The sequence below is a fragment of the Aethalodelphis obliquidens genome, unplaced genomic scaffold, assembly GCF_003676395.1.
Source record: "Aethalodelphis obliquidens isolate GAN/ISIS:26980383/991018 unplaced genomic scaffold, ASM367639v1 scaffold11, whole genome shotgun sequence".
NCBI classification, from domain to species: domain Eukaryota; kingdom Metazoa; phylum Chordata; class Mammalia; order Artiodactyla; family Delphinidae; genus Aethalodelphis; species Aethalodelphis obliquidens.
Window position 1 is genome coordinate 13,512,284 of NW_020837955.1, and position 52,616 is coordinate 13,564,899.

A 52,616-nucleotide genomic window follows, 5' to 3' on the forward strand; every position below is an offset into this window, starting at 1 on the left:
CCTGAACCTTACGTCTTTTCTACTGGCCACTCCGGTAGGCTTATCACTGCATTAAGTTCTCCCTTATCCTGAAATAACTTTTCAACAAGAACGCTACCATAATCTTATTTCTCTCTCCTATCCCAGCCACAAAAAGAGCCCTCTTCTGGGTCATTTCGGGGAATTTTCACTCAAAATGTGAACTGCAGATGGTGGCAAAGTTTAGCAACATTAGTCTCTGACATCTTCACCTGGATACTCAGTACATCTTTCTACCTAAAGGATCATCCATTGGCAGGATTTAATCACTTTAGCCAGTGTGTGAAGGTACCTTGCAAACAAGAGCGCTACTGAGGTCTGCATAGTGCGGCACCATCATCAATTAGGTGAGGAAACCGGGCCCTCCACGGTAGGCAGACTCGCCTAGTATCACACAGCTCGTTTAAGGCTGACTTCTGCAGCAGAACCCAGCTTCCCCAAACCCGAGGTCCTCGGAAAAGCTCACAGTCTCCCAAGAGAGTTCTGACGAAAACCAAACTTCGCCAAGTCTCGCGCCACCGGGACTCGGGGGCGGGGTGGAGAGGACGAAGTATCGCGAGATGACGGCGTTTTCCCGCGAAGGAGAAGCGCGCGTTTTTCTCTGGCTGGACACCTGGCCGGGAGACTGGGACCGGCAAGCGGCTGGGAGGTTTTAGCGCGCGGCGTTGCAGGCGCTGTGAGGAGGGCACCCGGTTCCGGAGTGTGTGTCCAGCCATGCCGGCGCAGCGCCCCGCTAGCAGCGGCGGTGAGTGAGGAGAACCTGCCTCCCGGAGCGGGCGGCGGCGTCCGGGGCGGGGGTGCGGGAGCAGCATGGAGAGACTGCCGCCGAGCTTTTGAGGGGAGAGGCGACCCCGGGCAGAGACTGAGGAGGAAAGGAGGGTTACCTTTTCTGTGGGGAGTGAGTGGGGGACACCCGGAACTGCGCATATTTGCATGGTATAGGAAATTTGACACAGGGGAGCTGCGTTTTCCCAAACATCTCCATTTGTAAACTGGGGTCCAGGCAACTTGTTGACATAGTGAAGGCTTAGGATGTCTTCTGAGAGGTGATACTGGCGTCCCCCTGGGTCTTCATGGTTTGCCGCAAATGCACCTGGGAAAGGGAGGAAGGTTGTTTACTCGGAAGTTGAGTAACTGGTCATTTTTTAAAGCTGCAATTTAAAAGCCTTGTCCCCTCCTAGGGTCCGTAGCTCCAGATATGGTTGAACAGCCGGAGACTGCCGTGATTACTCCAGCCATGGTAGAGGAGGAAGAACAGCTTGAAGCTGCTGGGCTAGAGAGAGAGAGGAAGATGCTAGAAAAGGTAAAATAGGCATCAAGTTCATCGTCGGGGGTGTGGTTTGTGTGCTTAAGTTTACTAGTCTGGTTTTTCATCAGCTTTAAAACGGGCTTCCTTATTTATCTCTGTTTACCGATGCTATTTTTGAGAAACCTTTGCATGAGCTTTGAATGAGGCTTCTATCAGATATAGTCTTGGTCTATAAAGTGGCCTCATTTCTCTTAGGTGAGCATTTCAAATTGATTGTTTAGCTATTATAATTCTTCCAAAGTCGGTAGTGAATTATTTTTAGTGAATTCTTTCAGTGCTGTTTTCCACCTAAGTGATCAACTTGTTTTTTGCTTTCTTTTACATTTCTTGGACTATTGCCGAGTAAGATCCTTTAGGTTAAAATGTGATGTACTTTTTCAACGAATAGTTAATTATCCTTGTGGTTTTCTGGTACAGAGTATTTTGTAGGTTACTAAAAGCAGTTTTTAACCTCTTGAAAAACTTCAGTTTTTAAGTACATTTTATTCCAGCACTGTCCCACCCTGTTGCTTCATTATTGCATATGCAAGAAGACTGACACCTACTACATCTTATGTGCTGCCTACTAAGTGATTTTCTTGTAATAATTTATTTAACCCTCCCAGTATTATGGTTATTTAGGTACTTTTGATATCTCCACTTACATATGATGAAACTGAGGTAATTGGGGGTCAGGTCACACACTAGTGAACTCAAGTTTGGCTGTCTCCAGAGTTCTTGTCCTTAACACTAAACCTCTCTGAGGACATTAATATTGAATTAACTCCATGTAATTACAGAACTACTCAAATTGGGGAATAATGCACTCCAAAGGCAAGTAATGAATTAGTTAGTCCCTGCTATTTTATATCAACAATAATGATAATTTTGTTAGCATTTTTGACACCTCATGATCATTTATGGTGAGTCAGTCACTGTTCTGAATGCTGTACATGTATTTTACTCATTGAATCCTCAATAGTATCAAGTAGATATCATTATTAAACTCATTATGATTACTATTATTAAACTTACTAGTTTAATTACTAGTATAAACTATTACTTTTATTAAAATAGTCTATAAACTAGGTTCTATTTTCATTCCACTTTACAGATGAGGAAACTGAGGCACCTAGAGGTTGCCTGGGGTCCCTCAGCTAGAGTTGGTAATGTAGGCCATGTGGTTCCAGAATTCACACTTTTTAACCACCTTGCTATACTTTCACTCCAGTATATAATAGTTCCATTATTACTGATCATCTGTAGTTGACCATAATCCGGTAAGGTAGTATATTAACAAATTTTAATAGAATTGGGAGGTCAACCTTGAACCACCTTTACTCATTCTATGCATTCCTACAGTACTTTGTTAGACAGTATTATCCTTACTTACTTGATTCTTTCTCACTTTGTTTCTTGAGGGCACATCACATTGTTTTGTTTTTGTAGGCTGTGCACCTGGCAAATAGTAGGCTATAGTAAATGTCTATTGAATTTCTAACTAAGGTAAAAGAGTATTTTATAATATATTACCTAACATATATGATTATATAATAAAATAAATATACTTACTAGCCATTGTAACAAGGTGAATTGTAAAGGATGAATCCTGGGGCATGGTCCAGAGTAGAATCAACTCCAGAGATTGTAAGCGATAAACCCTTAATTTTGAGTAGTGTAGTTCACTTTTATAACCCATGAAGATTGTTGGTTAAGGAAATGCTATTTGAAGAAAGATATGAGGTGTAATAAGAATACATTTCAAGAATGCGTGAGTTCAAGTGAAGAAAGATTATTTTCACATTTAAAAAAGGTCTATCAGGGAATTCCCTGGTGGTCCAGTGGTTAGGACTCGAGGCTTTCACTGCTGTGGGCCCAGGTTCTTTCCCTGGTCGGGGAACTAAGATCCCACAAGCGGTGCGGTGCGGTGTGGCCAAAAAAAATTTTTTAAATAAATAAATTTAAAGGTCCGTCAAAATTTATAGTACCATAAGTATTTGCTGATTAAACTAGGGATCAAAATAACTTCTACTTTCAGTGAAATTTTTAAGCTCTTGAACATTTTGCAATCCTAAAGTTTTTTGGAATTGTTACTCTTGAGGGATAGGTATGGTACAACTAGCTTTTCTTTAGCAGTTATGCACCATAGAACTTAAAATAGCAATTTTTAATCCATTTTTCAGTACTTCCATGAATAAAGCTCTTTTCAATCCTATTAGTGCAGGGTGTAATTTGCTAAAAACCTAGTAGGATTGTGGTTCATTGTTATTATGTATCTTTTTATGTACAGGTATTGAAAGAATTTGATTACTTTTTGTCCTTGACACTTACAAATTATTCCCTCAGTGACTGTAGAGAAAATTCTAAGAATAAGTCTCTCTCTTACATGTCTTTGGAGCCAAAAAATTCAGTACACAAAAGTAATGATTCCTTTTCTTTTGGGAGAATTCAGTATTTATGGGCATATATTTAGAAGTACTTAAGAGAGGAAGAGCTAGCTTAAGTTCTTAATGAGAAGCATTTACTTTGCTTTAGGAGATTTGAAGGTTTGTGAAGATCCTGGAGAATGATTTTGACATTCATTTGCTACAGTTATTTTCTTTGACTTTTCACCTCCATTTCCTTTTGAAAGAAGTCATTGTTAGTCTAGAATACTTGAGAGTAGCTTTAACTTCTGTGTACGTGGGGGAAGGGGAATGGTAAGAGTTGTGAGGGTTCTTGGAAAGGTAAAAAAGGAAAACAGTTCATATTGTGTAACCTGAAATAGAACTCCCTCCGCAAAATAAAGAAATAAATAAAACTGGGGTTTGGGAGAGGTAGTGGGGTAGACAGTGGAGAATTTATGCTCTTGGTGGCCACTGGCATACTCTCTCACTCTCTCATCAAGAGATGCTTCCCACCAGGCACTCAGTATTGAATACTTTCCACAGATGAAGCTACAATTTACTTTAATATTAACAAATAACAAAATTAAGTCAAGAGAGAGTAATGATAGATGAGAAGATTTACTACAGAATTATTTTGAAATACAGAAGACTGGGTTTAAAGGTTAACCATTGGCATATTTTAATTATATTATAAATTATTGTTCCATGATGGCGCCTTTAAGCTTTAATTACTTCAGAGATGTATGCTGATTTATTCTGAACAGGACTTAAGGCAGCAGATAAATTAAGCACAAAGTATTTTAACTAAAATAAAGTTAAGTTTAAGAATTCATTTTTATAAAGTTTTAAGTAATTTCATCTCATTTATAATATCCATTTCATTCAGTGACTGACTATTGTAATCATAGTAGTACGTTGGTAATAGTAAAAGAAAGGCTGTCCTAAAAGAACTGAAAATAGAGTTTTATGAGACGTCAACAGATTATCTGCACGGGTAAGACTATGGATGATTTTTTAAAGATTTTTTATTTTCTTGTAATGCGCATGTATTTCATTAAATTTATTCTTAGGTATCTTATTGTCACTGCTTTTGTAATAGAAAATAAATTTATTTTGAAAGAAAAATTAGATGACATAACATCTGGGAAATATAAGTTAGTATATACTGGTGTCTGATTTATAAGGTCAAGCCTTAACACTAAATTAAATTTACCTCACACACACACACACACACACACACACTCAGGAGTGGAATTGCTGGTTAGTAAGATTTGCATATATTCAACTCTCACTTGACTTCAGCCCACTTAATGCTTTTCTTTTGAGTTCAGATTACAGTATTTAGTTGGCAAATTATGAACTGGATTTGGCCTTATGTCTGTTTTAGTGGAACACAACTTTTGTTTACGTGTTGTCTATAACTGCTCGAAGGCAGATTTGAGTATTTGCAATACAAACCATATCATGCTGAAATATTTAAATATTTGCCCTTTACCTTTCTACAGAAAATGTTTGTGGACCGTTGAACTATACTATTTATTTGTTGCTTTTGTTTTCTCTCTTGTGCCCTCTGTTATTGTTCTGTTAAAATGTTTAACTTTTATTGTGAATTGAGAGGGTTCCTCCTCAGCCACTAGACTGTTGTATACTCTTACAAATCAATAAATAAATGGTGTGTAAAAGTAATATGGAAAGCAGAGGTTTGTAAATGGAAGGCGTACAGAGGTGAAAGATAAAGGTAAGAGTATGAGAGTAGAAAGCTAAAAGGTAAGGGCAAAGCTTGGGCAACACAATACTGAGGAGGAAAGAGGCTTGTAAGAAATAAACAGTAGATTTAGCACGTTTAAATATTTTGACAACATAGTTTTTAAGTTCTAAAACTAGATGTTCTGATTCCTAGCCAATGAGCTATCTTTTAATTCCATTGCTCCTTCAAATTAAACTGGTGTATAAAATTTTTCTTTTCTGAAATGATTTGATTTTGTAAAAACTTAAATACAACTTGAATTAAATATTTGCTTTCTCACTTTAATTTCAGATATTTTGAAAATGGACCTTCAATTCTGTAGATGCCAATAACCATATATTCAGTGTCTGAAATTTCAGTATTTTGGTAGCCAAGCTATACTTTGCCAGATTGCCTGTTGAACCCCAGAATCATTTTTTTTTTTAGCTATTCTAGGTTTTTGTTTGGAAGATAACCATTTTTAGTAAGTGAATTTAATAAAAATATTTTTCATGAATTACAGGAAATATATTAAACCTAAAGAGCAGTTGTTTAGTCATCTTTGTTACACCTTATGCAAAAAAAATCAGTGTATGTCAGGAAACCGTTAATAATTATGGAAACTTTCTCTTTGGATAGGCTCGCATGTCTTGGGATAGAGAGTCCATGGACATTCGATATCGTAGACTTCAGCATTTGCTTGAAAAAAGCAATATTTACTCCAAATTTTTATTGACTAAAATGGAACAGCAGCAGTTAGAGGTATGTATATGTGATTGATTATAGCTAATAGCTTAAATTTTTAAAATAAGCTTTATTGAGATATAAATTACATACAATAAATTGCACACATTTTAAGAGTTAGATGAGTTTTGACCTGTGTAACCACCAGCACAGTCAAGATAAAGAACATTTCCATTATCCCAAGAAGTTTTCTTCTCTCAGTGGTCTCTGCTTCTGGCCCCGGACAACCACTGGTTTCTGTTTTCTGCCACTATAAATTAGTATTGTTTTTTCTAGAATATTATATAAATGGAATCATATGATAAGCACTCTTGGTGTCTCACTTCTTTAGCTCAGCATATTTTTAAGATTCACTTACATGTATTAATTTAGTAGATCATTTTTATTCCTAAGAAGCATTCCATTGTATGAATATACCAACATTTTTTTAAAATTATGAATACTGTATTAATTAAATGAACAAGGATTAAGAACTAGGACATTCTAAATATTTTTGCACCTACATTTCTGCTTCTCTTTCCCATCTCCTTGCCTCGTTTACCATCCTAACCCAGAGGTAATTACCATCATGAATTTTGTATTTATCATTTTTCTGCTTAAAAAAATAGTTTAACGTATATCACATATGTATATATCCATAAACAGTGTATATTTTTGGTCTTGCTTATTTTGAGCCTTATAAGAATGGTATCATACTATATGTAGTTCTTCTGTAGTTTGCTTTTGTCATTCAAGATGTGTTTCATTCAAGAGTAACTGCTTCTAAGCAGACTTTAGAACAAAACTCCTGTTTTTAGTTCCAACTTCATCCTCACTGTGCTGCCTGCCAATCCCTGAGCTGTTGAGTTTCCTCAATATAAATTGCTTTACTCCAACATTTATTTTTTTAGTCAACTGTTAACTGATTTTTATCCTGTCTAGTGATATTTTTTGGATGCCAGAAATTGTGAATTTTATGTTGCTCAGTCTCCTTTTCTACAAATTGCTTTATTGAAATATAACTGATTTACACAAAACTGTACATTTAAAAAATGTATACCCATGAAGCCACCACAACCAAGGTAATGAACATAACCATTAATTCCAAAAAATTCTTCCTGTCCCCCCATTTTTAATGAGATACAGTTGACATGTAACATTATATTAGTTTCAGGTGTACAGTGTAATGATTCAATATTTGTATATATTGCAAAATGATCACAGTAAGTCTAGTTAACATTGTCACTGTACACAGTTAAAAAAAAATTTTTCCCTTGTGATGGGAACTTTTAAGATTTATTCTCTTAACAACTTTCAAATATGCAATAAGTATTATTAATTATGGTCACCATGCTGTATAGTACATCCCCATCCATGACTTGTTTATTTTATAACAGGAAATTTATACCTTTTGACCTCCCCCCTCACCCCCCCACCCCCCAACCACCGGTCTGTTCTCTGAATCTGTGAGCCTTTTTTTTTTTTTAAGATTCCACATGTAAGTGAAATCATATAGTATTTGTTTTTCTCTCTTACTTCACTTAGTATAATGCCCTCAAGGTCCATCCATATTGTCGCAAATAGCAAGATCACATTCTTTTTTTTATGGTTGAATTCTGCCCCTTTTATTTAATTTTCTCCCATCCCTCACTTCCTGTCTTCATCACCAGATAGCCACTGATCTGCTTTCTGTTATTATAGATTTGTTTGCATTTTCTGTTGGTGTTAGGTTCTTTTAGTTTTTATCTCTGAAAAAGTCTTCATCTACCTTTATTTTTGAAAGATTTTCTACTGGGTGAAGAATTTATTTTTCTTTAGTGCTTCCCCCCACCCACTTGCAGTATTTTAATGATGTTTCACTGCTTTCTAGCTTACATTGTTTCTAACAAAGCCAAAGTCCTTAGGATGGCCTACAAGACTATAAGCAGTCTGGTTGCCTCCCTCAACCCCCATACCTTTCAGACCTTGTTCTAGGTGTGTTTCCGGCCTTTAGGCCTTTGCACTGGCTGTTTTCTACTTGGAACCCTCTTCTCAATAGATATCTGCCTGGCTTACTTCATCATCATCTTCAAGCTTTGGCTTACATGTTTTCTCAATGAGACCTGCCCTGACAACCTTAAATAAAGTTACCTGGCACCTCCATCCTCACACTCCTGATCCCCTTTACCTTGTTCTTTTCTTCGCATTGCATTTATCATCTAAGACACTGTATAATTTATTTATAGTCCACTAGAAGTATGAAGATTTAAAAACTTGGGCAAGTGTCAGTACTACAATAAATCCTTTTGTCCCCATCATTCACATTTAACAGTTATCAATCAAGATTTTGCTACATTTGCTAAATTCTCTTTTTCCTTTGTTGAAGCCCTTTTTAACCCTTCGTTTGGTAAAATGAAACAGAAAAACAAATACCAAGCTTAATGACTCACTGTAAGGTAAATACTCTTTTAAACACCTCTTGGAAATGGTTTGAATCGTTTTCTGTCCTGCTTTTAAAGCTTTGTTAGGGGGCTTATGGAACAGCTTTTTAGTCCAAGAATAACTTGGTCCCTCTTCTGAATGTTCTTGAAGCCCCATACATTAAGAGGCCCTTCAGCTTTGGCTGACGGGAATGTGAACTGTTCCTGAGCCCTTGTGAGCACAGGGATTGTTCTACCTGCTTTCTAGTTGCTCTTTTCCTGGCCTTCATTTTCTTACACTCACACACTGATCAGTACTCAGCCTGAGGATGCCACTACAGATCTTCAGAGCCTCTTTTGTATGAAACTGTCCCCTCTCTGATACTTGACCTTGGTTTGCTAGCTCCTCTGAGTTTTGCACTCTGTCTTTTCAACTCAGGAAGACTGTTGAGCTCTATTTGGGTTCTCCCTCCATTATTTGCACTTGGAAGTTGCCTCCAGGCAGTAAGCTGGGCAGTCAGAAGATTCGCGTGGTTCATGACAGTGTTCACTGTTCTTTGCTGCGTGTTGCTGAAAACCAGATTTATTTTATCTAGATTTTAGTTGCTTGAGGCAGGAGAGTAAATCTGTTCACAGGACAGTGCTCACTGTCCTTTGCTGCGTGTTGCTGAAAACCACTGATATATTTAGATTTTAGTTGCTTAAGGCAGGAGGGTAAATCTGTTCTCTGTTACTCCATAAAGGCTTGAAGCGCAAGTTCTTGTTTTTTAATTTTTATATACAGTTTCTTCATTGCGAACTTAAGTTATTTGAGATGTGTGTTTCATACTTTGCATTTTCCACTTTTGACACTAAGAAAAAATTATGTTACAGGAACAGAAGAAGAAAGAGAAATTGGAGAGAAAAAAGGAATCTTTAAAAGTTACTAAGGTAATAGTAAGCTAGAATATTTTGTATATGTTACCTTAGATATCGAAGACATTCTCTTATATTCTTTTGACTACTGATCATCTATTTAATTTTAATCTTTATCTGCTAACCTATCTTTGTTGGTTGCATAGAAATATGTAAAATCTGTTTCTCAGTATTTTATTTATTTATTTAGGGGTTTTTTTGTCTCAGTATTTTAGATATATGGGAGGAGAGCTAAACTATGACCTTTTTAGTTTCTTATTCTGTGGACTATATTTCATAATAGCAAAATTTCACTTTCTTATCTGGGGAGAAATCTGCAAATATTTTATACCTCAAGGCATTTTATAAGTCGCCAGCTCTTTTGGAGCATGTAATGCTTACTCTTCTTCATGCTTCTAACCTCGTCATGTCAACTTTGAGCCATAAAAATAATCTAAATTTGTATCTTGTACATAGCTGTAGCAGTGGAACCAAAATTGGAACATATGACATACATGGTAATAGCATTTCAGATAGAGCATTCATTTAGGGATAGCCTGAATTTTAGATGTGATCTTTTTGGGGACTATATTTTAACATGAGGCTGTTTAATGCCATATTGATAGGGATTATACAAACAACACTTGTGTTAGTGAAAAGAGAAATAATAAAGGTAACATTTATTGAGTACTTACTGTGTGCCGGGCGTTGTTCTAAGCTTTACATGTTTTTACTTAACTCTCAAAGCAGCTCTGTTAGGTAGAGATACTGTTATTATCTACATTTTATGTATAAAGAAGCTGATGCAAGGAGATAAAGCACAGTTCATCCTCATTATTTATAGATCCCATACTTGCCACTTAGCCTATTTGCTAAAATCTGTCACCTGTGTTTTTGTGGTCATTCAGACATGTGTATATGCAGAATGGCAAAAAATTAAGAGTCCCAACATGCACATTCCCAGCTGAGGTCAAACAAAGCTATCTGCCTTATTTAAGTTGTCACAGTGTAAACAAGTGTCCTCTTTGTGGTCTATTTAATGCCATGATTTTTGCATTTTTGTGGTTTTGGTGGTTTTGCTGTTTAAAAGACTGTCAGCCACATTGTGCTGAAGTGCTGTCTAGTGTTTCTATTGCAAGAAGGCTGTGATGTTCCTTATGGAGAAAATAGGTGTGTTAGATAAGCTTCCTTCAGATGTGAGTTACAATGCTGTTGGCTTTGAGTTCAGTGTTAATCAGCATATGTTTTAAATGAGCTGTGTTTAAACAGCAACATACATAAAATAGGGTTATGCGTTGATCAGTTGATGAAGATGTGACCAGAGGCTTGTAGGAACCTAAACTTGTATTTCTTCTAGATGCACTGATTCAGTGTTCACTAGTTCAGTATTCACAGCGACTTTATAGAACACAACTATTGTGAATGAGAATTGACTAACTTTGAAGGTCACATATCTAATAAATAGTAATGCCAGGATTTGAACCTAGGATTAATTTCGGATTCCACACTTAATTTCTATACCAAACTGCCTTTGTTAGAAAATATCAAAATGCCAATAGGAAAAATAGGTAGGGTATCTTTAAGTCCAGTTACTTGATTCTTAGTGTGGTTATTGGTGATGTTAAAGTACATAGCAGATAACTCTGCAACAAAAGCAATTGTGGAAAACTGATGTTCGACTCAGTTGCGAATTCCAGGAGCTTATTTTGGGGTTTTGAAGAATGTACTTATAATTTTACTGGCTTAATCATTTACTCGGTACTCTTCAAACTGCCGATTTCAATCAGCCTTCACTTTCACCAAGCTAACTTTTTATACCAGGTTTTGGGTTTTTTTCCCTTTATTCTAAAGGTGTCAACCATTAAATTCTGCCTATTCCATTTCACTAGTCTCTTTTGGTATTTTCTTTTTTAATCCTTTAAATTTTTAACTTCATTTTTATATTTACCTTATTTCTTTGTCATTTTTATTTTTCATACATGTTGTCTACCTATTCTTTGCCAGCTCTCATTCTGAAACTTTGTTTTTGAACACTTCTTCCTTTCCCTTATCTCCTTTCACTAGTAATTTTTCAGTTGGTTTTCTCTTTTATTTCTACTGTCAGTTGTATTTAACTTATAAATTATACTGAAAATGAGTACTCCTTCCATACCATACCCAATGAGTATCTTCAGCATAAATATACAGTTAGAGAAGATGTACATGGTAATTTCAAAATAAAAATGCCTTCTTTGTTTAGTTTTGAAATGTCTCTTACATGGAAGAAAACTGAGGAAAGTAGAGTCTTTGGGAAAAAGTAGAGGGATATGGTTACGAACAAGTTATAGTAGGGAAATACAGAAAAAGATTACCTTTTGGTAAGCATAATAGTGAAGAGTTGTGGATGTGGTTCAACTGCAAGGAAAGCTAACCTAATCAGTGCCTTTTAACATGTAATACCGTAGAAGTCTTTAGGAAAATAATACTCTAAATCCTTGTTTTGTAGGGTAAAAATTCCATTGATGCAAGTGAGGAGAATGCAGGTAAATTTCCTTGTTCCAGTTTTAAAGACTATGTGTTTATATTTTTGTTTTAATAACTATAAAAAATAAATTTTTTTTTATAGTTATGAGAAAGAAAAGAGGAAGAGAAGATGAATCATACAGTATTTCAGAGGTCATGTCAAAAGAGGTAAAAATAAAGGGGGAGGGATACATAAGATTCGATGTTGAGTAAAACCTATTGTGGGTTTTGAACCACCTTAAAGCTGTATTGATTACTGTTATTTACCTGGGTTTTCAGCCAGTTAAGTGTTTTAAGGAGGAAGATGGTACCATCTTCCTGTTTGTTAAAGGAGCATGAGTTTGGCCTAATCAGAAATTATTATAACTTCTTAGAACCTCAAAACTGTATCTTAAGAACTCTGTTCTTTGTTTGAAAACCATTAAGGAACTAAAATCATAAACTCATTTCTAAAGCCATTTCTTTTTTCACCTTCTCACGTATTACCTCATTAAATAGAAACTAATTAGAGTGTCCTCAGTTATGACAAACCCTAAATATTCCTTAAGCATAATTGAATGTATCACATTCTTAATATTAAAAAAATTCTAACCTTAATTACCTACTCCATTTTTCTTTTACCTGAGATTCTAACTCTTTACATCTTCATAAGGTATAAAGTTTCACATAATACTTGTCTTTAGTCTAGGGATGTACTCTGATATTTTCCCTTTTTTCCCATTTAAAAATAATAGTTGAGACCCACTCAATTTATTATGGAACACACTCAGCCTGCGGTTTGAAAACACTATTAATGAGATTTATTGAAGTTTAGCTAATCACACGGCTGTTATTTTAATTCATCAAATGTTGGTGGCATATCTGCTATGGACAAACTTTGTTCTAAGTGGATAAGATCAATTAGTAAAGAAAGGTAATTGTAATAGGAAAGAACCTTTTGTATTATAAGTTAGTCACTAAAGGGATGTTGCCTATAAGCTTAAATTATACATAATGGCCCATCTCTGGGAACCCTGCTTCCCAGGAATGAGCATTAAGCTAAAATACCTTTGTTTAGCTCACAGGAAACATCCTGACCAGGCCCACCTGTGAATGACTACAGGGAGGAAGAAATTAACACATCCCCTCCAGAGGCTGATGGGAACCAGGAAATGTTTGACTTTACTCCACCACCACCATCCCCTTTTAGTATAAAAGGAGCCTGAATTCTAACTCAGGCAAGATGGTTCTTTGGGGCATGAGCCCACCATCTTCTCGGTTTGCTGGCTTTCCGAATAAAATTGTTATTCCTTGCCCCAGCAACTCGTGTCTTTTGATTATTGGCCTGTCAAGCAGTGAGCAGTACGAGCTTAGACTCGGTAACATAATCACTGTCTTTGCCTTAGCCTATATCCAGTGAGAAAAATTTAGAAGGAAGTAGTCAAATATAATTGGATAATTGGAAAATGCTATTGAGCATATAAAGGGGCTCTTAACTCAAGCAGGAAGTCCATAAAGGTTTCATCTAGGAAGTTCAGACTTGGATAAAAGTTAAATCATTTAGAGGTGGGGGTAGGTTAATAGGGAAATAGTAAGATATAGGGAGGTTACTGGGGATGTGTTGTAGGAAGACAAAATAACCTTTGACCAATGTCCAGAGGCAGGAAGTTCCTGGAAAGTTAAAAAAACTTAAAAGGAAATTATATTTGGCTCCAGTTTGTAAATAAACAAGTGGTGAAGGATGAAGCTATAGAGGTAAGCAGTGTCAGGAGTTAAGGAGGTTTAATTTCTAAAAAGAATACTTAGTAATTGGTATCATTTTGAGTCATTAACAAATTGTTCTCCAAAAAGGTTCAGTTTATCTATCCATTTTAAAAGACAGCTCTTCTATCCGTTCTCTATATAAAATCTCTTCGGCCTTAGAATATGAATATCATCTATACTTACATAATACTTTACATATACACATGTATGTATGTGGTGTCATTCACTTACATGTCCTGTCATTTTCCTGTGTATCTCAAATTTGAGATATGCTTAAAATTTCTTGAATGTATCATACTATTTTATTCCCTTGGTCCTCTGCACATGCTATTCTTTCTGCTTGAAATACAGCCTAATTCTGTCTTTAATGATTATCCCTTGATGACAACTTTTTCAGATAATTTGATATAATACTCTCCTAAGTCACCAGGGACATTGTCTCCTTACCCTTAGCATCTAGTAGGTAATTCAAAATCAGAAGACTTTTATTCTGTATTTTTAATGTATTTGTCTTTGCCTCTTGCTCAGGATTGCAAACTCAGTCCTCTAATCCAGAGAGAGGCCTAAAGTGGGCTGGAGTTGGGACTGTAGTACATTTGGGAGTGAATACTTGAATAATGGTAGTAACCTAGAGCAGGGTTTGGAGAACTTTTTTTGTAAAGGGCCAGATGGTAAACATTTTTGGCTTTCAGTAGTTTTGTGGGTAACTAATCAACCCTGAACTTTGCCATTGTATCCAGAAAGCAGTCATAGACAGATTGTAAACCAGTGAGCCTGATTTTGTTCTAATTAAACTTTATTTAGACATTTATAAAAACAGGTTGCCGGCTGGAGTTGGTCCACGGTCTGTAGTTTGCCAGCCTCTGTACTAGAGGACTTCGTGAATTTGGACTTAGTCTATTCAGATAAGCTTTAACTAAAAAAAAAAAGCTGGAAGATTTAGGAGTAAATATCCCAATTTTTAAGCGCTGCTAACGAATTCAGAATTTTATAAGATGCTATCGGCTTCATTCCCTATGAATTCATGGCATGATGGTGTAAAGAAAATAAAAGACCTGAACTGTTAAAAAAAAAAAAAAAAAGATTCTATGGGCTTAATTTTGTCTGAGGTCCACCTGTATTCTAATTACCTTCAAGGCTTATCCCCATTTCCTGGCATAAAATCAGAACAAGAATAAATGTTAAATAAATGAATGAACCACATTCGTTGTTATTTTGTTTTTGTTTTCTCAATGTTTTAGGAAATTTTGTCTGTGGCTAAGAAAAGTAAAAAGGAGAATGAGGTAAGAGATTTATAATAGATATTAAATTTAGGAGTCATATTTGCTTCCCTGATATCTTAATCACCAGTGTACATTTTTTCTCACTAGTTATCCTATTTCTTAGCTTTTTTTAAAAAAAATAACCATTTGGCTTTTTTTATCCTAACATGCTTCTTATATATCAAGTTTAGGTGGTCTATTGCATGTTCCTTAGTGTGTAAATATTAATTTATGGGTCTTTGGGAGTCTAGCAATGATGCAAGTAACTGTAACCATATGGATATATACATTCCGCATGTATATATTCCATAGCTTGTGGAAGCCCTGAGGGATACTTTAATCTTATTTCTGGCCTTCAAGATTTTCTTTGGTTCTGTTTGGGAAGGCTTGATTTTACTCCCACCCCAACCCCTCATTTTATGTAGAGAGGTTCCTTGTTACCTGAGTATTTACTATCCAAACCCCTATAATTACAGGATTTAGTCTTTGTTCAGTATAAGGATTTGTTTATGATGCAGTTATAACCCCACTATGTTTAATGTAAATAAGATTAAGTAAGCATATTTTTAATAAATATTTAGTTGCGTTTTTAAAGATAAAGCCCAATCTAATCTTCTACCACAATTTACTATGGAATTGACATTTTATAATATACAATAAATAAACGTAGATCTTGTGTTCATTTGGAAGAATTCTGACAAATGTATACATCTGTGTAACTATTATCCAAATCAAGATTTAGAACCTTATTATGGTAGAAGGATCCCTTGTATCCCTTTCCAGTCATTTCCCCACCCCAAACCTAAAGGCAACTGCCTCTTGACTTCTATTATAGTAGTTTTGCCCAATTTTTTAAAAAACTTCTATCACAATCTAGTTTTCATACAAATGAAATATAAATAGTATTCTTTTATTTCCTGCTACTTTTCATTCAGCGTGGATAATAATCATTGATGTTGTTGAGTTTGTTGCTAGTCGGTTTCTTTTTATTGCTGAGTAGTATTCCATTGAATATTATAATGTCTTAATCCATTTTCTTCATGAGCATTTGGATTGTTTCCACTTTGTGACTATTCTGAATGAGGCTGCTATGATAATTTGTGTAAAGATATTTGTGTGGACATGTTTTGATATTTTTTCTGTATATACCTAGGAATGGAATTGCTGGGTCATATGGTAAATGTAATTCAACTTTATAAGAAAGTACAGATCTTTTTCCAAAGTGAACACACCATTTTACTCTATTGCCAGCATTTCATGTTGTTAATCTTTTTGATTTTAACCGTTCTACTGAATGTGAAATGAATCTCATGTAGTTTTATTTTGCATTTTCTTAATTACTAATGTAGAGTTTATTTTCATGTTTGTAATGGCTGTTTATATGTTTTCTTTTGTAAAGTTTCTGTTCATATCTTTTGCCCAGTTACTGGGTTATTTGTCGTTTTGTTGATATACGAGTTCTATAATCTCATTGTTGTCACATATATAGACTGTATTTTCTTTAAGTTCGTGGCTTGCCTACTCATTTTCTTAATGATATCTTTTAATAAGCAGAAAATTTTAAATTTTGTAATAGCCCAAATCATTACCTTTTTTCTTTTGGTGGTTAGTGCTTTTTTGTCTTGTATAAGAACTGTTTGTCTATCACAGAATTAATCAAGTTATTCTGTTTTCTTATAAAAGTTTTATGGTTCTGGGTTTGATGTTTAGGTATATCATTTCATCACAGATTTTATGTAGGGAGTGGTGAAACTCAAGTTTCCTATTTTTCCAGTTGAATATCCAGTTGTGGCATCATTTATAAGACTTACCATTTGTAAGACTTCCCTTTGAATTGACTTAATCCTTGTTTTCATTTTCTTAGAATAGAGTTGTGGACATAGCTAACCAATAAAAATCTACCATTGGTCATAAGTTGGTGCTGTGTCACAAACAGATAAATTGACATTCTTAAGTTTGATATAGTGAGTTTTTAAACTGTATTTACTTTGCCCCTTTGCCTGTAGTGAAAGTAATTACTTAGATGAAAGTAAATATTTTTATGTTCCTTGAAAATAATTTTTTTAACAGACATTATCTGTTATCCTGCCTATGGATGAAGGAAATTATTAAGAAAATAGTTTAATAAATTCTTGGGTAGCATATTTTAGAGGTTTGGAAGGGATGTTTAATTGTAAAGGTCATTTCAGAAGTATATGCCTGTTATATGTAAGGGTTATTTTCAGAAGTGTTTTTTTTTTTTTTCCAGTGGCTTTGAATTTGTGGGGGAATGGAATTAACTGTCTAGAGGGTTTTATTAAACATGTAGCCTTATTTTTTCATACCCAATGATTATACGACTGGGCAAATTTTGATTAGCAGTTACATTTTCTGATTAATGGAGGGTAGCAGCATTATTATGTATTAAACGTCTAATTAAACTTTTTTCTTTACAGGATGAAAGCTCCTCTTCTAATCTCTGTGTAGAAGATCTTCAGAAAAATAAAGATTCAAATAGTAAAATTAAAGATAGATTATCTCAAACGGTTAGGCAAAATACTAAATTCTTTTTTGACCCAGTTCGGAAATGTAATGGACAGCCAGTACCCTTTCAGCAACCAAAACACTTCACAGGAGGAGTGATGCGATGGTACCAAGTGGAAGGCATGGAATGGCTTAGGGTAATGAATCCTCAATTTTAATACAAGATATTGGTTCATTTCTATATGATAACCTATTAATATGATGTAACACAACTTGAGTTATTCCTTCTGTGTTTCACTATTATATATAAAACAAACACTTCTGTGTAAATACTTATTTTCTAACTTATTTACCCAGAGTAAATTTTTGAAAGTGAAAAATTATCTTATTCAAGGCTACCAACATTTTTATGGCTTTGATAACTGAGTTCCCACAAGTGTTGTTATAACTTATGGTGTACATATGTCAGTCTCATCATAATTATCATCTTTGGGTTAAAAGAAGAAATAAACTTACTGCTGATTCAATAGGTGTTTATGTCAGCATTTAAATACAGTGTATATTATTTTTGTCCAGATGCTTTGGGAAAATGGAATTAATGGCATTTTAGCAGATGAAATGGGATTGGGAAAGACAGTTCAATGCATTGCTACAATTGCATTGATGATTCAGAGAGGAGTACCTGGACCTTTTCTCGTCTGTGGCCCTTTGTCTACACTTCCTAACTGGATGGCTGAATTCCAAAGATTTACACCAGAAGTAAGACATGTTTCCTTTTGTTAAATATATTATCATTACAAATGTTTTATTGTTTTGTTGCCTGAATTAAGCTATAGATCTCTTACTAAAATTATGTTGATTTCTGTGTAGCACTATATCTTATTTGACTTATCTTTCAGTCTCAGCAGTACCTTCTCTAAGTTTATATAGAATAAACTAAGTTTCCATAGTAATCTCAGACATCTTGCCTAAAACATCCCTGGATGGTTTTTAGTGCCTTGAATAATTTGACTCACCTGAGATAGACCTGGGTAGAATTTATTTTTAATTCTGTTCATTCTTATTATGGTGTTTTCCTTCCATACCTATGCATTTTAGCCACATCATTGCCTTATGAGAGTATATATTCCAAAAATAACTTCGCCATCTCTCTCACCTTACACTCAATTTGGTTTTATGGCTTTTTTATCCTCCCATAGTAGCCCAATAATTTATTAGAATTGATTGACTCATTTTGTTATAGAAGTATAGAAGTAAAGTTAAATTATATTTTTTCTTTCAGAAATGATTAACTTTATATTTTACAAATTGTTGTTATTTACATTTTGTTCTAAAGTTGGTTATAAATCAATATAAAATCTTTTAGATTCCTACTATGTTATATCATGGTACCCAGCAAGAACGTCGAAAATTGGTAAAGCATATTCACAAACGGAAAGGGACATTGCAGATTCATCCTGTGGTGATCACTTCATTTGAGATAGCCATGAGAGACCGAAATGCATTACAGGTATGAATGGTCTTATAGGATTCTTTGTAATCCATAAATCACATTTTTCTTAACTTACAACACTTTGTCACCATCCAGTAGCATTTGTTTGTTTATTTTTTCTGATGGAAGTAATAGATTGCATTGTGCATATTCCTTTAGAACCTGGAGGTTTATATTAACAGAAAGATTGATGGGCTTCCTTGGTGGTGCAGTGGTTAAGAAATCTGCCTGTCAGTGCAGGGGACACGGGTTCGAGCTCTGGTCCGGGAAGATCCCACATGACGTGGAGCAACTAAGCCCGTGTGCCACAACTACTGAGCCTGCACTTTAGGGCCCATGAGCGACAACTACTGAACCTGTACACCACTTTAGGGCCCGCGAGCCACAACTACTGAACCTGTACGCCACTGAAGCCCGCGTGCCTAAAGCCGGGCTCTGCAACAAGAGAAGCCACCACAGTGAGAAGCACATACACCGCAACGAAGAGGAGCCCCCGCTTGCCACAGCTAGAGAAAGCCCACGCTCAGCAATGAAGACTCAATGCAGCCAAAATAAATAAATTTAAAAAAAAAAAGAACGATTGACATGAAGGTTGTAGTCTCTAACAAGAAAATTAAAGCCTTTGGTACTTTAATCTATAGCCACGACACCATTTTATTTATTCATTTATTTTTTAATTTTAAAATTAAAATTTTTTTCCTTGTTTTCTTTTTTTAATTTAATTTAATTTAATTTAATTTTTTTGGCTGCACCGCACAGCATGCAGGATCTTGGTTTCCCGGCCAGGGAGCGAACCCGTGCCCCCTGCAGTGGAAGCACAGAGTCCTAACCACTGTGCCACCAGGGAATTCCCTCCACAACACCATTTTAAATCAACCAGACATAGACCTAATCTGTGAATGTATTACAGATGTCTCTGACAAGTGCTTTAAGTATATAGAACTTATCCATTTAATTTTAATTAAATAGTGGAATATATGAAGACAAGTTATTTTTTATTATCTTATGGACCTACTATGGCATAACATTCCCATATCTGTTTTTCTTTGTGTTGTAGCTACTTATTTATTAGTGCCCAAGTTATTGTAATGCAATTGGAAAATGGACTTCTCATTGCCTCTCTCAGTTCAGTTTTTGGTGTTTTTTTTTTTTTCTTCGGTAACATGGGCCTCTCACTGTTGTGGCCTCTCCCGTTGTGGAGCACAGGCTCTGGACGCGCAGGCTCAGCGGCCATGGCTCACAGGCCCAGCCGCTCCGCGGCCTGTGGCCCGGACCAGGGCACGAACCCGTGTCCCCTGCATCGGCAGGCAGACTCTCAACCACTGCGCCACCAGGGAAGCCCCATTTTTTGGTGTTTTGAACTTCTTCCTCACTGCTCCATGTATTTCACATACAGTTCTTTACTGCTTTGTTTTACTCTGACCAGTACAGTTGACCCTTGAACAACATGGGGGTTAGGGGCGCCAACCCTATGTGCAGTAGAGAGTTTGCATATATTTTATAGTGGGCCCTCCATATCTGCAGTTCCAGATATGGATTCAACCACTCATGAATCCTGTAGTACTATACGTGGTATTTATTATTGAAAAAAATCTGCATATGAGTGGACCCGTGCATTTCAAATTTGTGTTGCTCAAGATTCAGCTGTATGTAAGATTTTACTTGTGTGCTGGTAGAACTTTGGAATGTGGTTTGCAGTTATGTCTTCACAGTAAAAGTAATACATATTGCATGTAGGAAAAAGTAGTGTACAGAAAGACCTGAAAGCACTTGTAATTCTACCTGAGAATTACTACTGCTGTGTTATATAACTATTGTTAGCATATAGGTATAATTTATAAATATGGTAATACTTTATGTTGCTTATTGAAACACCTGTTTTCTACTAAATAATATAACATGAAGATCTTCTAATTATTTTGATTACCATAGCCAGACCATATTGAAACAATAAGCTTCCTTGTCAATTCCATTTGCCAGTGGCTAGAATTTTTGTAATTTTCCCTTTCACTGAGTTTTTATTATTATATCAAGGATCCTAGCTTTAGGGGTTGATGGCATTGGGGGTACAGAACTCCTATTCCTGAGTGGCAGTAGAAGTAAATGAGTCCATTTACTAATTCATTTATCAGATTCCTCATCATTTCTGTTGCATTGGGTTTTCTTTTTTGTTTATTCATTTATGAAGGATGTTGTATATTTTGTTTCATTTTTTTAAGGTAGATATAGTGAGAGATTATTCAGGCTATCTGATTTGTTTGCCTTATCAGAAAAAAAGTTCCAAGTTTTTTATTAAAGAAGTCATAATATTATTTTAAGCTATGAATGTATAAAGTAAAATGGAAAAGATGTCCCATTTCATACTCTTCCCCCAATTTGCTAATCCCATTATCCAAGGATACCTACAGTTGCCAGTTTGGTACTTATACTTCCCAGAAATATTGCATATTTCTGTATTTTTACACAGTAAAACAGAGGAACTTTAGGTTTGCTTAATCAAGATAAAAGAGCACAGATATTAAAGATGAGAAATTAAAACAATTTTCATGACAACTTAATGAAAGTAAATGGTTAGCTTTCTGTGAAGATATACATTACCAAAATTAGCTCCAGAAGAAAGGAAAAACCTAAACAAACCAATAACTATGTAAGAAGTTGAGAATACCATCAGATAATAAAAAGTGTCAATCTCAGATGTGGGCTTCAAGAATGAAAATTCTAACGATATTTAATGTTTCAGAGCATATAGAACTAATAAAGTCCTTCAGTTCTTTTTTTAGGACTGCAAGATAACACTAATTAAAACTCAACAAAGCATTAGAAAGGAAAAGTACAGACTGCTTTGACTAAAGAATGTGAATGGAGAAATCTTAAATATATAACAGCAGGTGGACTTTATTAGTTCAGGACCAAGTGAGGTCTGTTACAGCAACACAAGTATATATCAGTTTTAGGAAATTAATTCATTCTCTTAGTAGATCAAAGGAAAACATGATCATCTCAATAGGTATAGAAATACCGTTTGATAAAATCGAACATTCATTCCTAATAAAGAAGTTTTATCTTTAAAATTGCTTTTAGGAAAAATTGTGAGATCATCATATAAAAAGTTTCCCCTGAATTCCTTTTCTAGAATTGCTACTGGAAATACTTAATAGTAGATGAAGGACACAGGATTAAGAACATGAAGTGCCGCCTAATCAGGGAGTTAAAACGATTCAATGCGGATAACAAGCTTCTTTTGACTGGTACTCCTTTGCAAAACAACTTATCAGAGCTTTGGTCATTGCTGAACTTTTTGTTGCCAGATGTATTTGATGACTTGAAAAGGTAGGTAAGCGGTTATTTAATTATTTCCTATGTTTTTCTGTCTCAAAATCTGTGCTCATAGTTTAAATTAATTTCTATCTTCTAGGTAGCTGGATTAAAGTGATAGCTTTTGGCCAGTTCTTTGTGGTATATATGTTCTGCTCTTTTTATTTTATTTTTTCCAGTTTTATTGAGAAATAATTGACATATCACTATATAAGTTTAAGATGTACAGTATGACGGTTTGATTTATATGTATTGTGAAGTGATTACCACAATAGGTTTAGTTAACATCCATCATCTCAAATAAATAAAATGAAAAGAAAAAGTTTTTCTCCTTGTGATGAGAACTCTTAGGATCTACTCTTAACAACTTTCCTATATATCATAGAGCTGTGTTAAGTGTAGTCACCATATTATACATTACATACCTAGTGTTTATTTACTTTATAACCGTTAGTTTGTACATTTTAACCACCTTCCTCCAATTCCCCTTTCCCCAAAAGTATGTTCTACTTTTGACACAAACTATGAGAGGAGATAAATAAAAGATTATTTTAAAGCTTTTATTGCATTGATTAGTAGAGACAAGCAGTTTTATGCTGCCTTAAAAAAATTTTTTTTTTTTTTTTTTTTTTTTTTTGGCCACACTGCGCGGCTTGCGGGATCTTAACTCCCCAACCAGGGATCGAACCTGGGCCCACGGCAGTGAAAGCCCCAAATGTCTTAACCGCTGGTCTGCCAGGGAGTTCCCTGCCTTAACATATTTTTATAAAGCTCCTTATTGTCTTGACTTTGTGAAACACTTTCAGGTGGATTTTTCTCATTATTTTCTCACAAACAAGAGATAGGTTGAAGGGATAGGGGTTGATACATCCCCTGTCTCACACATAAGAAAACCCAAGTGTCAAGTTATTAAAAATATAACTAGTTAATGCCAGAGTCAAAAATATAACCAGAGTCTCCCAGTTTCACCCTCATGCTTTTTACTCTAGAACTGTTTGAATCTTAGCTTATATCATAAAAAGCAAAAATAAACAGTTTTCAGAAAATCATTAGTATACTCAGAATGGAAGAGTAAATAATCTTACCAGACATTAAAAATAATTAACATAGAAGTTTCAAAATCAGGAGGGTAAAATAATTGATTTACACTTACTTTGGCATCAGTGAAGGAAGAAAGTTAATTTTATATGGGAGAATAACTTTTAATGTTTTATTTTGAGAATGTATTCCACTTCTGGTGACCAGATATTAGCCCAAGGCCAGGCTGTCTTAGGGAACATTTATTAAAAGGCAAGATTTCCAGGTCCTATGCATTTCCACTGAGTTAGAACACTGAGGGAGGAGCTGGGAATCTGAATTTATAAAATGTGCCTGAGGTGACGAAATTTTGGAAATATCTGATGTAACTACTGCATTAATGTTGTTGGCATTTTTCCCAATTGTATTTACTGACAATATAGCGTTACTTAGTGTAGACATGCTTATATTTAATAGCTCATGTTAATAGGGTTGTTTTTTTTTTAACATTGTGAAGAACTAAGGATATTAATAGATATCATTATCAGGGTACATATATGTTGAATTTTAAAAACACTGTAGTGGGTCACATTTTTACCTAAAGAGAGAGATCATGTGGTCTTGATATTCAGAGATAGTTTTCATTTCTTTAACTTTATTAAAATGTTCCATAAAATGTGTACCTTAGGATGTGGGGGCAGTCTGGCTGTGACATCTGTCACCCCACTGATTGCTAGGGTTGATCTGGCTGACCTGACTGGCTAGGCCAGTGTCCCCTTCCTCCCATGGGACATGTGCATTCCTCCCGAAGCTACGTGCTTTGTCGTAGAGGATAACATTCCCCAATAGAGGAGGACCCATCTCAAGGTCCATTTGTAGGAGAACATGGGATAGTCACGCTTCCAAGACTCCAGACATATCCTAATGAAGTCTGCCTTTAAAAAGAGGAAAAAGGGGGGCTTCCCTGGTGGCGCAGTGGTTGAGAGTCCACCTGCCGATGCAGGGGACACGGGTTCGTGCCCCGGTCCGGGAAGATCCCACATGCCGCGGAGCGGCTGGGCCCGTGAGCCATGGCCACTGAGCCTGCGCGTCCGGAGCCTGTGCTCCGCAACGGGAGAGCCCCGCGTACCGCAAAAAAAAAAGGGGGGGTACTTTAATGTTTATTTGATGTTTATACTCTTGTTAAGATAATATATTTATTGGAATCTAAAAAAAAAAAAATGGTTCTGAAGAACCTAGGGGCAGGACAGGAATAAAGAAGCAGGTGTAGAGAATGGACTTGAGGGCATGGGGAGGGGGAAGGGTAAGCTGGGACGAAGTGAGAGAGTGGCATGGACATATATACACTACCAAATGTAGTGGGAAGCAGCTGCATAGCACAGGGAGATCAGCTTGGTGCTTTGTGACCACCTAAAGGGGTGGGATAGGGAGGGTGGGAGGGAGACGCAAGATGGGAGGGGATATGGGGATATATGTATATGTATAGCTGATTCACTTTGTTATAAAGCAGAAGCTAACACACCATTGTAAAGCAATTATACTCTGATAAAGATGTAAAAAAAAAAGATAATTATAAATCAGAAAAAAATGTTCCCTTTAAGAAAATATCTGCTTCATAATACACAGATTAATACAAAGTTGAAAATGCAAAACATATGTCATGTTAATATAACTGATTTATGTGTTAGGTTAACTTGTAATAATTTTTTTATTTTACAGCTTTGAATCTTGGTTTGATATCACTAGTCTTTCTGAAACTGCTGAAGATATTATTGCTAAAGAAAGAGAACAGAATGTATTGCATATGCTGCACCAGGTTTTGACTTTTCTTATTCTGCTTACTAGACTCATAGAATGAAAAAGGAACCCTAGAAATTACCTGTTCAACCCATTGTGGTAGAATTTGAAAAGTGAGCCCCCCCACCCCCAAATTTAACTTACTCTCCTGCCCTTTTCCTTCCCCTAGAGGTCTCATGCTGTTAAAGCAAAAGTAAAGTGCTTTTTAAAATTTTGTCCTTTTCACGTATACTCATTTTACCCCTAATGGTTACTGACATGTTTGTCAGCCAAAAATGAAAATTTTTATGCAATGTTTGCCAATAATAGTTGCATAATTTACTTACTTGTATGATCCATTCTACTGTTTTGTACAAACTCCATCTATCCTTTTTTTTTTTTTTTTTTGCGTACGCGGGCCTCTCACTGCTGTGGCCTCTCCCGTTGCGGAGCACAGGCCCAGCCGCTCTGCGGCATGTGGGATCCTCCCAGACCGGGGCACGAACCCGTGTCCCCTGCATCGGCAGGCAGACTCTCAACCACTGCACCACCAGGGAAGCCCTATCCTATCTATTTTTAAACAAACATAATCTTTCAAAGGTCTCCTAGTTTTCATATGTGGGCCTGAAAAGCTTCTCAATTGTGCTTTGACAATTTTATTCAAAATCTTTTTGAAAAAGTTTTTTTGACTTTGAAGTGAGATAGTACGTAAATCAAAGTAAAAATAATACTCCAAATCTTACTTCCCCATATCATTTGCATGTTTTTTCTGATACTTGCCTGTAGGTATATTTGTGTCTGGGCCGCTGTCTACAGATACTTTTTTCTTAAACTACTGGTAATGTTCTCTCTTTCTCTGGAAAATTAAAGTCTCTCTGTGCTTGGCTCTATACCTTTCAGGTATTTAAGTACAGAGCCCTAATCTATATGTAAATTAATTACTAATTTAAAGGGAAGGCTATAAAGGATATAAAATGATTTTTTTAAGTTGACTTTCTTTTAAAAACCTAAGTAGTTTAATAATGGTATAGTTATCTATTGCTTCTCTGTTGTTTTATAAATGTGGAAATCTCTTGTCATCACAGCTGATGAAGGAGAGTAGTTTTAAGTCTGAAGTTTTAGAACTTATAGAAGGAAACTTTTCATGCCTACTTTTCTGGATCAGTTGATTTTTTGGTTTTCTACTAATTCGAAACCTCACTTTTAAAAACTGTGGGCTATAACTTTATCCCTAAGAAGTACAGATATCACCTTCTTATTTCAGCTTTTTAAAATATTCAAGTTATACTAGAATTTTTGAAAAATTAAGTTGTGAAATGTTACAGATAAACGCTATGAGTTTGTCCTGTGGTGGTTTTTGGTCTGGAAAATTTCAAGGAAATATTTTATATCACCTTTTGAGATGTGATAGTTTTATATAGGAAGAAAAGAGGAAGAAGGGGTAAAAGGGTATTTGGGGAGAGTATTCCTTGAAAATACAAAAATGTTTAATATTTATATATGTTTATTCATGTTTAAATTTTAGATTTTAACACCTTTCTTATTGAGAAGACTAAAATCTGATGTTGCCCTTGAAGTTCCTCCTAAACGAGAAGTAGTTGTTTATGCACCACTTTCAAAGAAACAAGAGATCTTTTACACAGCCATTGTGAACCGTACAATTGCAAACATGTTTGGATCCAGCGAGGTAGAGTGTGGATTTGAAATAACCTACCTGTAAATGACAGTTGGCATAGAAAATTTCATGGTTGATTTCAGTCTTATATGAGGCTCATCACCTGTTTTCATGACTTGTTGAGGGTGAATTTCTAACTGGAGTATAAGGCATAAGGCCAATAGCAAAAATTGTCTCCTAGTAATTCTGTGGTCCTACTAAAATTCAAGTGATGGTTCCTGCATTGATTGCTTTATAGTCATCTGAAATACTGTCTGGGGACGGATTTGGAAATACATTTGAACAAGCACACAATATACTAAGGGTTTGCCAACTAGACCAGTCACCCCAAATATACAATCCCTTTACAGCAGGTTGTTGGTAGCCAAAAAATTTAATAAAATCCTCTATTTGAAAGAAATATCTTTTTTAGTTACCCACCATATTACAAGAAATTGAATTGGAATGTGATTATCTTATAACTGAAGATTAGAAGACCCTTAAATTTTGTTCAGATGTCCAGATTTTTGACTGTTTGCCATGGACCTGTGTATTTCTTTTCAAAGTATTTATGATTACGCATTTCTGTTTTTGTACAACCATTAGACTGTTATCCCATTTTCTTTTTTGTTGTTGTTTTGCGGTACGCGGTCCTCTACTGTTGTGGCCTCTCCCGTTGCGGAGCACAAGCTCTGGACACGCAGGCTCAGCGGCCATGGCTTAAGGGCCCAGCCGCTCTGCGGCATGTGGGATCTTTCCCCAACCGGGGCACGAACCCGTGTCCCCTGCATCGGCAGGCCGACTCTCAACCACTGCACCACCAGGGAAGCCCTCATTTTCATTTTAATTAAAGGGAATCTCTGGCTTTTTAACTGTTAGAAAATTAAAGTAGTTGCCTATTGGAAGGAATTTCATTGCAGTATTATACCAATCCAAAAAAATAACCTCTGTAGTGCAGATATGTGGAGCTTCATTTCAGCCCAAAGCTATTAAATTCCTTTATATAAGTTCAGAAGTTTTATCCATCCTTATTTTTTTCCACTGATATGAATGCATTAACTCTGATTCCAGATATTGTCATCAGTGTTAAAACAATTAAATTTCCCAGGATAAAATTTACATTTGGCTATAGTTTATGGATCCTTGATTTTGTGCCTTTGGAAATTAATAAACTTGATGATGACAGACAAAATTATTTTTTTCTTTATATGTTAAAACATTTTGTACATAAAAATATTATATACCCTACTTTGTGTGTGTGTGTGTGTATAGAATTTAAGAGTATAGCTTTTTTTTTAACATTCTTTTTAACATCTTTATTGGAGTATAATTGCTTTACAATGGTGTGTTAGTTTCTGCTGTATAACAAAGTGAATCAGCTATATGTATACATCTATCCCCATATCCCCTCCCTCTTGCGTCTCCCTCCCACCCTCCCTATCCCACCCCTTTAGGTGGTCACAAAGCACCAAGCTGATCTCCCTGTGCTATGCAGCTGCTTCCCACTACATTTGGTAGTGTATATATGTCAATGCTACTCTCTCACTTCGTCCCAGCTTACCCTTCCCCCTCCCCATGTCCTCAAGTCCATTCTCTACATGTGCGTCTTTATTCCTGTCCTGCCCCTAGGTTCATCAGAACCTTTTTTTTTTTTTTAAGATTCCATATATATTTGTGTTAGCATATGGTATTTGTTTTTCTCTTTCCGACTTACCTTACTCTGTGTGACAGACTCTAGTTCCGTCCACTTCACTACAAATAACTAAGAGTATATATATAGCTTTTTAAAAAGATATTTCTTTAATTTATTGTTTTAGAAAGAAACAGTTGAGCTGAGTCCCACTGGACGACCAAAACGGCGAACTAGAAAGTCAATAGATTACAGCAAAATAGATGATTTCCCTAATGAATTGGAAAAACTGATCAGCCAAATACAGCCAGAGGTAGACCGAGAAAGGTGTGAGTTTAAAAATAAATTTAAGTATTCTTTAAACTGTGATTTTTTTTTTTTTAATGTCTCATTCATGGATTCTATATTTTGTGCAGAGCTGTTGTGGAAACAAACATCCCTATAGAATCTGAAGTTAATCTGAAGCTGCAGAATATAATGATGCTACTTCGCAAGTGCTGTAATCATCCATATCTGATTGAGTACCCTATAGACCCGGTCACACAAGAGTTTAAGGTGAATACTATTTAATAATACACTGTTTTGATGTCTGTAACTTTTTATGTTGGGTGAAAGTGTCATTTTTTTTATTATTACTTACAGTAAATACTGTTATATGAAGATTGTCTTCTCCCCCCAAATTCAGAGAACTTTATGAATGTTAGAAAAAAGGTGGTTTTCTATATGTAAGCTAACTAATATTTTTATTTATATATTTCATGTAAACAGCTAGGAATCCTCCTAAATTTAGAGTGATATTGGAAATATAAGTTTTTAAGTAACACAGTTGATTTCCACTCTGTGTTTTAGTTGCTGTCTATTTTGGAGATTGTTGTCACCTTTTCAGTATTCCTTTTAATTAGTATTCAGCTTGTCAAAATCAGTCGGGCTGCTCATTGTTTAAATCTCAACAGATAGCCACAGAAGAGAGCAAAAAGTTATGCTGATTTGTGGGCTTTCAGATTAAATGAATGAAATTGCTTTCTTTGGCAGTTGATGGAAAAACAACCTAGTAGTAAAGGAAATCAGTTCTCAGTAACCCTCAATAACCCTGTTTTGTACTAGTTTACAGCAGGGTTCCTTACCCTTGTCAATATTGACATTTTGGGCCAGATAATTCTTTGTTAAGGAAGTGCTGTCTTGTGGACTATAGGCCATTTGTCCAGCATCTCTAGCCTGTAGCCACTAGATGCCAAATTATTTCCCTCCCCCAGTTGTGTCAACGTGTAAAGTATCTTCCAGACACTGCCAAATATAAGCTGGGGGTGGAAGGCAAAACTGCCCCTATTTGAGAACCAGTGTTTTAAAGCTTTTCATTGAGTAAGGAAGAAGATAATCTCTGAAGGTAATTAATATTCACCAGAAGGTTAAAAATTTCATTTTGGATACTTAGGTTGCTTATAAGCTCTTATACTTTCTTTAATTTCTACTGAGAGCTTTAGCAGTAATTTTCATACGCATTTGGTTGAAAGTGTACTCAGTTATAAAGAATAAACCTCAACATTAAGTAAGTTTGAACTTAATGTTCTGTTATACAAAGTTTTGGGGAGAGGTGTGGGGAGGATAGATTATACACTTAAACTGAATTTTGTTTTTTGTGAAATCATTGGTTTTAAATTGTAGAGTTTGTCTTTCCTTGAGTATGTCTTTCCTTTTCCTTTTTTATCTTCTTATAAAAAAGATCAAATAACAAGGTCAATTTAAAAAGTTTTATAGGGACTTAATTTGTCATTGAAAATTAAACTGTTAACATGGTTTTTATTTTAACAAAAACAGATTATTAGTAGTTGTTGTGACAATTTCTTTTTTCCTTTCTTTCCCCACTTTTAAGATTGATGAAGAGTTGGTAACAAATTCTGGGAAATTCTTAATTTTGGATCGAATGCTGCCAGAACTAAAAACCAGAGGTCATAAGGTATGGTACTTTTGATTGGATTTTTGGTTGTTTAATTATTCTTCATTAATCAGTATAGATACTAAGATATATTTAAATTTCAGGTGCTGCTTTTTTCACAAATGACAAGAATGTTGGACATTTTGATAGATTACTGTCACTTTAGAAATTTCAACTTCAGCAGGCTTGATGGATCCATGTCTTATTCAGAGAGAGAAAAAAATGTAAGACTGCTTATGTCATACATACTTAATTCTTTTTTGTAACTCCTGTCTTGATTTCTGAAGTAATGTTCAAAATTGACCTAGGGACTTCCCTGGCAGTCCAGTTGTTAAGACTCTGCACTTCCACTGCAGGGGGCACAGGTTCAATTGGGGAACTAAGATCCCACATCGCGCATGGCACGGCCCAAAAAAAAAAAAGGGACCTACATCCTAGGGCCTCTGGTTTATTGCCACAACTTAGGCAATAGGCATGATCATGATTTTTTCGTTTTATGGGAGTTGAGTCTGATAATTTTATCTCTTTCCACCAAATTGGTCATTTTCAACTTTATGGCTGCTGTGGCTTTCAGTATTTATTTATCCCACATCAAAAGTCCTGTGGATGGGGGCTTCCCTGGTGGCGCAGTGGTTGAGAGTCCGCCTGCTGATGCAGGGGACACGGGTTCGTGCCCCAGTCCGGGAAGATCCCGCATGCCGCGGAGCGGCTGGGCCCGTGAGCCATGGCTGCTGAGCCTGCGCGTGCGGAGCCTGTGCTCTGCAACGGGAGAGGCCACAACAGTGAGAGGCCCGCGTACCGCAAAAAAAAAAAAAAAAAAGTCTTGTGGATGCTTAAGAGCTCACACCCAGCTTGAAGAATGCTGGCTTATTATATCCCTTGGGACACCACTGCCCTCCCCTTTCCTTTGCTGGTAAACAAACGGTTATAAGGTAGCTGCTTAATATGCAGCTCTATATCCACATTCCAGGCAGGAACAGTTTCTTTCTTTCTTAATTCCTTATGTTTACATCCCTTTTGCTTTTAGATGCACAGCTTCAACACAGATCCAGATGTGTTTATCTTTTTAGTGAGTACACGAGCTGGTGGTCTGGGCATTAATTTGACTGCAGCAGATACTGTTATCATTTATGATAGTGATTGGGTAAGTTGGAAGTGTAGCAATATACTGATTATATTTCCATTCTGAACTTTTAATCTTTCATTGTACACTTTGTAATTTCATTTTTCTGTTTTGAAAAGGTATCCACTTTAAGATGAAAATCATTTCTTTGTCAAGTGTCCAGTGTGTAAAGACTTGAACCTACTTTATCATTGAAGTCACTCTAGCAGTCTAAATTGAGTTAAGGCACTTAAACAGTACCTTAACTCAATTTTAATCAGAATCTTTTTAAACAAAGATTCTGATTGGATCATGCTTATTGACTTTACCCACATAATATGAGTTTAAATAATTTTAACCTTAAGCTGTTAAATGTTATTTTTCTTTTTAACTTTAAGAACCCCCAGTCTGATCTTCAGGCCCAGGATAGATGTCATAGAATTGGTCAGACAAAGCCAGTTGTTGTATATCGTCTTGTTACAGCAAATACTATTGATCAGAAAATTGTGGAAAGAGCAGCTGCTAAAAGAAAACTGGAAAAGTTGATCATCCATAAAAGTAAATAACATTTTGTAGTACTTTCTCGCTTAAGTTGTCTGTTGTCTGTTGTGAATTTTTGTTATTGTTGTTACTTTCTTTATAAAAGAAATAGGGGCTTCCCTGGTGGCGCAGTGGTTGAGAGTCTGCCTGCCGATGCAGGGGACATGGGTTCGTGCCCCAGTCTGGGAAGATCCTGCATGCCGCGGAGCAGCTGGGCCAGTGAGCCATGGCCGCTGAGCCTGCGCGTCCAGAGCCTGTGCTCCACAACGGGAGAGGCCACAACAGTGAGAGGCCCGCGTACTGCAAAAAAAAAAAAAAGAAAAGAAATCAGTGCAGGATTTAGATAGGCAGTGGGGAATTTGGAGCTGTGAAGACCTAAGCTGGGTTGGTGTGACCATAGACATAATGAAAAATACTAGTGTCTAAAATGAGGAGCAATGGGGCAGTGAAGAGTATCAAGTATACTTTTAAAGTGCCATATCTTAAACTGTCATGGAGATTGACCTGATGTTACTGATTATTCTTTTTTTCATTAAAGAAAAAGAAACTTTTTATTGAAGTATAGTTGATTTCTAATATTATATTAGTTTCAGGTGTACAACATAGTGATTCACAATTTTTATAGCTTATACTCCATTTAAAGTTATTAAAAAATAATGATTGTATTTTTATAAAGTCATTATCTGTGCTGTACAATATCTCCTTATTGCTTATTTATTTTATACATAGCAGTTTATATCTCTTAATCCTCTGCCCCTACCTTGCCCCCACTTCTCCCCACTAACCACTAATTTTTTTCCTATATCTCTGAGTCTGTTTTGTTATTCATCTGTTTTATTTTTTAGATTCCACATGTAATTGATAACATACAGTATTTGTCTTTCTCTGTCTTACTTCACTAAGCATAATCTCTAGGTTCATGCACGTTTCAAATGGCAGAATTTCATTCTTATTTATGACAAATAATATTCCATTTTGTATTTTTCTTTAACCATTCATCTTTACCCATTCATCTGTTGATGGACACTTAGGTTGTTTCCATATCTTGGCTATTGTAAATAATGCTGCTGTGAACATTGGGATGCAAGTATCTTTTCAAATTATTATTTTTGTTTTCTTTGGATATATACCCAGGAGTGGAATTGCTGGTTCATATGGTAGTTCTATTTTTAGTTTTTTTGAGGAACCTTCGTACTGTTTTCCCACCATTCCTACCAACAGCATACTAGGGTTCCCTTTTCTCCACATCGTTGCCAACGTTTGTTATTTGTAGACTTTTTGATGATAGCCATTCTGACAGGTGTGAAGTGATATCTCATTGTGGTTTTGATTTGTATTTCTCTGATGGATGGCGATATTGAGCATCTTTTCATGTGCCTGTTGGCCGTGTTTAGATGTTCTTTGGAAAAATGTCTATTCAGGTCTGCCAGTTTTTTAATCAGTTGTTTAGGGTTTTTGATATTGAGTTGTATGAGCTGTTTATAATATTTTGGATATTAAGCCCTTATCAGACATAGAGTTTGCAAATATTTTCTCCCATTCAGTACGTTGCCTTCTCATTTTATTGATGGTTTCCTTACTGTTCAAAACATTTATGTCTGACTAGGTTACATTTGTTTATTTTTTTTGCTTTTGTTTCCCTTGCCTGAGGAGACAGATCTAAAAAATACTGCTAGGATCAATGTCAAAGAATATATTGCCTGTAGTTTCTTGTAGGAGTTTTATGGTTTCAGGTCTTAGTTTAGGTCTTTAATTCATTTTGAGTTTATTTTTGTTTATGGTGTGAGAAAATGTGCTAGTTTCATTCTTTTATATGTAGCTATCCAGTTTTTTGAAGAGACTGTCTTGTTTTCATTGTATGTTTTGCCTACTTTTCATAGATTATTTGAACATAAGTGCTGTGGGTTTATTTCTGTGCTCTCTATTCTGTTCCATTGATCTATGTGTGTGTGTTTATGCAAGTACCATGCTGTTTTGATTACTGTAGCTTTGTAGCATAGTCTGAAGTCAGGGAGCGTGATTCCTCCAGCTTTGGTCTTTTTTCTCAAGATTGCTTTTGTTTTGGAGAGGTCTTTTGTGGTTCCATACAAATGTTGGGATTACTTTTCCAGTTTTGTGAAAAATGCCATGGGTATTTTGGTAGAGATTGCATGAAATCTGTAGATTGCTTTGGGTAGTATGGACATTTTAACAATATTAATTCTTCCAATGCTTCTTTCACCTCCTTAGTTAAGTTTACTCTTAGATATTTCATTCTTGATGGGATTGTTTTTTTACTTCTGCTTTCTGATAGTTAATTATTAGTGTATAGAAATGCAACAGATTTCTGTATATTAATCTTGTATCCTGCAACTTTGCTGAATTCATTTATTAGCTCTAACAGTTTTTTGTGGAGACTTTAGTTTTTTTCTTGATATAGTATTTTGTCATATGCAAATAGTGATAGTTGTACTTCTTCACTTCCAATTTGGATGCCTTTTATTTCTTTTTCTTGTCTGATTGCTGAGGCTGGAACTTCGATACTGTGTCAATAGAAGTGACGAGAGTAGCCATCCTTGTCTTGCTCCTGATTTTCTAGGAAAAGCTTTCAGCTTTTCACTGTTGAGTATGATGTTATTGTTAATGTCTATCCTTTTTTTAAAATAAATTTATTTATTTTATTTATTTATTTTTGGCTGCGTTGGGTCTTAGTTGCTGCGTGTGGGCTTTCTCTAGTTGCGGCAAGCAAGGGCTACTCTTTGTTGAGGTGCACAGGCTTCTCAATGCGGTGGCTTCTCTTGTTGCGGAGCACAGGCTCTAGGCGCGGGCTTCAGTAGTTGTGGCTCGCGGGCTCTAGAGCACAGGCTCAGTAGTTGTGGTGTATGGGCTTAGTTGCTCCGCGGCATGTGGGATCTTCCCAGACCAGGGCTCAAATCAGTGTCCCTTGCATTGGCAGGTGGATTCTTAGCCACTGCGCCATCAGGGAAGCCACTACTATTTATTCTTTTTTTTTGTTTTTTTTTTTTGTGGTATGCGGGCCTCTCACTGCTGTGGCCTCTGCCGTTGCGGAGCACAGGCTCCGGATGCACAGGCTCAGTGGCCACGGCTCACGAGCCCAGCCGCTCCACAGCATCTTCCCCGACCAGGGCACAAACCCGTGTCCCCTGCATCGGCAGGCGGACTCTCAACCACTGCGCCACCAGGGAAGCCCTACTGTTTATTCTTGATAAGAGATTTGTGTGCCAAAATGCTTTAAGAAAACTTCCAAGCCTCTTCTTGCAAGTAAAATATATTAAATATTAGAATATTAAAGGTATATTGAAGTAGTGCTACAATAAAATCTGTTTACTTTGTTGAACCTACTATTTCAAAAATATTTGACTCCAGTATGCCCTTTTCATAGTTTCAATAATAGAATATTAAAAACACAGTATTTTTTTTTTTAATCTAGAAAAGATTTTGAGGATAGAGAAAGTGAAGTGGGTGAGGCATTGGCATTTTATGTTCTGTTCCCTGGTATTCCTTGGAGTTCTGCTTTTATTTATTCAATATAAAATTCTGTTTGGATAAATGGCTTGATGGCTGCCTTAAGAAAAGCTGAAAATCATCTTATATTAAGTTTTGAAGCCTAGAAAAATCATAATGTTGAAAATTGCTATCAATTTATTTTATGCTACTTTTCTACTTGCAAATACCTTCTCCAGTGTATCTGATTTTGAGGGAAATTGTGGATTAGGCTTTAGACCTCTTTGATTTGATGGAGCATTCAGATTGCAGTTAGAATTTCCATTGGAGGAAAAAGGAACTTGGTCCTAATAAGATGTTGTGCAAATTAAAATTTTTTCACCTGTGCTGCTTTTAGCGATTTGAATTATGAAATAAATTCTGTTTTGTTTTGAATTTAGTTTAAATTAGGTACAGTTTATAGTTTTACTTCCCCAAGTTTTACTTTTACTAATTTTAGAGATTAATCTCAGAGAACAATTTGAAAGGAATTTTTAAAATGCTGACAGTGTTTTATTGAGGTGTTATATACATACAGTAAAATTCCCAGCTAAGTGTACAGCTTGATGCCTATAACAAGTGTATATACTCGATTAATTATTATCCAGATCGAGGTAGTGAACATTTCCAACATCCGAGAAAGTTTCCCTTTCTAGTCATTTCTGAGGCTCCCTTGCTCCTCACTAGAAGGCAACCACTATTCCAATTTTTGTCATATAGGTTAGTTTTTCCTTTAACTTCATACCTGGATTCATTTGTATGTATTCTTTTTTTGCCTAGCTACTTAATATTCGACATAATATTTTGAGATTCATATATGTTGTGTGTGTTAGAAGTTTGCGATTTAAACAAAAAAATTGCTGAGTAATTCATCCATTCTTTTGTTGATGTTTGAATTGTTTACAGATTTTGGTTCTTATGCATAAGCTCCTCTTATACAAATATTTATGGTCATATGTATGTATTTGTTCTTGGTCTTAGAGTGTGTGTATGTTTAGCTACAGAAAACTACCAAACTTTTCCCCAACCATTTTACACTCCCACCAACAAAGTATGATTAATTGCAGTCGCTTTTCTTTTTTTACCAACACTTGGTTTGTCTGTCCTTTTTAATGTAAGGCATTCTGATTGGTTTGTAATGTATTGTATTTTGGCTTTAAAGGCAATTTTGAGTGTTTTGAATTTCTTGAAAATTTTTTCTAGATCATTTCAAAGGTGGTCAATCTGGATTAAATCAATCTAAGAACTTTTTAGACCCTAAGGAATTAATGGAATTATTAAAATCTAGAGATTATGAAAGGTAAGATTATTTTAATTTTAGAAAAATATAATGCATAGTTTTGATTTATCATATAGATGTGAATATCTTGTTTCCTTACAGGGAAGTAAAAGGATCAAGAGAGAAGGTCATTAGTGATAAAGATCTGGAGTTGTTGTTAGATCGAAGTGATCTCCTTGGTAAGTATCTCTCATGGTTTTACTTATTATTTTTACAGAAACTTTGAAACATATACATAGGTAGAGAGAATAGTATAATATACCTCTGTGGATAATTCATTCTGCCATTAATAGTTTACAACATTTAGCCAATTTTATTTCATTGCCATTTTCTTTAGTCAGAGTGTTAAACTCATGACATTTTACCCATAGCCACTTTCTTAGGCATCTTTTACTGAGAAGAACATGTTTTTAAACATAGTGACTATGTCATTATTACATTTAAGAGAGTTGGTCCTGAAACCTTAGTATCAGCTAATACCCAGTTCATATCCAGATTTCTCCAGTTGTCTCAAATCTTTTTACGGTTTGAATCAGGATCCAAATTTCATTGTTTGCTATATCTCTTTTCTTCTATATCACCCTCCTCACTTTTGTTTTTCCATGCCATCGATTTGTTGGAAAAACTGGGTTATTTGTCCAGTAAAATGACCTGCATTCCGGAATTTGCCGACTCCTCCCCCCCTTACCCATTGTTCTTTTTTTTTTTTAGTAAATTTTTAAATTTTTATTTATTTTTGGCTGCATTGGGTCTTTGTTGCTGTGCACGGGCTTTCTCTAGTTGCAGCGAGCGAGTGCTACTCTTTGTTGCGGAGCACAGGCTCTAGGCGCTCGGGCTTAGTAGTTGTGGCTCGTGGGTTCTAGAGTGCAGGCTCAGTAGTTGTGGTGCACAGGCTTACTTGCTCTGCGGCATGTGGGATCTTCCCAGGCCAGGGCTTGAACCCGCGTCCCCTGTGTTGGCAGGCGGATTCTTAACCACTGCGCCACCAACGAAGTCCAGGAAAAGGATTCTTTTTTTTTTTTTTTTTGCGGTACACGGGCCTCTCACTGTTGTGGCCTCTCCCGTTGCGGACCACAGGCTCCGGACGCACAGGCTCAGCAGACATGGCTCACAGGCCCAGCCGCTCCGCAGCATGAGGGATCCTCCCGGACCGGGGCACGAACCTGCGTCCCCTGTATCGGCAGCATCGGCAGGCGGACTCTCAACCACTGCGCCACCAGGGAAGCCCCAGGAAAGGATTCTTAAACAGGATACAAAACTCTCAAACTAAATGAAGAGATGAATAGATTTTATTAATTTAAAGACTTCTGTAAAAACAAACAATACCGTAAACAGATAAGAGATAAACTACAAATATTTGCAGCACACAGCGGCACACAGGAAATGTTTATCGTATATAAATAAGTAAATATCAACAAGAAAACTGGACAGCTTAAGAGCAGACGATTACCAGGAGAGAAAGAAACAGCCAGCGAACATAAAAAGATGCTTCAATCTCCCTAGGAATCAGAGAATGCAAATTAAAACCAGTAGTGCTTTCATTCCAATAGCTATCATATTGACAAAAATGCAAAAGATAGATTTCATATTAGCTATGGGAGTGTATAAAGATATATTTTCATGATGTTTTGCTTTCCTGCTTTTAAACTAACCATAATTGGGCTTTTTAAAAAATATCTCTGAGAACATAATTCAGATTGGTGTTGTTTATTGCTATGTATCAGTATATCTTAAATACAGCAGAAGTGATTTTGATTAGCAAACTGCTGTTTCAGTTTGTTTGTTCCCTGGAGGCCAGTTCTAGTTTTTAATAAGAGGAGTGTACTTTCTTTCTAAAGTGGCCCACATTTCTGTGGATTTTAAAATTTTGGACAAATGACTCACTTCTCATAAAAACATAGTGGACCTCTCTTTTAAGATTTCTTTTTAAGTTCTTATACTTAAAAAAAAAACAAACTTGTTTATATATTTTTCTCTTAGATCAAATGAATGCCTCAGGACCAATTAAAGAGAAGATGGGGATTTTCAGGATACTAGAAAATTCTGAAGATTCCAGTCCCGAATGTTTGTTTTAAACTGGAGCTAAAAGAATGTCTTTAAAAAGTTCTTGTTTACATCTGGTGATCTGTATTGGTGTTAAAATCCAGATTTTTCACTCTACTTCTTTGATTATATCAGTTTACGTAATATAACTTGTACCATTGCATACGTTTCTGAGCCTTATTAAGAGCAAAGACATATTCATAGTAAGTTTCAGTTAATTTTTCGGACTCGATAGTACTCCTGGGTATAGGCTGTTGTGTCCTTAACCACTGCCAGATTTATACAGTCTTCCTGTGGAAGTTTAATGTCTTTCCCCCACCCTCCTTTTTAGCAATACAGTTCATGAGTTTTTGGTACTTCAGTTATGGAGTAGGCTTTGGATGGGGGAAAGATTGGGATTATACTGTCTATTGTTGAAATAAGAAATGGTTTGATTTTTTAGGGTCTCTTTCTATAAAATAGTTTGCCAAATAAATGTTTGTTATAAGATGATCTCATCAGATTATTTTTTCAGATAAATAATGGCTCAGGTGAAATACTAGCAAACGTCTTGACTGGCATTGTGATTCAACATTATGGTAACTCTTGTTTCATTCATTAGTACTATACACATATGTCATATAAAGATTTCAACTGGACCTTGGATCAATGCAGAGAAGGCTCTGGAAGAAATTATAGGTTCTTGACAAAAGACCAGAAATTGGAAGTGGCAGTGTACCATGCAAAACAAGAACAGAACAAGAGAAAAGGGACCCTGAAAATTTATAGCAGGGAGGGGTTAAAATAAGACTTAGGAATATAAGTAACACAAGATCCATAACAGAGGAGCAAAATGGGAACCATTTAGGCCCTGTATGTATATGAAAACTGAATGCTCCCTGAACCATACATTTTTGTGGAGGTTGTTATTCTTGCTGCCATGTATATTCAAATGTAGATGAGATTCTCTCTGCCTTAGGGTAATGGAACCTAGGACTCAGAAGAAAAACTATTTTAAGAGAATATTCAGCCAAAGGAAAGAATAGACTACAGAGTGGATTTTTTCAAAGTGGAAATGTTTACCAGTCGCTGACAAATCATCATCGTAACCTTAGTTGGTTGCTTAGTAGTCATACTAAGTTTTTCTAATCCATTCTCTTACATTGAGCTCAAATGATTATTTCATGGGTTTATTTCTGTCCTTAACATTTCTAATGCCTCCTCCCTCTGGGCTTGCTCCCTGTCCACACAGAGAAAATAAAAATGATCAGAAAAGAACTTGCCACCACTGCATCTGTAAACCTACCAGCATCTGTGCCCATGTATCGTTTACTTTTATGGATATAGTCTGTCCTAGCTAGAGCCAACAGAAAGGCCCCATTTCTTGTTTTACAGCAAACTCCTTGAAACAAGTCTATATTCACTGACTTGTTTCGCTTCCATTTTTTTCCTAAACCCATTCCAGTCAGATTTTTAAAGTCTCCAGTGACCTCTACGACCTCATTTACTTGATCTTTCAGCAGCATTTCACATAGTTGTTTCATTTCCACTAAACCATTTCTTCAGTTTGCTAGGTTTTCAGCAAACACATTTGCCTGGTTCTTCCTACTTCTGGTTCTTTCTCAATCTCCTTTGCTGTTTCTTTCTTACGTCTTTGACTCCTTAACATTAGAATCTCCCAAGTGGGCTCCCTTGATGGTCTTGTTGCTTTAAATGCCAACTATGTATTAAATTAAATGCCAACTATGTGGTATGACTCAGGTTTATATCTCCAGCAAGAATCTTTCTCCTGAACTCACTTCCAACTGCCTACTTGATATTTTTACTTGGTTGCCTGATAAACGATCCCAAATCTGAACTGTATGAACTTGTTCTCCAGCCTCTTAAGACTGTTACCAACCATGCGGTTATTTTTCAACTTCTGAAATCTTGTGTTGTCATCTCCTGTGTTTTCTGGGAGTTTAATGACTCTTTCATCCTTTGTTACTTTAGTTTCCAGATTTTAGTTTAAGGGGCAAGAGGAACACATGTATTCACTCCATGATATTGAAACAAATACTCCCTGCTTCATCTGTGTAAAAAGGTATTCTCAGACCAGGATTTGTCTTCCCTCACTTTGTCAAATTGCCAAGAAAAATACTTCATTAGCTTTACTATTCGGTGAGTCATTCTTCTGTATTACAAGGCAGTTCCTGAATGTACTGAGAGGTATAGTGAAAGTGGTACTTGAACATTTCCAGGCAAATATGTTTGATGGAGTCTTTCACTGATGTCTTAGCAATTGTATTTGATTTTTTAGTCTTAGAACTTTGAAGTAATACTTTATGAAAAGCCTGAAATGCACTAACATTTATATTCAAAACATTAAGTAAGTGTTTCTGGTTTTAAATTCTATACTCTTACTTCCTAAGATTATTTTGGTTTTGAGTTTTTTAAGTTAATGCTACTTAAGTTTTTATGATTCTATTTGCTGTATTCAGTACATCTTCACAAATAACATACTATGTATTAATACTTTATCATTGATTATGGTTATAAAAATCAAGCCCAAGGAATCATATTTATGAGTAAAATTAAAGATATCTTTTGGTCTTTATTTCTTTGGAATCACTTATTGTTATCACTTGGTTTACAACCATTGCTACATTCAGAGAAGAGGTAACTTGTCGAAATCTAGTGAAGCTTGTCTTTCCATTATATACATTTTACGTCTCTAACTTAGGTAATGATTTTAACTCTAAACAGGTTTGATTAAAAGTTGAAATGACTTTTGTGTGTGTGTGTGTGTGTGTGTGTGTGTGTGTGTGTGTGTGTGTGCGCGCGCGGGGTACGCGGGCCTCTCACTGTTGTGGCCTCTCCCGTTGCGGAGCACAGGCTCCGGACGCATAGGCTCAGCGGCCATGGCTCACGGGCCCAGCCGCTCCGCGGCATGTGGGATCTTCCCGGACCAGGGCACGAACCCGTGTCCCCTGCATGGGCAGGCTGACTCTCAACCACTGCGCCACCAGGGAAGCCCTGAAATGACTTTTAAAGTGAATTATAAAAACAAATTTTTACATTTTTATTTCTGGCTTAGAGGTGGCAAACTAAGCTTAAAATACAACATGTTGTAATGTAGTCTATGGTGCATATCTAGGACATGAGTTTGACAACAGCACCAAGCAGATGGCAGCCAGATGCAACAAAAATACTGTCTCTCTTAGGTGTTACTTGGTACCAATATAATTGGAAAGTATGAGCACTCACAGGTAGCTGTACTTGATTGTATAGTAGTTGGTCATTCATGTGATCTATAGTGTACTTGTTATACATTTTGTTTAGATCTGATTGAAATGAATACACATTTTTAAAACTCAAATTCCTGAGCTATGTCCACAGGTTCCAATGGAGAAGCGCAGCCCTAAAGGATAAATTAATTTGTCCATAATTTTTCCTGATCTCCCTTTCACAAATCTGTCTCCTCCAGTCAGATCAATCTACAGATCAGCCCCCAAGTCACATCTCTGGGTCTTTTTTTATTTCTTCCTGAGTCTTAACTACTTTTTAGATTCCTCTATATTATTAACTGTTTGCTTAAATGTCACCATCTGAAGAGGTCTTTGATAGTAGGGGGATTGTGTGAGCCGTTCCTCTTCTCTAAAGTATTTCAGGATGTTTATAAAATAATGTGTGCCTGCTTTTTCATTTTCAGTACTCGCCACCACCCCCCGCACCTATACAATTAAGGTGCTCAGATGAACATTTCATTTCTTCTTAGCTTTAAAAAGTTATTTAAAGAAATATAAAAATAGCACAGTTATTATAGAAACATAGCAAGTTTCATTTTCACTTTTTATTGAGATATAACATCTCAGTAAAGAAATCTTATACTCAGTTTGGTGTATCCACTGTGTAACTTACCATCCAGATTAAATGGGGTGTTTCTTTAAAGAAGGCTTTCTGCCTTCCTAGTTAATAACCCTACCCCAAGGTAACCAGTCTTCTAATTTTCGTCACCACAGACTAATTCTACATAGCGAAATCTATGATGGGTATGCAAATTAGTGAGGTTTGGGAACCGTTAACCAAAAAACATTTCTCAGTACGGATGAAAACCTCTGGTGAGAACAGATCAATTATATAGTTATCTTACCCCTCTTTTCTCTTGCTCTCTGTACAATTTATTACTGGATTTTTGAATAAGGATTTTAGCTGCTGCCACCACCACCAATACTAAGCGTATTTCTTGAAAGATATGAAGTGAATCTCATCTTATCGTTTCATCAAAATGAGATCTCTGACCTGACTACCTTGTGCTGGGGAACCAGGCATGGACTCATTTGGGAGCATGGGGTGCAGGAGGCTTTCCTTTACCCTATTTATCTCACCACCAAGGTTATACCTGCTGTGTTCCTACCTTTTTCTCCACCTTCCAATGAATTCTCTTTATACCAGTACTAGGGTGTATGACAAGTGATAATAGAATATTATACTACTTGGTACAAGACAGGTTTAATCTTTTCATGGGAAAGAATGGAAGCTTAAGTTCTGCATGGACCTGAAGATAGGTACCAGTGATGCCAGAGGTAATCCTAAAAATTAATAATTGATCAACTCATTACTTACTGTTTGGACTTGTTCCGTCACATTCCTCACTCAGACGTGTGAGTGGTTGGCTCCTTGGCATTCAGGTGTCAGCTTGCATTTCACTTCAGAATGAATGTCCCTGATCCTCCCCCCAAAGGACCACACTTGCCAATCTGTCAGCCTCTCATCATCTCCACAAGGTTGGGTACTTTATCTGTTTTGTTGACTACATAAGAGAGCATGTTGGAAACATGAAGTAGGAATAAAGTTAGAATCATCCAGTGAACACACTGGATAAAGAAATACTGTTCCCTAGAATTAAAGCAAGATGAAAGACCTCAGATTAGATTATCAAGCACTAAACAGAAAAGATAAGGAAAACTATACTCCCGGATTCATTATAGATAAAATAACATCAAATGCAAAGAGAGTCTTCTAAAACCAGATCACTCACAAAGGAACAAAGATCAGGTGGACAGCAGATGTGTTATTTTAACAGTAAAAATAAGACTTAAAAATTTCAATGTGTTGAAAAAAAATCCCAACCTAGAATCACATCTGTTTAAATGTGAGGGAACAGTGAAGATATTTCAAGGCATACAAGTTTTGCCATGCAAAAAAGTAAAGTGAAACCAGCCTAACATAGAATCCACATTTCTGACATGGCTCGTTAGTACCTCACTGAGGATCACCCTAATTCAGTAAGTACTTCAAAATGTAGCCCATTAAAAAGATTTTTTTTATTGAAGTATAGTTGATTTATCAAAAAAAAAACACAATCAAAAAGTGGGCAGAAGATCTAAATAGACATTTCTCCAAAGAAGACAGATGGCCAACAGGCACATGAAAAAGTGCTCAACATCGCTAATTAGAGAAATGCAAATCAAAACTACAATGTATCACCTCCAGTCAGAATCATCAAAAAGTCTACAAATAATAAATGCTGGAGACGGTGTAGAGAAAAGGGAACCCTCCTACATTGTTGATGGGAATGTAAATTGGTACAACCACTATGGAGAACAGTATGGAGTTTCCTTAAAAAACTAAATGAACTACCATATGATCCTGCAATCCCACTCCTGGACATATATCCAGTGAAAGCTATAACTTGAAAAGATAAATGCACCCCTATGTTCATAGCAGTACTATTTATAATAGCCAATACCTAAATGTCCATGGACAGATGAATGGATAAAGAAGATACACACACACAATGGAATACTACTCAGTCATAAAAAAGAACAAAATAATGCCATTTGCAGCAACGTGGGTGGACCTAGAGATTATACCAAAAGAAGTAAGCCAGAGAAAGACAAATCATATGATATCATGTATGTGGCATCTAAAATACAGTACAAATGAACTTATCTATGAAACAGAAACAGACTCACAGACATAGAGAACAGACTTGTGGTTGCCAAGGGGAAGGGGGTTGGGGAGGCACGAAGTGGGAGGTTGGGGTCAGCAGATGTAAGTTAATATATACAGAATGGATACACAACAAGGTCCTACTGTGTAGCACAGAGAACTATATTCAGTATCCTATGATAAACCATAATGGAAAATATTGTAAAAACGGAATGTATATGTATAACTGAATCATTTTGCTGTACAGCAGAAATTAACACATTGTAAATCAACTATACTTCAATTTAAAAAATTAAAAAACCAAACAAACATAGCCTTCACCCCTTATGTGGTGCAGATCTTGGTTTTGATTTCTCATGGGTGACCTTTTTCTCCATACCCAAGGTCCTGCCTGGACTGACAGTGAACGTCTTCACTTTCCTACATTGGTGGATAGAATTCTTTTAATCCTTTTTTTAATAGAATGAAGCAGTCTTGTGAACATCCAGGTCTTACGTAGTTGTTTCAAAACTTAATGCCCCATTTTGAGGCAATAATTCTGTTCTGTCCTTGGGCTTATGAGTCAATTCTGTACTCCACTCTTTATCTTTTGGGTTCTGGCACCTGAATATTTGCCTTTCTTTCCTTTGAGTTTGTATAAAAGTATTTTTGTAATATTTTATGCAGCATTTATACGTGTTTATAGTTGGTGGGGAGCCATTCATGTCAGCTCTGTCTACCATGTTTCTTTGGATTTATCTTTATATTCTTATTTTATGATTGTTGAAGTTGAATAGTTAGTGAATTTATTTCTTTTCTTGTAATTCAGTGATTACATGCAAAGCTATACAATTTATATATTGATAAATACTGGGCATTTAATGAGATTTACTTGCAAATAGTTGGGATTTTACTTTTAGAATCTTTTCACACCTTAATTATTATTTAAGATGTTTTAAAATATTTTGAACAGTACTGTCACATGGTGGGTGGATTTTTTTTGGTTAGACTTTAAAAAATGAATTCTGATTTCATTGCATTGGGATCAGTGAATGTTGCTAGAATAACAGTGTTGCTTTTGGTGGTCGATTAAGATATTCTTTGTGGCCTAGTAAGTAGTTAATTTTTGAGAGCGCTTTGCTAGCAGCTTTATCCTGGAGCACATGTAAGGTCAGCTGCACCAAAAGCTTTCAAGTTTGGCTTAGCTGTTCCATTCTTAAATGAGGTTGACTGTCTATGCCTTATAAATTCTGCCTAACTACCCCCATTCTACTTGCATCACATCTAATTTCCCATCAGCCAAAGAGAGTCACTGGGGCAAGCCCAGAATCATAGTTGGGGGGCACTGTAAAGTTATATGGCAAAGGTATGGGTACAGGGACAGATGAGGCATTTATGCAAACCACCGAGAATTCTTTCTAACTTTCAAACAAGTAAATACAAAACTAGTTGGAGACAGTTGAAATTGTTTTTGGAAGCCTTGTCATATTTAGTTAGTTCTGCCCAGTCTTCAAAGCTTAGTTCAAATACCATTAATTTTTCTTGATTCCATTAAATTTTCTTGATTCTCACAACAAGGTATTTTCATCCCTTTCAGATTTCTACAGATCCTTCTACCTTTTTCAGGACACTCATTATTCAGTACCTTATAACTCTCCGAGAATATGCATTTTATTCTTGACTAGAGAATAATATCCCGAGGACCACTTTTTTTTTTTTCCTGAAAAATTTCCTTAATTCCTAATCCAGACCCTGGTGTGCAGTAACTGTCCAATAAATATTTACTGAATAAACACAAGAATGAGCAAATGGAAGAAAGATTAAGCAAACCTTCAGAGAGGGTTTTGGGACATAAGAAAATCCCTTAAATCCCGTGAGAATTCCTTGTAAGTTCTAATTATAATTATTTTCTTCCTATAAGGAAAATGCTAAATTTCCAGTAATGTTAGTTTAAAACTGGCCTTATTTGAAGTGTTTCTTTAAAGAGAAACAGACACGAATCACACCCAGACTTCCCAGTGGCAATTTATTTCTCCTAAAAAGGTAGAATTCCATACTGTATATAAATGCATATGATGTTTGAATTATGAAGCTAATCTCATAGTAACTAGGTAGATTTCTGAAACCAAAGGGTTTTCTTCAATTGCCTGTAAAGATAATCCTAAAATCCTTTAAAGTTTGGTGTTTGCAAAGAGCCAATTTCATCATTCAAAAGTGTCTACTTCTATGAAGTTCTAGAGGAGCTAAAACTAATGTGCTAGAAACCAGAGCAGTGGTTGCTTCTGAGGATGGGGATTGCCTGGAAACGGGGTGAGGGAACTTGCCAGGGGAATGGAATTATTCTACATCTTGATAGTGTGTGGTTTACTCAGGTGTTGGTGTTTATCAAAACTGACTATATTGTATACTTAACTCTTATCAGAAGGCCCCAGTGTCCCCAAATGAGCAAGATGTTAAAGGCCGTTTCCAAAAGGAAAGGTGTTTCAAGTACCTGAAAATAAACCTTTTCTCGTGCCCATTCTGATTTAGACCGACCATGTGTTTATACTTGCCCTTTCAAGGCATAGCTGGGCTTTATGCTTTGCATTATGATTACAGTATTAATCTTGATAAAGATGATTTCTGATAACAAATAATAAAATATTTAAGACAAGACTGGTAAATGCATGTGCAGAAACTCTCCAGTCTTTAAAAAATCAAACCATTCTTTCCAAATAACTTTTTTCCCCACTTCTTTCTAAACTAATACATGTTCTATGTTGATAGTGTCAAAACATCAGATACTTTTAAGAAAGAAAAGAAAGAAAGGGAAAAGAAAAATCACTTATTTCACCACCCAGCCACTACTGTTAAAAACCTGGGGGCTAATTCCTTCCCACACTTTTCTATGTGAACATATATGTGTTTACATGTTTTCTTTCAAATGGAAGTTCTCTGTATGTTCTTTTCAACATGCCTTTTTAGCTTGATACATACTGAACATTTTGCGGCCAAGACTGTTCCTGACTGAGTAGAAAAGGGGTGAAGCCAGACTGGGAAGTGGCGGGAAGGGAGTGAAGACACAAGGACTGGCCCTGAGGCATCTCACCATCACTCTGCCCCTCCTTGTCACCGTCTGCTCTGCAGAGAGGGCTGTGCCTCCTGGGATGGGCGCCTGCAGTGCTGCTTGTCAGAGAAGGAAAAAGGCAACCTTCTTTCAGGTAATCCTGGCTGCACTGACCACAGGAAGCAAAAGGGAGCATGTGCAAAGGGGGATCTGCTTGCCCACAGTGTATTTTCAGCCAGCTTGGAAATACTTAAACCCTTTGTCAGGGAGATACGAAGCAGAGTTTTGAGTTACATGCTGTTATAATCATCTAAAGGGCAATGTTTGTTTGTTTTAACCAGCAAATTGCATGTTACCCTACTTCAGAAAAATTTTGTCAGAAGCCAGCTTGTAGACAAAGAAAAAATGCTATAGTGACCGTTTAACGATAATGCCAGCTATCGTGTGTATAGTGCTACCACGCGCCAGGCCCTGTTCCAAGACCTTTACCTACACTAAATCTTTCAATATAAATCGTTACAAGGCCATCTGTTAGGGACACCTCCCTGTCAGAGTTCAAGTGACCAATCCAGTATGCTTTTTTTTCCTTAAAAAATTAAAGCTTATCAAATAACAGCAGAACTATTCTCTAACAGCTGCTTTTATTCTTATGTATTTTAGGGGAAGATCATATAGGTTGGTGCCATCTTTTGCCAGATTTCTACTGTTATCAATTGCTTCCTGGGTTTTTTTCTACTTTTTTTCTCTGTGAATCTGTCCTCAGCTCTTCCTGCTTTAAAATAAATTGCCTTGGAGCTTGCATAACCTGTTAACTCTGTGTTTAGGCCTCCAGCTCAGCCACTGAATGGCTCCACTGATCAGTGTGGCTTCTGACGTGTCCCTGAGCCCTTTCATCTTTCACTTGACAATGAATGGAAAAAGTTTTCTTGGTGGCTCCAGTCTTTCTCTCCAAAGAATATAAAAATTCCGCTGCAGACTTAGAATCACAGCGTTTCAGTTGAGAAGGAACTTTATTTAGGGATTAGCTAACTCAAAGATTTCCTGTTATTGATAGTAGTGGCTTAGTAAATACAAACTTGTTTTTGATTGATTATGACCATCTCATTCCATAAACAAACTCTTATTTGCCACAAGGAAGTGCCATGAAATTGAAAGAGGATCTCTCAACTTGCAAGCTGGCGGACAATCTCAGAATTTAGCCCTGAAATTTGTACTAAAAATGGTTATACATGGCAATATACGAAAAGACCACAAGGTGGCATAATTTCCCCAATTAAAACTGACCTTCCCGGTTCTATTTCAGTCTTTATATTTTACAAGGTTAAGGTTTCCATTTTACTTATTTTATTTTGCCTGTTGAAAAAGGGAAAGAACAACAATTCACTAACTCCTGTATCTGTAACAGCAAGGGAGATTTCTAAGTTATTTCATTATGTTTTAAAGTAGAATCTTCTTTTTCTAATTATAAAAGTAACAATTTCAGAAAATTTGGAAAACACAGAAATCATGTTCCTTATCTCTTTCTATGTGCACAATTAAAAGCACACACATATTTACACTCGCAGGATCACATTGTATATAAAACCTAGCAAATTGTTTTTCCTAGTAAGAATATAAGATTTACAATTTATATCTATAATTATTTTCCAAGAATATTATTGAGTACATACTAAATTATTTTACAATATACATGGATCATTATTTTTTTAAAGTAATTGTCTGTTATTGGATAAGTGTTGGATATATAGCGCTGTCTCCTATATAGGTCTTTGTAAGTCTCTGATTTGCTTCTTGGGATACATTTCTATAAGTCTGAAGGTGTGAACATTTTCTAGGCTTTTGATAAATATTGTCTAGGAATGATTTGCCCATTTTAACAACATTTACCCATTTACCTAGCACTGTGTGTGTGTTAATTTGTTCAACCAATTTTGTTAAATCTGGAGTTGTAAATATATGTAAGGCTTTTAATGCATATTGTCTAGGAATGATTTGTGTATATATCTATACCTCCACAAAATTAGAACAGCACTTACCTACTTGAACCAAGTAGTGTGCTTATGTATTCATTTATTCATTCATTCATTTTTTAATTTTTTCAGTTCATTTGTGTGTGGTTGTGTGTGTGCATTTTCTTGTCATGTCAGTATGTTTGACATGTCAACATGTCAAAAAAAAAAGCGTTTAAAACCCTGATCATATGGTTACTGACTACCAAAATTCCTGCCAGAGTTCTGTTATATATCATTCCTCTGTTCAGGGACCCTAGAGAACAAGAAGTCTCCTGGCTTCATTTTACTGATAAGGAAACTAAGGCTAGAGAAGAAAGCAATCTTCCCAAAGATGACAGGGCAGAAGCCAGACTCAGAACCAAGATCTCTTGGCTTCCTGTACTGAATCCTTTCCATTCTACCATCCTACATAAATGAGCCAGGCATCTACCAAGGGGTGTCTCTGATTAGGTTAGTGATCAAGGCAGGAACTAGGAGAGTAAAGAGAATGAATGAAGACAATTGGAAATATTGGGGCCTCATATAAAGTGGTGAGGACACACCCCTTCTAAAATTATTGATGTTAAAAATTTAAAAACAAGATTTCTGTGGCTAGTAAGGAGTTTATAACATTGATCTAAGGCCTTTTTATGGAATAACCAAGCAGTTCCCCACAAGGGCTGAAATTCTATGACATTTATTGAATGTCCATGTTCACTGCAGCATTATTTACAATAGCCAAGATATGGAAACAACCTAAATGTCCACTGAAGGATGAATGGATAAAGAAAATGTGGTCTATGTATGCAAGAGATTACTATTTGGCCATAAAAAAAGAATGAAATCTTGCCATTTGCAACAACATGGATGGACCCTGAGGGTATTATGCTAAGTGAAATAAGTCAGAGAAAGACAAGTGCCATATAATCTCATTTATATGTGGAATCTAAAACAGAAAACAAAAAAAAAAAAACCCAAACAACTAAACTCCTGGATACAGAGAACAGTTTGGTGGTTACCAGAGGTGGGGGCTCAGGTAGGGCAAAATGTGTGAAGTGGTCAAAGGGTACAAACCTTAAGTTATAAAATAAAAAAGTCATGGGGATGTACTGTACAGCATGGTGACTATACATGCCGCGGAGAAACTAAGCCCGTGCTCTACCGCTACTGAGGCCTGCGCGCCTAGAGCCCGTGCTCCGCAACAAGAGAAGCCCCCGCTCGCCGCAGCTAGAGAAAGCCCACACGCAGCAACGAAGACCCAACGCAGCCAAAAATAAATAAAATTATTTTTAAAAATAATAATAATACTGTATTGCATATCCGAAAGCTGCTAAGAGAGTAAGTCTTTAAGTTTTCATTATGGGGAAAAAAATTCTGTAACTATGTATGGGGACGGATGTTAACTAGACTTATTGTGGTGATCATTTTGCAATACATACAAATACCAAATCATTATGTTGTACACCGAAAACTAATATAATGTTGTATGTCAACATACCTAAAAAATACAATATAGAAACATAATTTCTTTTTTATTGAGGTGAAATTTAGCAACACGGAATTGTACATATCTTAACTGTACAATTTGATGAGTTTTGATCAATGCTAACACCCATGTAACAACCATCTGATCAAAATATAGAACATTATCATTACCCCTGTAAGTCCCCTTATGTCCGATCCAGTCCATCAATGTCCATAATTGTCCTAAAACAATACTTTTCTATTTCTATAGATTAATTTTTCCCTTCCTTGAAATTCATATACCTGTGTATAATAACATAGTTTGCCAGTTTCATGGCAGCAAGGGGCAGTACCTACACCCTGGAGCCTGCTGAAATTATTCAAACAGCTAATCTTAAGCTTACTAATCATACCTACCCTGTCTTGCTCATTCCTTCCCACTAAAACCAGGATAAAGGCTTTCGCCCATGCTTTCCCTTCACCCCGCTTCTGCCTCCTGACCAACCAGGGAGCGTCCACATGTGGCCCCGCCTGGTGTGCTGTGCCTCCTGTATCTAGCGAGCTGTGGGCAACAATTTCTTCCTTCATGACAGCCATTTCTGTGTCTGCGTGTCTTACCATACCTGATTAAAACAAATCCCAGGTACGTTTTATTTTTTTATTTTTATTTTAATTGTTTTAGTGAAACAAGTAAAGTGTTTATTAGGAGGGAAAAATCAGGTACACTTTAATGTAAGTAGTTTTTACAAACAAATTCAGGTTTTCTACCTATAAATTCATATCTTTTGTGAAGAAGGAAAATTTTACTTCTTCTTTTTCAGTGTTCTTTTCTGTTTTCTTTTTTTTTTTTTTTGCCATACTTCACTTACTAAATCCACTATCTAACGTTGAGTAGAGGTGATGAGTGCTTGCCTTGTTCTCCCTAGTGTGGGGAAATGTTTCCATGTTTCACTGATAAAGACAGTGCTAACTCAAGACTCCTTACAGATGTACTTTATCAATGGAGGAGCTTTCCCTCTATTCCAATTTTGCTGGGGTTTTTTTCCATAATGATGGTAATGATTTTCTTCCAAATTTCCCCAAATCTATTGAGGTGAATTTTTGTTTTATCTTTTTTACTTAGTTAACAAGAGTGGACTTAAAATTTGTGTTTTATTTTAAAGGTTATATTGCAGTGTTTGTGGCTCTGGACCAGACTCAGGGCTGTTGATTGTAGCATGGGGCTGGCCTGGGCCTGAGACTCAAGACACTTTGCCCAAATATCTGAGACTTCAGTTGTGTGCTCTGCTTCCACACCCGTCCACGTGCCAGCCCTGGGGATACACATGACTCTGTGTCAGCCCTGCTACTGGGCAGAGCTGCCTCCATACCACGTCCTCCAGTACCAAGGCCCCCACCCAAGCTCTTGGGGCAAGATCCCACTGAGGACATCAGCACGTGAAGCCTAAAGACACCATTTTGAAGAGGGAATTATATTGGGATAGGTCCATCTTTCCAGTATAACTGAGTTGGGGCAGAGGCAGGAAGTGATAGCCTGAGGCTACCTCCCTCTTC

The 52,616-nt window shown here is 36.2% G+C and overlaps 1 protein-coding gene across 1 annotated transcript; it reads left to right on the forward strand.

The window, feature by feature from the left end:
- The first annotated feature begins 575 nt into the window (after positions 1–575).
- HELLS (helicase, lymphoid specific) lies at positions 576–41,244 on the forward strand. Its single transcript, XM_027112106.1, has 22 exons — positions 576–763; positions 1,200–1,321; positions 6,059–6,181; positions 9,415–9,471; positions 11,921–11,957; positions 12,041–12,105; positions 14,922–14,963; positions 17,378–17,602; positions 17,982–18,164; positions 18,772–18,915; positions 22,031–22,227; positions 24,949–25,045; positions 26,531–26,692; positions 28,477–28,616; positions 28,706–28,844; positions 30,160–30,243; positions 30,327–30,446; positions 31,250–31,366; positions 31,723–31,882; positions 36,551–36,647; positions 36,729–36,805; positions 38,607–41,244. Exons 1-22 carry the CDS (start codon positions 733–735, stop codon positions 38,699–38,701), a joined length of 2,514 nt encoding a protein of 837 aa, XP_026967907.1. The 5' UTR covers positions 576–732; the 3' UTR covers positions 38,702–41,244.
- The last annotated feature ends 11,372 nt before the right edge of the window (positions 41,245–52,616 follow it).

What these genes read in the sequence shown, in the direction of transcription:
- HELLS (XM_027112106.1), top strand. Translation starts at nt 733, where the DNA reads ATGCCGGCGCAGCGCCCCGCTAGCAGCGGCG. An exon ending in AATCTTTAAAAGTTACTAAG is followed by an intron (nt 9,472 to 11,920) that starts GTAATAGTAAGC and finishes CTTGTTTTGTAG; the next exon opens with GGTAAAAATTCCATTGATGC. An exon ending in TCATTTATGATAGTGATTGG is followed by an intron (nt 31,367 to 31,722) that starts GTAAGTTGGAAG and finishes TTTAACTTTAAG; the next exon opens with AACCCCCAGTCTGATCTTCA.